The sequence below is a fragment of the Lytechinus variegatus genome, chromosome 1, assembly GCF_018143015.1.
Source record: "Lytechinus variegatus isolate NC3 chromosome 1, Lvar_3.0, whole genome shotgun sequence".
NCBI lineage: Eukaryota > Metazoa > Echinodermata > Echinoidea > Temnopleuroida > Toxopneustidae > Lytechinus > Lytechinus variegatus.
The window spans coordinates 17,473,000-17,534,294 of NC_054740.1; the positions used below are offsets into that span (position 1 = coordinate 17,473,000).

General features: G+C 35.4%; 1 protein-coding gene across 5 annotated transcripts; it reads right to left on the reverse strand.

Moving 5' to 3' along the window:
• Positions 1-2,214: 2,214 nt before the first annotated feature.
• On the reverse strand, positions 2,215-44,513 carry LOC121407635 (anoctamin-4-like). Of its 5 annotated transcripts, none has more exons than XM_041598807.1 (23): positions 44,372-44,513; positions 30,244-30,645; positions 28,190-28,262; positions 22,964-23,064; positions 22,460-22,535; positions 21,554-21,708; positions 20,706-20,741; positions 18,756-18,928; positions 18,138-18,296; positions 16,087-16,172; positions 15,612-15,733; positions 14,729-14,818; positions 13,622-13,774; positions 13,252-13,288; positions 11,617-11,726; positions 11,095-11,240; positions 9,772-9,952; positions 9,028-9,157; positions 8,304-8,437; positions 7,652-7,732; positions 6,934-7,193; positions 4,459-4,485; positions 2,215-3,499 (listed from the first exon to the last, which is right to left on the reverse strand). In XM_041598807.1, exons 2-23 carry the CDS (start codon positions 30,622-30,624, stop codon positions 3,187-3,189), a joined length of 3,024 nt encoding a protein of 1,007 aa, XP_041454741.1. In that variant the 5' UTR covers positions 30,625-30,645; positions 44,372-44,513; the 3' UTR covers positions 2,215-3,186. The 5 variants fall into 5 exon arrangements, with proteins under 5 accessions (XP_041454741.1, XP_041454757.1, XP_041454749.1 ...); XM_041598830.1 differs by having other exon boundaries at positions 3,422-3,499; positions 7,136-7,193; XM_041598823.1 differs by lacking the exon at positions 20,706-20,741.
• Positions 44,514-61,295: the final 16,782 nt, after the last annotated feature.

The window sequence follows — 61,295 nt, forward strand, 5'->3', positions numbered from 1 at the left end:
AGATGGCCCTTCTGTATCATAAACCATGCATTATAAACATTGACAAATCATTGAAACTTCTTTGGCAACTGTATACAAGGAATGCATGTTATCACATCACACGTCAACTGTGAAACATGACGAAAAAAATCAACTCATACAAATTTTCAGCATTTTGCTCTGTAAAATTTACTCTATTGAGACATAAATATCTGGACCATCCCTTTATAAAGATTTTTCTTCCCAAAAGTATGTTCACACACTTCATATTTTAAATGTAGCAATTGTATCAAAATGTCAAGTAATAAAAACACAGCTTATTAACTATATTCTAGGTTAAGTATCAACTTTTCAGTACATTATGTAACATTCATAATTTTGTTCCTGGAGTTTTGTAGCACAAGGTGTAAATAAAAGGCTTGCTCAATGTGATATTGAGAATACAGATATTGCAGAATACAGATTGGATATTCCATGATTATCTTAAACATACCAAGTTTTCTCCCTAAACTTGGCATGAAAACATATTTTGAAATATTCATTCACATTATTATTATAACATTTGATTCAGAATTATACAATTCAAATAAATACAAGCCCCCCCCCCCCCTTTCCTTCTGTTCCCTTCCAGAAACTTTGATTACAAGATTCATGATACATACCTTACAACAACACAAAGTGATTGTCCATTCAATATAATCGTATGGAAATATACATTTCAAAATTGCATTATATTAAATAGTTTTCTGTTCATAATCTGTTCCTTTCAGCTGTTTGATGGATAGAGGTAGTATATTTCTCATATTTGCTGAAAACATTGTGTGCATTATTTTTCTTGTATACATTCCAAAATACTTTGAAAACTCTAATATCAATACTAATGAATAGTTGCAATCATATGTCAACAGAATACATTTTCCCAAATACTTTTGGAAAATCAAACTACCAGTCATACCCTTATTTTGCTAGGATAATAACGGAGCTGTCGGCAACTAAAATAATTATTTAAAAAGAACTGAAAAAGAGCCGAAATTGCAAAAGTTCCTGTACTTTTAAAAGGATACCCCTAAAAAGTACCCCTGTTGGATTATATAATTGTCTTCACATACCCTGCAACCAATGGAAGATCTTTAAATTAAAAAAAAAACGAAAAAATATCAGCAGCTTTCCATAAAAGTCACCTGAGTGATTTTTTTTCTAAAAAAGTAGATAAAGTCCCGGGGGGGGGGGGGGCACTTCCATTGACAAGTGGGTACCATGCACGACCATGGGGTCTCAAAAAGCACCCTTAAAACGTATTTTCCATATTCTGAAAATGCACCCCTTAAAAAGTATTGGCATGTGAAACCCTACCCTTTACAAGTATTTGAAACAAAATGATACCCTTGGCAAGTATTCCTTGAAATGAAACCCCTAAACAAGTACAGCGATATTTAATTGTTATGTCACAGGTCCGTCGGTAGTCGGTTTTACCTTTACACATCATTAGGTTTAGTACTGCCCCACATTGCGCAAATAGGACTCTAAACATTTTGGCCCGAATTCACAAAGGTGGTTTTGGAAACCCGCAGTTGAGTCCATGGTTTATGCAGATTTCTTGTATAAATTACGCTTAATTTAGCGCGTATCGGGCGCAAGTATAAGAAATGTCCAATGCTGATGCGCGCTTTTGTCACAATGCGCCAAATTGACGCCTGTTACCATGGTTATCTACGCTATTTTATTCATGAGTCCACTGTTTGAAGAGTGGACTCATGAATAAAACCAGTGGACTTATGAATAAAATAGCGTAGATAACCACGGCAACAGGCGTCAATTCAGCGCACTGTGACAAAAGCGCGCATCAGCATTGGACATTTTAGGCGCAATTTATACAGGAAATCTGCATAAACCATGGACTCAACCGTGGGTTTTCAAAACCACCTTTGTGAATTCGGGCCGTAGTGTTGGGGCAAAAAGGATATCCTTTATAAAACATTTTAATTTTTTTATCATCCCCGCAAATATGACCCTAAACACGTAGCTTTATTTGTGTTTTTGATACCCTTATCACGTTACGTACGTACCGTGCCTTATCTTGAAAAAGACATCCTTTTTTTGGTCGCGCATGGTATCCACTCGTCAATGTAAGTTCCCCCCCCCCCCCGGATGAAGTACAATCTGCTATTTTGCACTTCATTTGAAAGATTGATAATGATTACACAGTAAATAGTCCCAATCGATCTTTGCACTGTATACTTCTGCACATTATCTTAATACTATTTTTACATGTTAAAGATTGATAAAAAATAATTGTACACATCTGGTTTGAAATTTACCATATAAGCAATATATACAAACTACAATTTGCATTACAAGAGAAAAGCAATATATACATATATAACAGAAAGAAGAAAATATATACATCTACTTTCATGGTCAAATGACAAATATACAGTTCTACAGCTGCAATCTAAGTACAAGTAATTCTTCATAATAGCACTTTTTGTATCACTGATTCATAATCAGGGTAAGATATTACACAGAGTCATGAATATAAAAATACACTATTCACATAATAGTAAGAGGAATGTTAGAAACTAGTGACTTCAAAATACCACAGACGGTGGCAGTAAAGAAGGCAAGTCCAACCCCTTTGTACACTGGTCAAGACAGAGTTTATAAAGGTTCATCAAAATCAGACAAAAATTAATATGATGGAAGTATTACATTTTTCTACAAAATCAAAAGAATATTTGCAGGGAAAATGAGGACTTTACAGATTGCATTCATCATCAATACCTATAGAAAGGATTTGCTTTATTCCCTTTGGAAGTATTAAAGCCTATGGCTATATGGAATGACACCTTTGAAATTATTAACTGAACTACAGGTTAAAAACAATGTCATACATTTAAAAAAAATAATAATAATTGGACACCTTAAAACTTATTTCAGGACAAATAATATTCTTTTTTTTCAATATGGTTATGTCTTTGTTAACCAGCCCTTAGAGACAACTCTTCTTAAACTGTCAAGAAAACTGGAGACAATCCCGATCCAAAAGCCTCTCAATACACATACAAAAAAAATCTCTACACAATTTACAACAGCCTCTCATAAAATATTTCAAAAGGATGAATGATTAACTCTCTAAGAAACAAACTAAAAATGAGATGGATGTAATATTTCATTGCAAAATACATAGTGATGAGTATAAATGGGGTGCTAGAAAGGGCCTGTAAATGTATTACTGACTGGTAATGGGTATGCCACTGGTACTTCTTGGGAGGTATCGTTGAAGCTGTTGTCAGGCATATAGGAGGGATGAAAACCATAGTTAGGAGGGTAAGCAAGGTTTGGATTCATGATGGAGTACACCCCGCCACCCTGGAGAGGGGGTAGGTCAGGATCAACTGGTTCCGAGCGGGGGGTCTTAACCTTCTTCTTCTTCTTGCGTTTCTTGACCGGCTCCACAGGGGGTAATAAGGGAGGATTTCCGTTGGCTATGTACGAGTCTCCATTCTCATCGTAAGTTAACCTGAAGGATAATAAATACCAATGTTAGTCATAAGATGAAGAAAAATATCTCTCTCTTTCTTCTCTGTTTAATACAGGATGTTACATGTGCCTACAAATATGAACATTTTAACTATTTAAGGTATTATTATACATTTTAAATTTGATATTGCTTTTAAAAATGATATATGTATGTTCAACATGCATAGCTTTACTTTCTAAATTTCTTGGGGAGATAGGTATGATGCTCAAAATAAAGAACAGCTAATTACAAGTTGTGAATGCTATGACACCCCTCATCAAATAAATGAATGAAATTTAAACAATCAAGATAATTAATAACTGAAAACTTGAAAACAGTCATGAATAAACTAACTGAAATGTGTACCAAAATTAATGAAAGGGTAAAACAAATGAATGAAATAAATCATTACATAATTATTTCTCCTTAAAAATGAATAGATTTCACATGGATGATTTGTTAGAATGTAGTTACATACGGAAGTAAACTGCAGAGAAATATTAATATAGCAGAAAAAAGAATGAAGATGATGATTTTTTTTGCATTAATACAAATCTTTTTACTATGAGCTGGTTGTAGACTGGCCATAATATATTTTTGTTTATGTATTCATTTTGTTCATTTCAGGTTTTCTTGCTTGCATGATTTTCTTTCAGAATATGCAATCCTTTCCAAAATTAGGTGACAAAGGAATTGGTGGAAAACAGTATTGCCTAGACATATACATCTATTTACTTATCGCACACACATATTGCTTGAATTTGCTTCATTCATGAAGAATTCAATGTGGAGGACATGAAAAAGAATGTTCACAGCAAGTTTTTATAAATAATAAAGACAGCTTTGACCCAATTTCACTCTAAAAGATGGGATAAAATGTTATAGATATTCAATTACAATGATGTCACACGACCAACCATGTCAAAGAACCTGTAATAAGGTAAGATTAGTAGACATACCCTCCACTTGATATAGACTGTAAGATACTGAAGCAGAGAGATAAAGCAGATACAAAAACAAGAGTTTGTTAGAGTTAAAGGAAAGTTATAGTACATTTAGCAATGCTAGTAGTTGTATTTAATTATTCAACTGTAAGAAACTGCAGTAAAGATATATAACAGATACCCAAAAAAAAAGAGTTTCTTAGGGGGTGTTGCAAGAAAATATTTGCATTCAATTGCAAACATTCTGTTGCAATTTTACAATGAATAGATCAATTATATCTGTAGCAAATCAGATTACACTCCTTGTTTCAATGAAAAGGTTAGCAAGCAATCTAAAATTTACAATTAATTGATTTGGGGACCAAAAATTGACAAACAATTCATTGTTTCTTGCAACACCCCATTAGAGTAAAAGGAGAATTATTGTACAATGAGCAATGCAAGTGATTAGAAATAATTCTTTTAACAGTAAAAATCTGGAGAAGAGAGATAAAGCAGATACAAACACACAAGTTGGTTAGAGTTTAAGGAGAGCTAGAGCATATGCTTGTAAAATAAAGCACAACAAATTTAGCTTTGATAGTAATACAAAGGGAAATTTAAGAAAATTCTGATCAAACATAAGAATATTTTTAATAATTCATAATCATATAAAGCCAAAAAATTATTATGTTGCCCTCATAAGTCTCAAATTGGAAAGTTAGGTCTGTCGATTGATTTTTATTTCTTTCACTGCTGCAATGCATAAAGAAAATAAAATAGGGTGATTTATATTTATGTGTCAAAATGAATATCAAATTGCTTTTTTAAGCTATTGAATACACACTTCAGAAATTCTTTGCCTAAATCTTAAATTTTCCCACAAAATCGTTGTTTAAATTTGTATATTTTGAGTCTGCTATAAAAAAAAGATGGGGACCCTGTTTTTTTTTTCTCTCGTTTAAGGGTCCGTCAGATGAGGGCAACATAAAAATTGACTACTCTTAGATCGGTGTTGGTGTGAGCCATCAAAAAAAAATATTTCAACAAAGCTTTGAGTTGCATTTGCACCATGAATATAATTGTAAGAAATGAGATAAAGGGCAAGTTAAAGTATCAACTGCCATAATGAATATAATTTTTGGTAATTAATTCAAAGATACAAGTTAAAATAAGGTCCTTTAACACATGACCATCAAGACTATATTGTAAAACAATGAATGTTTTGTGACACTAAACAGAGACAATGAACATCAATATAGACTGTGCATCATATTTGACAGAAAAATATTATTAAAGGTCACATGATCGATGCTAATTCATATAAAATGAGAAAGAAAAATGGATCAGAAAGCATTTTCCTTAATCAGAAAAGAGATTTATGAATGCTTGAAAATTAAGTGCAGATAACTAAATCTAAAGAATTTCACATTGACAATGCAACCCATGGATTGTAATGCATATTAATTAACTAAGTGCTATGCAAAATATAAATACTTTTTCTTTTGAAGTATTTAGTTTTCAAGCATATATTTTGGCAGAAGGTTTTAATAAAGATCTTGTGAAAATTGATTTTTATTTAAACTGGGTCAAATGCATGCGAACAAAACACAACATATAACAGATGCGAAAAAGATGGGTCAGCAAAACTGAAAAAAAAATGAGAGATTAAAATGGGTGAAATGGAAGCTGAAACATTGATAAACTTTCACAAGATTTAAATATCAGTGCCCACAAAAGCAGGTTATTGGAAGAGACAACTTTGTTAATATTATGTATGCAAATGAGATGGCAAATGTTACAAATAATCTGAGCAATAATCTGTGATGAGTTTTGCATGAAGATATGATCAATACTGTGCTGTGTGATTAAGCCTTACCCCATCATACTTTTATTACTATTAATATAGTTAATTCACACATATGCAAACAAAGACAAACTTTAAACCTTTAAAGGAACCTTTTATTGATGTAGAATTGTATGAACTGCCAAGGTTTAGAAAATTCAATCAATATGAAAAAACTTATGATAATGACTTTATATCAACAAGTTTAATCTGACTCATTTTTATGACAAAATTTCAGAGAGACTTGTAGAATTTCCACAAATTCTCATAACCCTGAATACCTTCTGTTTTACAGTCAGCATACAAAAATACCAAAAAACCCAAAACCCCCCAAAACAAACATGATTGATGGTTTATCAGATCATTGATGGATGCACAATTATACACCATCTCTCAAGAGCAGTATGCTGAAGTGTACATGTTCTAGATGAATAATGACACTCCTGGCCTTCCATAGTTGATATCTATTTAAATCAATGCACATTTTTATGTCAGGGCTCTGTTTTAAGTTTAACCACACAGCACAGTATATAGCAATGAATCAAACTTCAAGAACAGAGCATGGGTAAATAAATGAAGCAAAATAAAAGATACAAGCATGCCAATAAATGTTGATTTTCAAACGATATCCAACCACCAAAATAAAACTATTTGGATTGGCATACTCTGTTCTATCAGCAGTCATTTCATGCTCTCTGTCGTAAGTGTCGTCGGCATCGGCAGCCGAGGCCTCATAATTGATGGAGCCGTTGAAACTGTGTTCAAGCGACTGACAGCTGCTGCTAATCCTATCCACTTCAGAGGTATAGTAATTAAGACCCTTGAAGTTGGACCCATTAGGTATCACTCGACTCATAAAGTCCTTACTTTTCATTGGAGGCTGGGTGTCAGCATCCTCCAAGACCTTCGCAACCTGGAATTTCTCCTGTGCAGAAAAAAGGAGAAAATAGAGGATGAAAAGAATGGAATATTCCTTAGAAGAGGAAAATAACAACTGTATGATAGTATGAATAAAGATAAAACAGCCCATAAAGTGTAGGGGCAAGAAATTCCCTTTATTTAAATATTCATGAAGCTCTTTCCTATTATACTGTAGCACGTGGTCTGCTTTTTCAGAACTTCAGTGGCTACCCTGGGTAAATAACATTAACATTAACATTATTATTATAATTAAAGTCATTTTCAAACAGAAAGACATACTTCATAACCTGATATGGGCCTTTTTCAATACATTGTGTACAACATATTACTTTTAACCTTTGCCCTGTAAAAAAATCAAACTCTTCAGATATAACCATAACTCAATATCAAAACAACTAGTGCCCAATAATGATTTTTTTTTTTGAGTGTAAAGGTAATTGTATGTAAACTATAGAAACTTACCCTTCTCATAGCCAGTGCTATATCAGATGGTACATCAGGTATGATGTACATAATGAAGAACTTTACTGCAAATACAATGTGCTGTAATAAATAAAAAAAAATATTTAGATCTGTACACCTTACTGTTCTTAAACAGAAAGCTTTGTTGTATTTTCCCTAATAAACTTATGTTTTACAATTGCTGAAATATTCATACATCTCTCTTGAAATGAACAATGTAGAGCTTGATATCTACAAAAATATGGTTTTACAGACATGAGAGCATTTCATACTTTGTACGTGTCTTGAATTTTTATTGGATATTTTCCTGGAAATATGCGTATGTAAGTACACCAAATGCCCCAAAATAGTATTCTGATACTAACAAAATTATTGAATATTTAGTCGCCAAAAAGGAACAACAACCTAACAATCACAGAATTTAAAGAGAAACATCAGAAACAAATGGTATATTTCAGGTGTAAACTATTTATATATTCATTGCCATAGGGGCTTGTATGTTTCTTATAAAGGCAATTTCATTATATTCACAGAGGAAAGAAACGTTTTGGAAGAAATCTCTTAAAACTGAATGAAAATAAAATAGATGTTTTGTATTTTAGGAATACAAACATTTTAGAAAAAGAGAGAAAGACAAGATTTCAATGATTACCTCAAATCCTATGACAATCCACAGCTTTTCAACATTAGAGTACTTCCTTCCCCATTGAGCAGTGAATGCAATGATGAAAGCATTGGATATAACACCAGCAAAGTTGATGAAGTCTAAGATGGAGAACCACATTCCTAAATAGAAATAGGGGAAAGAAGGAGAAAATTGAATATACTTCTCCCTCCCTTTTTCCTCTGTCTACATTCTCCTGGTCATTTGTATGTTTTTTATTCATCTTTGCTTTCTCCTCATCCTTTCTTTTGTCTTTTTCCTCCTCCCTACCACTTCACCTTCTCCTCCTCCCCCTCCCTCACCTTCATCCTTCTTGTCTTCTTTCTTTTCCCCCTTTTCTTCTTGATCTCCTTCTTTTTCTTTGTCTTGGGTCATACAAAACGTCAGAGGAAACCCAGAATAAAAAGTACTCTCCATCTCTTAAAATCAGCTTATGTCATACACCATGATCCAGATAACACTCAAAGCTTTAACTACGAAACAACTAAAAATAATTTTCAAACATGACAAAAAAATTGTTGTATCTTGATTTGGTTAAAATTTCATGACTACATTTTTAATGAGGAAAATATACCTGTTACAAAAATACAATTTTCTAAATTTTCACTATGAATTGCAAATGACATTCCTTTGCCAATAACTGTGGGTTTCAAGCTTGGTGGTTAAATAAGGAGCTTTCTTACCATACTCTTTGTGCCAATACTAAACTTACCAATACTAGATGCAATGAAAGCTACAGGCCGTCTATTGAACCATAGTAATCTCTTTGCATCTATTCTGATATCCAGGAGCAGAACAGTGATAGCAATGAGGGGAGCAATGGGCAGTGCAGAAGAAAATATCTGTTAAAATAATAATAAAGATCATTAATACACAAGCGTCAATCTAATTCTACAAAATCCATATCTGTAAATAGCTTATTTTTAGTTAGCATGCAAAGACATCGTTTTAAAGCAGTTCTGATTCATGATCCAGAACAGAATACTGATGAACACAACAATATAGAATAATATAGAGGTTAGGATTAGTTAATACTGTAAATAAGGCATTTTAAAATAAATGCCTAGTGCCATATCAAAGCTGGAGCAATCATCCAACTGAAATCTACTTCTACTGAAACCTGGAAAGACTACTCAATTACTCCATTAATTCTTGGATTGTGATTAGAATTCATAATTGAGATGAATGTTAATACATGCAAACAGTGTATAAACATTTCATAATAACCATAGGCATCACTATGCTTGAAGAAAATAAACCATGCCAATATGGACCTATGTTTCATAATTTTTTCATTTATTTATTACATTAGCAGTTTTTATTTTTAAAGAAGTGGGTAGGGACTCTGAAAATTACTATGTGATCGATGGTAACTACTGTGAAAACTTCTTTATTGCCTTTTGAGCAATGCTATCATAAGAGTTGGCATTGATTCTAAATTTCAGGAAAAACTTACCATAAGGAATCCATAGAGAATGACCTTCTCATTGTATTCACCTAACGTGAGGTCACCTACAGGTGGCTTGTTCCTTTCTCTTGTAAGATACTGAGCATGAGGACTCATCTTCTCCATGTCAAGGTCTTTGACCTGGCTTGGCCGACAGCATGTCCGCTTCTTAAACTTCCTGATTAACCATCTGCAATAAGTGAGTCATTCACATTCATTGAGAATTAAGTGCTATACAGCGCGTATCAAAAAAAGTTTACACTTAGAAAATATCCTGTAAAATTATACATTTGTAATATCCTGAAGATTTTTCCACATTTTAATATTGGTGCAGATCCATTTAACCAAATGACGATATAACTGTCGAAAAATACTTTTGCTTGAGTGAACACCACTTTCTTATGAAAAGTTAGTGAAAAATGATTTGCGCAGAACTTTGAAATAGTTATGAGAATAAAAGTAGATCTTTAATCATGAAGAACACATGGTACTTAGCTAGCATAATTGATTTGAAGATATCTTTTACCTTTTTTACTTGTTTCCTTGCCCAAAACACTTTGAAGAGTGCATTGCGCCCCACCCCACTCCCCTACAAACCAAGGCCGTCATGATGGCTTTACACTGAGCTGTGATTTACCTGAAATGGCTTAGGCTTGATTTTCATTTTGATAATCATTGTCAAGCTTGGGAAAAGTGTGGAGAAACAAGTATAAAATGAAAAATGGAATGTAACCCCACTTTAAATGATAAAAACTTAGTGAAAAAATGTTGGAGATGTCTGTTTTAAAATTTTGCTCAGATTAAGTTATGTCCTCAGATCCAGGTTGCACGAAAAGGGTAAAGGTTGTGCTTGGTAAGTGTTGAAATTTCAATTTGGGTGGCAAAATTGTTACAAATTGCTTGAATTTATTCATTTTATTTCAATTGACTAAAAGTGCAAGGGAAATGTATGAGAAATGTTTCGCAAGGTAAGTTTAATTTCCCCCTTTCCCCTTGACACAGCATGAAAATGAGCATTTCTGCGGAAACTGATTTCTGCAAGCTTTACAAAAATAGACAGTGCTCACTCAAGTGTAATATTCTGTCAAAAGTTTTTACTTTCATTGGATAGATGAGACCCAAACCCAAGATTATATGAGAAAATATTACCCACATGCTGTATATTTTTCAATTCCCAAGGTTTTTTCAAAGTGTAAACCTTTTTTTTAATGCGCACTGTATAGGGTGGGCATTATTGCTATCCTGGATGTAAGGTAGGGATGAAATCCTGAGAGACCTCTGGAGATGGGTTGAGGACATGAGTGACAGTAATGATTCTTTGGCTTTACTTACGGAAGGATGACATCTTTGAGGAACTTGGGAACTGGTTTGACCAACATGAGTACGAAGACTTGCAGAGACAACATAGACATGCAGTTATTGTCTGTACAGGAATCCCTCAAACCTTCTATGCCAAGAAATGAATCTGACCCAGATTGCTGAAAAGGAAAAAAAATGCACAATATAAATACCATGTATGATGATGATGATGATCATCATCATCATCACCATCATCATCATCACCATCAACATCATCATCATCTTCATCATCATTCTCAACAACATCAACATCATCTTCATAGTCATTCTTATTATATTTATAAGTTTTGCCTTGATATAAAACTACATCATACCTTTCGCACATAACATGTCTTGATCAAGATGTGTGAAAAGGTGAATTTTAATAACAAATGAAATCTGGATAAATTTGACATATAACCCAGTTTCATATCACTGTACATTTCAATCTTAAGCTGTCAAAGCACTATAAAGAAATCAAACAAACTGGCTTTTATAGTAATTCTTGAAACTTACATCTCTGAAGAAGGCAATGTAGAAGAGAGATGAATAACTGTTGACAAACTGGAAGGCAAAGAGCTTGACGATGAGAGCATTTTCATATGTACTCTTTGTTCTGTGATTCTCTGTAAAGATATGTAAGCAAAATGTTTTCAACATTTTTATCTTAATTCTGTAATGAGTTTAGCATTTTAAAAAATGCTCCTGTGATTCTCTGTATAAAAAATAATAATAATGATAAAGAATTGTTTTACATTTTTATTTCTGATGAAGTGCAGCAATAAAAAACAAGTGGAATGCCTCTGGCCGTCTCACCTGCATCACGCGGTTCAATATAGCAGCAGTGCTGACTTTGAATACTACTCTAACTCGCACAAGATGTTCAGTGATACATGGTTACCCTTATGTCCACTTTTTATGAACTACATGTAGACCAATAAACTTAAAGAGATATGATGGTTATTCAACAAAAAACCCCAACATGGCCAAAGTTCATTGACCTTACATGACCTTTGACCTTGATCATGTGACCTGAAACTCGAACAGGATGTTCAGTGATACTTGATTACTCTTATGTACAAGTTTCATGAATCAGATCCATAAACTTTCAAAGTTATGATGGTAATTCAACAGATACACCCAATTCGGCCAAAGTTCATTGACCTTTGACCTTGGTCATGTGACCTGAAACGCACACAGGATGTTCAGTGATACTTGATTACTCTAATGTCCAAGTTTAATGAACTAGACCAATAAACTTTTAAAGTTATGATGGTAATTCAACAGATACCCCCGATTCGGCCAAAGTTCATTGACCCTAAATGACCTTTGACCTTAATCATGAGACCTGAAACTTGCACAAAATTTTCAGTGATGCTTGATTACTATTATGTCTAAGTTTCATGAATCAGATCCATAAACTTTCAAAGTTATGATAGGAATTCAACAGATATCCCCAATTCGACCAAAGTTCATTGACCCTAAATGACCTTTGACCTTGGTCATGTGACGTGAAACTCATGCAGGATGTTCAGTGATACTTGATTAACCTTATGTCCAAGTTTCATGAACTAGGTCCATATATTTTCTAAGTTATGATGACATTTCAAAAACTTAATCTCAGGTTAAGATTTCGATGTTGAATCCTCCAACATGGTCTAAGTTCATTGACCCTAAATGACCTTTGACCTTAGTCATGTGACATGAAACTCTAATAGGATGTTCAGTAATACTTGATTAACCTTATGGCCAAGTTTTATTAACTAGGTCCATATACTTTCTAAGTTATGATGTCATTTCAAAAACTTCACCTCAGGTTAAGATTTGATGTTGACGCCGCCGCCGTCGCCGTCGGAAAAGCGGCGCCTATAGTCTCACTTTGCTTCGCAGGTGAGACAAAAAACAAGGAACACTGATGATCACAGTGTTGAAATGCTCCACTGGGAGTGGAGAAGGTGCATTCATTGTGTGTATGTTAGCCAGGATCCAATGACAGGGGTAATGGTAAAAGGTAAAGAACAAATAAAGACATAAATTCAATATATCAAGTGCAATATAAAATTTGAATTATTATTCCATTAAAATAGAATAATTGATAAGCATGCTCTTTTCAAATTCCCATTAAGAATGGAATTCAAATATTCTACTCACCCCAATTATTCAGCTTGACTGCAATTTTCTCATATATCTGAAAAAAAAGAGGTCGTGAATAGTCATTTAGATTCATCATACGATTCCATCTAATATAAAGATTAAATTAACCAAGGCCCGTAATATGAAGCTTAGCGATTGACTATGGGGCTGATATTTATGACCTATTGCATTCATTATTGTGTATGATCAATGGTACAATCAGCCACAGGATTTGCTGATTGCATATCAGTTTCTTGCAACAAGGAGTACTAACTGATTCCTGCAGTTAAAATTGATCAATTACAAAACTAAAACAAAAATTTGCAAAAAAATTTGCAATTGATTGTAAATATTTTCTTACAACACCCCTTAGGTTATTAAAACTTACTTTTCCCAAGATGAGAATGGATATTGAGTTTAGAAGAGATGAGACCAAGACAGAGACGAGAAGTTGCACCACACTGTCGGAGTCAGAGAGAAGAGCTGCTGTAAATAATCTATAGATGATCACACTGATGACACTCACAATAACAAGCATCGCCTAAAGAAAAAAAAAACAGAGGAATATCATTACTGTATAAGCTACGTATTATTTAAATTTACACTCATCAACCTTGCATAATATGCTTAATTGATTGAAATGAAAGCAGTTCTTAAAACCAATTTATGCAAAGCCCTAGTCAAATTTACTGAAATGATTCAACTGACAGAATTTCAAACAATGATTGTGAAAAACAATATATTTTCATTTATTTATACACATTAGTCAAATTTACCCCAAGTTAAACAGATTTCTGTGGTTTAAAGAGATTTTACCTAAAGGCAGAATTACCTGTATTTGTGGATTTAAAGTTTTTAGTTTGCTTTCATTAAGTTGATTTCAAGGACAATTAATTATTTCATAAAAAGATAAACCGAGTCATGTTAATTCATCACTGTCAAGGGTACGATCACATGAGACTTATAGAGAACAATTGTCAAAAGCATATATTGATTTAGTGAAATTTTTATCTCTATATTCATTTCATTACATAAAAACATTTGAATAAATTTCTAAAATATAAAATTAGAAATTAGACTGAAATCTTATTCCATTTTCATGTTCAACAATGTGTAAATTGCTACTTAATCATCTCCCTCTTCTTTTTATGTTAATTATATCATCAATAAATAATTTTTTCATCATTTTACATGTTATGTCATATTGATGTATGTGTATTTTCTGTTAAATGAACAAGTTCAGTTTTTGAGCTGCAGATTCTTTTAAATGTAAATAAACCATGAATTGCCCGAAGCTTGTTTGGTCTCAGCAATAAAAGTCTGTTTACTGTCAGTTCATACAATGGCCATCTCGCCAACTTGCCACTCAGCATTTCTAGAAATTTGGCAGATTTCCAATTGGTCCTTGCCCATCTAATACACATACCAACTTTGTCTTATACCATTTAGCATACCTAATTAAGTAAACCAGGGGTAAATGAACTTTATAGCTTACCATAAATACAAGGATACCAAACGATGCCATGAATTTCAGGAAGCTTTTGTAGAATGGGTAGTACCAATCTGGTAGGTCAGATACAGGATCCTGATGGGAACAAACAAAAATATTAATGACAAAAACAAAGTTTGAGAATAGGTATATATTGATGGTCTAGGATCAAGAGATAGCGTCCGATCATTGATGTAAAGGTATCATCCAGTGCTACATTCTCAATTCAACTGGTGATATTCATCATCATTCTAACAAACAAATCTTAAATCAAATTCAAGATATCAGTCCAGATTGTGACCATCTTGCTCATTTGTAGGACTTGTTCAACTGTTCTCTAGGAATAGACAACTACTGAATTATGTGCAAAGTATAATTGGTAGTAGGTTTTGACACTCATGCCCTATTTGAATGCTGTATATTACACTGTACAATGAGTTTCATGAAGCTACGGATTCATGCTTGACTTTCAGGAATGACTTAATATCTCAAGCCAAATGGGTACCTCAGTAATATCAGGTTACCTTGGCTAAGAGTTGAAATATGGAGAGGTTGATTAACATTTGAACCCCCCCCAAAAAAAAAAAAAAATAAATAAATAAATAATATTAATAGTAACAAAATAGTAAAAAAAAAATAAATATATAAAAATTAAATGAATGAATGAATGAAAATAAATAGATAATGAATGAATAAATAATCAAATAACTAAACAAAAAAATAAGTAAATAAAAATATCGAAGACTTTTTATGCAAAATATGCTCTTTACCACTATGTAAACAGACTTGTAAGGTCATACTGTAATGAAACTGTCATGAAATCACTTTATAAATCTACTTTGGCACTTCATACCACTCATGAATTCATGTAATATCCTTGATCACTTACCGGCCTCTCCTTGGTACCATAGAACTCAGGTCTATCAGGTTCTGACATATCATAGCTATCAACATCCCACTCATAGGCCAGCCTCACTCGCTTTCTCTTCCATACCTCCTGGAATATTGTACCTATTATACAGGTCAACAGGGTCAAAGGTTAAAAAGTTAAAGGTCAAATAGTGTTTCATTCATCACTAGATAAATGAGAATATGTGATAAGACAATCAAATCATGAATTCCATAGAGATGTGATGTAAGGAAGACACTGCAGAAGGAAATAAGAAGGATCTTAAAGCATAAGACCCTAAAGAGACATTTGACTCAGACAAAGGATAAAAAAGAAAATTAATCAATGCCATTTCAACAGGATGCTCCAAATTTTAGACTAATGCTGATTATGAGAAACAGCAAAGTTGTTTACAAAATAACCCAGGGATGTCATTTTGAGAGAAACAGAGGAGCATAAAATGAATTAGACTTACCCCAAAGGCAAATAACAAGAGCATAATATGGAGTCACATCTGAGTCAAAGGAGTTCTTGAACACTGTTAGGCCTGCATCTGTAATCCTGTATGCATATATTTGTTTAAGATTAAACGAAGGGTGTTTATAAAACATACTCTGTATCATCCCCATATCAATAGGTCAATATATTTGTATTCCAGGAATTTCATACCAGATGATGTGATCTTGTTAAGAATATATTTTCCCTTGTGTTTTTTTAATGAAGCACAAACAAAATTTTCCTGATTTGTTTGGACAAACTTTTCCTGATTTGTTTGGACAAACTCATGATATCATTATGATTTTATGAGTTTGTTAACTCACCTTCAGTCTATTATTTTACAAATGAAGGATATCATGAGGATTTAGTAGCAAGACAGAGGGGAGTGTTTCAAAACTTTTAAACATAATACACATGTGGCTGGATTTCGTTACACCGAATCTGAAGAGAATTAAAATGATTTGTCAAGACGGCAGAGCCAAAATCCTTATACATTATTCACACTTTCATTTGGATGCTTGCTATTTCAATTTGCATTTAGAAATAACTTGATTTACATTCCAATCCAGGAATTTGGAGAGCAGCAATCCTATTGCCTGATCAAACTAACAGCATATGAATAATTGATTAGGCAATTACATCTGAACAGCTTAGTCACCGTCTTAACAACACAGTTTTTGCCGAAAGAAAATGTTCATTCCTTGAATAACTGATTTCAATTGATTGATTTTCTTCTTTCAATAAATTACATTGTGGGTATACCTTTAGTCTACAGTGGAAAAGTATAAAGATAGCCTGAATGCTAACCATAGGCTGAGCTTTGTGTAATGAAGCAAGCAAGTACAAAAGTAGCATTCTAATACTCTAAAGAGATCAAGAGACAATGTGAAATACATGTAGAATATAGAAACAAGTTATATAACAATTTTTTTTTATTTAAAAACTAATGAATCAAATATTCATCAATCAATTGGATTATTTTTTATTATCAATATATTTTATCAAAACTTTGGCCATGTCTTACAAATTACGAAGACTGGCCAATACGTGTAAAATATGGATGATGTTTGATGCCATATACTACATCTAGAGAGAGAATGCATTGTAATCTTATTTATAGGTCAAGTTCACTCCAGAAAAACGTTAATTTGAATTAATAGAAAAAAATAAAACTAGCATATAGCTGAAAATTTAATCAAAATAATATGTATAATATGGAGTTTTAAAGTTTTGTTTATTTTCACAAAACAGTGATACATGTATGCACAATTCAGTGGCATGCAAATGAGACAGTCGATGATGTCCCTCACTCGTTATTTCTTTTGTTCTTTATTGTTTAAATTAAACAATATTTCATTTTTTACAGATTTGACAATAAGGTCCAACTTGATTGAGCCATAAAGTATTAAACAATGCTAATTCCATATGCTCAGAGAGGAATTATGGTTCTACTTGACAGTGAGGAGGAAATTAGAATATGGCATATTTCAAACAATAAAATACAAAAGAAATAGAGAGTGGGTGACGTCATCAGTCTCCTCATTTTCATACTGATCAGGATGTGCATATAACTGTTTTGTGAGATTAAGTGAAACTTTATAATGTCATAACTTTCTTATTTGACATCCGATTTTGATGAAATTTTCAGTGTTATGTTTGTTGGATTTTTCTCTTTTTATTCAAATTGATTTCTGTTTGGGTGGACTTGTCCTTTAAGGGACATGTCAACCAGTATAAACAGTGATGTATGCATGAGTTTTTGTCATTTTAAAGGAATTCTTTGTATTAACATAATCTAAATTGTAGCTAACAGTGTTATGAGCTTCCCATGATAACAATTGATTTGATAAATAACAACTCTGAACATATGAGCCAGGGCCCTGGAAATGTACAGTCGTCTTTTGATTTTTTTTCGCTTTGTGCACTCTATTGTTGATTTTCTTTTGCACATTGAAATTTAATAGCAAAACATAAATTACAAAAGTGAAAAAAAAATAAATAAGGCATTAATATAAATAGTAAACTCACATGGTAAGGAGAGATTCGTCCTCTAGTTGCTGAGTAAGATTTGCTAACAGACTCTCATCTGCATCACTCAGATTATAAATGCTCTGATTCCTTTGTAGTTCCTCCATCAGCTCTCTCTGCCTCTCTTTCTCTTCCACTCCATCTTGGTAATCCTCAATGCTATGGTAGCATTAAAAGAGAAAATATCAAAAGAAAATGGATGAAGAGATAAGGTAATAAAAGGGGTTCACACATTTTTTTCTTTTATTAATTCTTTATCAAACATTGTATGAGCATTCACGATAAGTTCCCTGTTTCATAAACTGATACGGTAAATGCAGCTGTTTAAAGCTACTGAAATTGCATCATTTGATTGGCCGATAGTGTATTGACATAGGGGTTTCGCATTTGTCATAGGACACTTGTTGGTATTGTTACATGTAAGTTTCAATAAACGGTGGGCCATTTAGTTAGCTAGCACCCTCACACGTGTTATAGCAGGATATTTGGATGCAATGCAGCGAAGGAAACAAGAGTATCAATTAAAATAAGAATTTATTCAATATTTATAACATGCTTTTCCAAAATGGCCCAGTCTGAAAGTCACATAATGTTGTTTTCTTTTCAATCTAAATTTACCTGAGGAAAAGTCCATATCCCCAAATTGCGAGACCCATGAGCATTGGTATCCAGAGATAAGTGGCGAATGCTCCTGCCCATGCAAAGTAAAAAGCAATCTGTTCTCCATAGTAATTCCTGATCTTCCATAATGGTTGGTACTTGAAGAATCTCACCCATGTTCTTTGCATATCCTGAACACAATCAAGGCAAACAAATACATTACTTTTTACTTCTTCTCTTCATTCAAAATGGCAACTTCAATATAAGGCCTTTTTTGCGACTGACAGAAATATGGATTTTTTATAAAATTATTCTTACTTGATTGTAATTCATATTTCAGGATGATTGTAATTCATATTTCACTTCAAAACTATCATATATTTTTGTATTTTGCCCTTTCACATTTACATGTAGATATACATATAGCATTATTCATAAATTCCTAAAATAGAATATATTTCTGCATAGATTACTACATAAAGGTCAATTATATATCTATAGATCATCAATATATTTGTTTAAGTCCCAAATTTGGAATAGAGTAATATTAAAATTCTTTAATTGACTACAAGTATTTCAAAATAAACTATGTTCAACTTTTCAACAAGAACAGTGTACATGTACATCTTTCATTTGGAAATTACTACACTGTACATGTATCTCTTTATACTGGAGGAAAAAATGAAACAGTGCTGTATTCTTAATGGCAATCTAAACATGAAATGTACATGTTATCAATTTTCCTTGAAGTAAATGTCATAATGAGCACAACATCAGAAACTCAAGATATGCAGAAATTCATGTATCAAAAGAAATCAAGAAAAGATATCTGAAATAAAGCTGAGAGATAAGAATTCACAATACAGCACGAATAGAGGCAAAGAAAACAGAGGAATATACTTTGACTAATTCCCATTTTTTAAGAAGAAAATAGGGAAAAGGGTTGAGTATTTCTAATGAGATCATTTGATATTTTTCATAAAACTTTAAGGATTTTTTTTGAGGGGGCTGTATTTACATCTTAATAGCACACAAGACTCAAATTTTCTAAATCTTTAAACTGATAATAGTAATACAAAGTCATCTGCTTTCATCAATTGTGATTAATTGTCAGACAATTTCTCATGATAGATCCATGCTCTTGATCATACTGAACAGGTATAAAAATACATCAAAACTAGCATGCTTTAAATGAATTCTATGGGGTTAGAAAAATTTGCTCAGAAAACAATGGGAAAAATAAAAGAGAAAAGAGTGTTAAATCAGTTAACTCAGACTACCGTTACAACATATTAGTACAGAATGATTCATGTTCTAAAATAAATAATCTTCTGATTCTGGGAGGGGGCATAATGTCACTTCAAATGTATTCTCTTCATTATATACAGAATTTTTTTTTAAAGAAAACAACCTTGGTACTAAATGATAATTGTATGAAAGAAGAAAAAATTTTAAAATATAATGAAAATTTGAAAGAAATTGGAGAAGAAATAAGGGAGATTTGTTCACCTTTCCTTCTACCTGATTTTCGTGTTTTTTTTTTCCTTTTGTTTTCTTTAAAACAACTTCAATTTTGCTTGGATTCCTCGTTTATGTGCAAGCTGAAATTTTACAGCAACTTAATTTCTACTAATTTTGCTAATCCAAAAGCTGAAATATTATGTAATACATGTATGTACATTCCAAATCCTGGATATGATACTTACAGATGGAAAATATCAATTTTTTTATAGTTTAAAAACAAGTAAATTACAGATTTCCTTGGATAGGATATTTAGATGCAGGTCAATTATTAGCTAAGACATGCAACCCAACATGCTCTCATGTTCCTGCTGTTAGTAGTAATGTAAATCATCATAGCAAATATATAATTATAGGCATGCAAGCGCTCTGATGAACTACATGGTAGTTTAATGCATGAGTTACAAAACCATGCATTTTAGTCTAATTTCATTCAAAGTGACTTACAAATCTGGGGTCTCGAGGCGTAACATTAAACTTTCTCTGTATGTGCAAAGAACACTTACACAATTACACATATTAACAACAAACAATATGGACAATTCAAACATCTGATACACATGACAGTGCTTTATATGATGCAAGGCCTGTAATACAACAAATTAATGTGACATGTTCAAGTTTGGATGTACAAGTAAATGTGCAGTGGAGAGGAGGGGGAAAACACTTTGGCAGGAGATATGCTTGAACACCTGACTGCAAAAAGTTCTGACCAAATTGAGTGCAAAAAAGTTTTTACTATAGTTTTGACAAAAATCCTATTTATTTGAGAATTGTTTAAAAACATGAATGGGGTCACTTACTCATTTCATATGAACATCAATAACTCTGAAGGGTACAATGCATTATATCTAAACAGGCAGGCTTGTTTTAAGATAAATTATTCACAAGTTACGAATCACAACATAATCGGAAGGGTGTGAATTTTGCCAATGATAATACTTGGTCCCGTTCTAATCATATCATTTTTTGGACAAAGGATTTCCACTGTAATTTTGGTCAAGACTGCTTCAACATGATGCACCAGCAAATACATGTAGATCAATACAAGAAGATCATATTACAGCATTTGTGCTACATGTACATATACACAGACAATGTGGTAACAGAAATAGTGGTAGGGGGTACTATTAGACATGGTGGTGGTTGTGGCTTTGATTGTACAAATATCAACAGCAGACAACTATATGTATTTCCAACAAACAATTCTGCCACAAGATACATTTCCAAGATGATCAGCACACAGACAGACCCCTTGCCCTATTGATTTAGAGTTGAAGTGCTTCATAACATACCTCTCTGGGATCCAGATTAGCTTGGAATTGTCCCAATCTTTCACTCTCCTTTCTCATTGCATCTCTCTCATCCTCATCCAAGTCCTCGTATAATGACTCATCATGGAGAATGAATCCATCTACATAGATGCCCCTCAAAATCATGTAAGGTAGTCCTAAGATAACAGAGAAAAAAAGTTCATGCATATATAAATTCAATTTCAAAGGTCATTTCTACATACTGTATATGGCTTCAAAATTGTACATGTAAGGTAGTTCTTACCAAAAATAAAAATAAAAAAAAATAACATGGCCAGCTGGTCATGGAGAATTATCCATTTACACACATGTCCTTTCAAATCATGAGAGGTAATTTATAATGAAAACTGGGTATCAGTGTAAAGTTGAAATAAACTAACCACCATGGAATATGATTCCTTCCTTAGCCGAAGGTCCTTTAGAATTTGGAAAGTTTGGGGGTTTTTATTTTTCACATTTTGTAAGATTCTTTGCTGTGTTTGTGAATGAATTAAAGGGTATTTGTACTTCATCAAAAGAGGAAATATGAACTTACATAAACTTTATATAAAAAGAAAAGAAAACTAAACAGGGGTGAGTATGCAAGGGTCCCCGGTTTAACGATAGAAGTACAGATTTACAGATGATGAAATGCGGAATCATTTATGGAAACACAAATATTGCACGGGGTAAATTCAACTGTAATGAAATATTCAAACATACCTGAAATATTGAATTATCAGATTAATAGATCATACAACAAAATATGTAAACATAGATTTAATATGCATAACACAAGTAAGAAAACTTGAAATACAGCATATAGACAAAAAAGAGATGAAGATTTTTTCAGTATTACATGTAGAGCATAAAAATTTGATATTGTTTGATATTTATGGCTATCCTTACCCTTTCTCCTCATTGAATCCTTATCCCTCTTATCTCCAGGATCTCTGACATCCATATTTATTAGTATATGATGAGTCTACAAATGACAAGAGAAGAGAGGGAGAGAGAGAGAGAGCAAATACAAACATGAGTTGTTTCCCAAAATGGATTGTCAGGTTTCCATCTTATATGTGTAAGTAAAGAGTAAGTAATTTAAGATGGAACAAAAACAAAGCATTCAGAAACCAATATTAACCATAAAATTTCTTATTCTAGATGGCGACAATGGAGGCTTATTCATGAATGGCACAAAGGTATATGGGGAAATAAAAACAAACAAATATCAGTGATAATTTATTTCAACTTCTTTCAGGTGGATTGCCAACAAATTTCTCTTAGGCTTAATTGAACAATCGATGTTACCTGTCACGATACATGGCCCAGACATGCTAAGACTTCTCTGAAAATGAGCCGTTAATGATTCATCTTGATGAAAATGCTTTATCACTCGTGCTTTTAACTCACCAGATAACTTCTTGTAGCTGATCTAAAGAACGTCTCAGGATCATCAATCCCATCAAAGATATTTCTCTTCTGTACACAGAATGGTGCACTCACAAAGTCCACTATCAGCATACATTGAACAAAAAAAAAACTTTGGTAATCACATATTACACTAGGAAAGATTTTATCTTGAGAAATATAACATTGAAAGGTGACATGCACAGTATTAACGGATCAACTGAAGCATTAAAAGGAAAATTTACTTTGTCAAAACTATTTAGAAGAGTTTGTGTCTGATACATGTAATGAGTGGTATGCCACATCTCCTCCTAATATACATGTATATGTAAAGTGTATTCATAATCAAATACTATTGTAGCTAAACTACACTGTACATATGAAATGGAAGTCATTAACTATCTGAAGAGGATACATAATGCGGTATAGGTACTGTATGCACAACCCATGGGCAACAGGGTAAGGTTGCATAAAAGTTACTTTTACGGCAACTATGCTATATAATGGTATCTTTCATGGAATCCTTGATTTTGATTGGCTTATTAGCATTGTTACCATGGTACAATGTAGTTACCATAGGATGGCAAAATTAAGTACTATAATTATAACTTTTATGCAATGGGGCCCTGGGTGGTCCAGCATGCGCAGCAGCATGTGACACACAGATAATGCCTAGCAGAAGAAGAATTATTTATATGGTGGTACCTTTATCATATTATGTCATATACATGTATGCTTTTCACACTGCATTTCCTAAACCCCATACTATCCTTAAACTCGGACTATCATTAACCCTATTCTCTTTCGTAACCCCATACTGTTTGCTTAGCTGGGGTTAATGCCTTCACCCTGGACTAACGCAAAGCTGATGAATATTGATGATTTTTCTTGCCACACAGCACATGATTAACGTGCCATTTCGACTTCTGTGTTTGGCTAATGCTGAGCCCCACTTTTCATTAGCCTGGTTTGATTTCACACTACAGTTCTTAGCACCACAATTGCGGTGCTAACACAACAATAATATGCTTTTCACACTGCATTTCCTTAACCCCATACTATCCTTAACCTCAGACTATCCTTAACTCCATACAATCTTTCTTCGATTCACTGTCTTTCTTAACCCCATACTATATGCTTAGCCGGGGTTAATGCCTTACCGTGGACTATCACACAACTCATGAATATTGATGGTTTTATGAAACAGAGCGTGATTAACGTGCAATTCGACTTCTGTGATTGGCTCATGCTTAGCCCCTTTTTTCCTTAGCCCTGTTTCATTTCACACTGCATGTCTTAGCACCGCAATTGTGGTGCTAGCACCACAATAAGCCGGCTAACCCTGCTTTTTTGCAGGACCAGATAGTACCGTACTATTTACCATGCTAGCCCACTTTGCTAAAACATAGTGTGAAAACGAAGTGGGCTAAGCTTAAAGAGAAATTCCAGTGGTTGCAGTAAACACTGATTTCATGAGAAAGTTTGTAAAACAAGGCTTAATTATCAGTATATCATCGAGGATCTAGAACTGGTACAGTTACATTAACTGAACTTTGTGAAATCTTGAAATCTACGCTGAAAAATGTTCACACTGAAGATCCCCAACACAGATAAGTGCACGTGGGACAATGTATAATTATTGCTTTGAGCGTCGGGCCCTCTCTACCGGAATCCTGTGCTTATTTGCTGATTTCTCAGCAATTACAAAATTTCTTCCAGAATCCTTTGGCACATGCGTTTTATTTATACAAACAGACACTTTAGTGGTCATTTCATTGGATTCTGTTCAAACTCATTTTGATATCGTTACCAAAACTAGCATTTACCTTTAACCTCTGGAATTTGGTGGGGGTAAGACTCCCCTTAGCCCCACCTATTTCCCAAGGTTAAGGACAAAAAGTGCAGTGTGAAAAGCATAAAAGCCGGCTTACCCTGCTTTTTAGCAGGGCCAGATAGTACTCTACTATTTACCATGCTAGCCCACTTTGGTAAAGCGTTTTATGAAACCAAACTGGGCTAAGCTTAACCCCAGGAAATTTCTGTACTGTGAAAAGCATAATACAGTATGTATGACGTCTTCCTGTCTGACCGAAAGGATTGCAATTTTGATTGATTGAATAAGTGATATTTGTATCTGGAACAAATTTTTTATAAACTGCCCATAAGATAAATCAACAAACATCAATTTTTTTTTAAATATATTATGAAAACCGAGTTGCGCTTTACATTGTCATGTTAAAGGTATTGTTTAACTTTGTAAGCAGCCGATTTAAAAAATTCTCAAACCAAGATGAAACATGTGTACAAGTGCATGTATTAGAGCTAACAAACCCTGAAAACAACCATTATTGGGAATGAAAAGCTAAAACTACAAGGCAAACCCCGATTTTGTAAATAGGCGTCTTATAGACGCCTAAATAGTACACATAACTGTATGGGATGAAATTAAGATGGTGTTTCCGGTCACTTTATATTTCAATTTTTGAAGCACTAAATAACGATTTTCGAACGCAATTTTTTCAGGGCTTCAATTTTGTAACATATCACAGACACAGGTAACAGGTGTGACCTTCTAGCTCAGATTTTTTTAAAGTCAAACCAATGTTAACCAATCACTTTAATTGGTGATACTTCCTGATACAGGTAAATATATCCATATCCGTGTTTTAAAACTCAATGAAACATTAGCTTCTGTAAAAAGATCACATTGCAGAAATCAAATATTGAAAGTCTTTAAAAAACCATGGAGGTACAATGTACACAAATCATACATCTCCGCAATTGTTATGAACCGTAGAACATCACATTGAATATATGCTGTTTGAATCCAATTGCCGGGGTAATAGTATATCTGTAAGGCACTTAGACACATCATTCCGATGTATTAAGCACTCTATAAAAAAGCGGATTACAAATTTTTACATGTACACGTATTATCAGTAGGTGGTTTCAGACCGCCTCGAAGTTCGCCAGTTCCAGGTATTCTCTGATCGGGAAATTTACCCCGATCAGAAAATACCAGGTATTTTGGTAATGTGAAAGCAAACTACGCGTAATCTCCCCGAAAGAAAATACCAGCTAAATAGTAGGTACTTGGCGAAATTACGAGAACTTTCATGGGGATTTTTCCAAGGTCGCAGGTATTTTGGCAATGTGAAAGCAAATTACGGGAACTTTTATCCCAGCGTGTCGTTGGGCGCGGCGGCGTGGGTGGCTGCTGGGCTAGAGATTTTGAATCTCCCGCCTTGCCTGCTTATCAGACCACACTGCGCATGCTCGTAACTTCGGGAACTTATCCCGAACGATGTGTTTCGGGGCGGTGTGAATGCAGGAATAATTAACGGGTATTTTTTAGCCTTAAAAAGTTCTCGTAATTCAACGGGGATTCTTGTGATCGAGGCGGTTTGAAACCGCCTATTATTATACTGATAATCAAAAAGACAGCACTATTCCTCGTAAGATTATCACCACCCCCCTCCCCCCATTTAAGATGTTATATGTACATATACTTATATTTTTAGGAAAGTAGAGTGTATACCATATTGAAAGTAAATTATAAGAAGACCTTTATAAAGTGCATATCAAAAAAAAGTTTACACTTAGAAAAAGCCCTGGGATGAAAAAGATACAACAAGTGGGTAATTTTTTCACATATATTTGGGTCTCATCATCAATGAAAGTAAAAGTTTTGACATAATGTTACACTTGAGTGAGCATTGTCCATTTTTGTAAAGCTCGCAGAAATCTGTTTGTGCAGAAATGCTTGTTTTCACGCTGTGTCAAAGGGAAAGGGCGAAATCAAACTTACCCTGCGAAACATTTCTCATACATTTCCCTTGCACTTTTGAAATAAGACCGATACATTTTGTAACAATTGGTTGAGATTTATTACAATTTTTAACAATTTTGCCACCCAAATTGAAATTTCAACACTTACATGTAGTAAGCACAACCTTTACCCTTTTTGTGCCAGCTGGATCTGAGGACATACCTGTAACTGAATCTGAACAAAAGTTTATATCAGACATCTCCAGCCTTTTTTAACTAAGTTTTTATCATTTAAAGTGGGTTTACATTTTATTTATCATTTAATACTTGTTTCTCCACACTTTTCCCAAGCTTGACAATGATTAACAAAATGAAAACAAGCCTAAACCATTTCATGTAGCTCAGTGTAAAGCAAATATCGTCATGATGGTCTCGGTGTGTGGGGGAGTGGGGTCGGGCACAATGCACTCTCCAAATTGTTTTGGGCAAGGAAACAAGTTAAAAAAGGTAAAAGATATCGTCAAATCAATTTTACTAGCTAAATTCCAAGTGTTCTTCATGATTAAGGTCTACTTTTATTCGCACAACTATTTCAAAGTTCTGCGCAAATCATTTTTCATGAACTTTTCAAAAGTAAGTGGTGCTCACTCGAGCGGAAATATTTTTCGACAGTTATATCGTCATTCGCTTAAATGTGCGTTATCATCACCAATGTTAAAACATGGAAAAATCTTCAGGATATCACAAATGTATAATTTTACAGGATTTTTTCTAAGTGTAAACTTTTTTTTTGATATGCACTGTAGAATAAACACACTGGGTTTTTTTTTTTATTAAGCTATTCATGCACATTACATGTACATACCCCGGTAATTTTTGATATTGGATTTAAATGAAATTCTTCATAATTCTGATTCTAATAATTTAAACTAAATGATTGTTGTTGATTGAAATTAAACTTGTTATACATTTGAATGCAAATTTAATTTGGTTTAGAGGATATACATTTCACTTTGTTGAAATACTGGAGAAAAATCTCAGAAACACACGAACCTGTCACAAGCATTGCTTACTGAGTTGCTATCTCTGTTGTATTGTAACTTTAGAAATGTTTTAATGCTTTTACCGTTGGAAATAAACGTTGAATTGAATTGAAGTTGTGGGGAAAATCATAGGAAACTTCTATACAAATCAAATTTGATCTATAAGTATAAACATGTAGTTTAAAATTCAAGATGTTAACAAGCATCTGCAAAGTTTATTACTTAGCTCCTTCCCCCCCCCCCCTTTTTTTTGGGGGGGGGAGATTAAATATACATTTGTACTTTGTTGAAACACTAAAGAAATGTTAGGAATGTATCATACATGTAAGTACAAGAACTAGTTGTGCATAAAGTCATGGATAACTTACAAAAGCTTTACAACCTCCCCCCTTCCCCCCCCCATATATTTTACACTTACATTCATCATCAGTCTTTAACCTATTCTCAATTGAAGCTATGCATCCATGCTTTTTGTTCGGGATTATCGCAGCCTGTCAAAATTGAAAAGAGAATAAAAATCATACATTATAATCAAATACATGTACACCTATCACATGTACATGTAGCTCCTTGATGTTTCACTTATCACAAAATCTATAATCATTCAGAGTTAATGTAAATAATATGGTCATTTCTTTGATTGAAAATACCAGGAAAAGGCTAAGATACTTTCAGGAAATGAGGAATAAATCTTATTCCTCTTCAGGTATTAAGGATATTACTGCAAATCTACAAATCAGTCATCACCACAGATGTTGAACAAAGAAATATCTATTGGAACTAAAAAATTACTTCTGAAAGGAACAATGCCTTCTGCTGACAAAAGGTCTATTTTAAAATGTTTTTCATTGGTTCAATTTTCAACAAATTAAATGATATATGCATGTAAAAGCACTGTCAAACATAACCAAAACAAAAAGGATCCAAACCATAGATTATAGCCTGTGGGTCTCCTACCAGTCAGTTTGTCAATTTGTTTGTCTAAAATGACAGTATCATTCTGCCTAAGTTGGATAAATGTCATTTCGTGTAAACCAGAAATATCTTCATGTGACATATACTACAACTTCTTGGTTTTCCAAATTCTTTATTACTAGTACCGGTACATCAAACATCTCAAATGATGTATTCAGGGGTGTTTCAAGGAGTTCTACTGCAATTGATAATATATAGGCTGTTGATTGCCAATTTGAAATTGATGGATCACTCTTAGCTATAGAAAATCAATCAGCACTTGCAAATTTTCAATTGAAAGATTTATGATTGTTAAACGTTGGGTGTCTTGAGACATCTTACTCAATGTGGATGACATGTCTCATGTAACCCTATCTAGGCAGGGGTATTTTGGGAGGTCATATGGCCGGGGGGCCTCCCAGGCCCCCCTTGAGATCTCGCCGTTGACGGCGCCGAAAATTGGCACGCACGTTGTCAGGGACATAATCTACAAAATGGTATAGTAAATTATTTCATGCGAATTGTTATTTAATAATTATGCTAATTTATGCGTAATTAGTATGTGAAATCATACTTTTTCCTCTAACTCCAGAAATAAAGCTCCAAATGTTCTAATGTTTGGCATAGAAAGTCTTTGTGGTGTTCTTAGCAAGTTTACATGAAAAAAATTGTGATATCAGATCGATTTCTTATGTATTGTATTGTTTTTTGCAATTTCTTATGTATTTCTTTGTTTTTTGGACCTTTTTTTCATTGGTTTTTAGATGAAATTCGTTGGGGACTCTTCTGAGATCATAAACAGCATAAAATACATATATTTAGACCAGCAAAACTAAAAATAATCATCCATTTATGATTTTTGGTTGAAAACACAATTTACATTGACTTTGTACACAAAATCACATTTTAGAGCAGTTTTTGATCTGATATGCACTTACATAACATTGCGTAATTTCGGAACCGCGTACCCGGGTGATGCAAAATTGGTCTCAAAAGTTGCGCAAGACTTGAAAGTAAAAAGTCAGCAAGCAGCGAGGTAAGAAAATTTTGTGCAGCAAAAATATTGCACGACTCGTTGAGGGGGGCCTCGGAGGCCCCCGGCATAGATAGGGTCTCCAGACAGTGTTTGTGTGTAGATGTCTCGTCTGATACTGTCACTAGTACAACACTGAGATTAACTTCATGCAGATTGAAAATTTATTTGTAACATCCCCTTCATATTCTTAAATATTGCACCACATGCAAGTATGATAATCAATGGACATACAGTATTCCAACTGAAAATGGATGAAATGGCATTGGCTGAAGGATCAAGTGGCACTATGACCAAATGGACCTTCTACTGAAGAGTTTTGGATAAGTGATGATTCACCACAAATGCAATTGTATCTCCTCCATACATTTTATAGTGTGTAAATACAATTTCTTATTGTATATCCAACATCATTGATGCTATTTCCTTTATTTGTGTTAAACTGTAAAAAACTTAATACTTTGCTACTAAAGATATAATCTCACCCCTTTGAGTGGCATCTCCAAATTGATATCTTCTGCTTCCTTGCAAAGCCTGTTGAATGGGCAGTGAATCTTGACATAGGTGTGATCTCCTACAGTCTCCTCTTGGACCTCCAAACGCTCCTTGGTGACCATAGCCTCCTGGAAACGATCTCGGAGCACTTTCTCCTTGTTGTACTCTTCAAACTCCTCCACTGAGTCAAAGGAATGTTCTTCACGGTGCTTGTACACCAATATATAGTCTATTCTCTTGGAAATGGTTTTGGTCTCATGCGCTTTCCTGTGCTTCTTCTTTTTCTTCTTTTTCTTTTTAGTGCCATTCATCTCAATTGGAGCAAGATTGAGGGCTCTACCCCCATAGGTGTCATCATAAATAGGTTCCATTTATACCTCATCTAACAGAATCTATAACAAAAATAAATAATAAAACAAGTATTTCTATTAAACAATGATATCAAAAAGTGTTTAATAAAAAGTATTAATGAAAATGGAAAATAATTTGAATTTTCAGGAGATAAATTACCACACAAAGAATAACTTGGCGCCATTCCAGATAAAATGCATTATCAACCCCCTAAAAAATGTTTAAAGGTGATATGTCAGTGTGGCTTGCCGTAAACGCATTTTCTCTCAATGCCGACGGTGGCGGGCGGTGTGCGAAGAAGATCATGCCTACGTAGGACGGTATAGGACATGTCTGGAGGTGTCTTTCCAAGGACCATTCTTCGTATCACCCAAATCGGCTTTGTGAAACAGTTGAGCGATATCTCGTTCTTACTTAGAATGGTTTTACGAAAGACCATTTCATGCAACAGGCCCCAGTACTCCTATAGTACCAACTGCATAAAATATCCGACATTTTCAATCTTCTTTCTGAGATTAGATCTAGGTAAACAGTAACGTAAGGAGGCAGCGCTCAGTCTGTTAGAACGCCTATTTTGGATAAATCAGATCGCACATTTAGATCTCAAAGTGAGAGGTTTACATGTAAGAATCCCCGGTAAAGCAAGCCTCATCACTGTATTCAGTGCCCAGTGTAGGTGTGAATGCAGTAGGACAACACTCCCTCAATCGCAAGTGTTGGTCCTATGTATAGCAGAGTCAAAACCTACAGTATGCATGTTAAACGTCTAAAGTTAACCCGGTGTATTGCACCTGCCGGTCCCGCAAAAATCAAGGTCAAGTCAATCTTCTTGACATTTAATTGCCATATCAATAGAATGATTGTGGGCATTCACAGAAAGACAAGACATGCTTGTTGAACAGTTCAACTCGTGTCACTCACACTCATGCGATGTTAGCTATATAGCAACCTCACACACCACACTAGTAATATGGTAGGGGATCCTTAACTAAGCTACGCACCGCTCATTGTACATACAATTTCAATGGAATGGCAAAATGCGCACTCTCTGTGAGGAACTGAGACTGCAGAGTGACAAATGATTGGAGTTACATGAATATTTGACAGGAATAAACATCGTTTCTGGGGATTTATTTAACAATTTCTGACATTTAACTGTCATTCTCATTCACCAATGGTATTGTGTTAGTTCAAGCCTGCATGTGTAATAATTTCTCCCAATTCGGGCAACCGGGTTTTGTCTAGATTTTAATTTTTTTTAATTTTTAAATGACAATATATTGTCTTGAACGAAGGCCCACTATTTTTTGATAGACTCTAATCTTTCTTTTGATACTATACATGTACATATTGCTAGAAAATGTATGCTACCGATGATTTATTCCTTATTAATTTAACTTTTCTGCCGGAGAGGAAAAAATGGCAGTCGTGTGTTGCTGCCCTCTACATTCAACGAGTTGTGCTTTTATCAAGGCTTTCCGATCAGAATTTTCGATATCCTCGCCAATCAATGCGAGCGACAAGTTCCGAACCCACGTACATAGTGCAAAGCAGCGGCACAAATTGCAATACATGTATATAGCAACTGGTAAATACGTTTGTAAGGATGACGTCATCCAAGATGGCAACTTATGTTGACCAACGAAAGGATCCGAAGATGACTAGGTTTTGATCATCATTTGAAAATAATTAGTGGTAACTGCAGTCTAGGGTACGATATTTCTGATTTTTATGTAAATATATTTTTTTGTGTAAATTTTGATGCAATTCCTTTTTATAATGTGACATATTATGTATATGTATTTGATGTACATGTACAAAAGAATGATCCCAAAATTGGGTTTGCACCAAATGTTAGATCTAACGTTACTGCTACATGTAATTACGTTGTCGGTACATACGAGCCTCCAAGCTCTTCAGTCTATGTATTGGCGAGTGGAGCTAACGCAGTTGAGCGGAACAACCAAAATACATTACAGAGACTGAAACTTTTGGTCTACATGTACATGTATAGGATATTTACTTTTCTTAATTTCCTATCTAGAACATACATGTATATTAGAAATTGAGGCATACAGGCATGACAGGGAATACCAGGTATTATGTCTTTGCATGATAGAGTCAGAGTGTATAATTTTAGGACCCTTCTAAGTTCTACATCGGTGGCAAAATCAAGAGGTGTTCTGAAAACACGGAGGAGTTTTCGTAGTAGTGTCTAGTGAGTTTAAATTTCATAATTATATTTAGGCCCTAGACTGAAAGATGATATGTTAAATCATTAACATTTGTCATAGATTCCTAGTTTTTATCGTTTGTAGAGTGCGTAGCTTAGGCCTAACTAGACCAAAAGCTTCAGTCTCTGTATTTTGGTTGTTCCGCTGAACTGCGTTGGCTCCACTCACCATACATAGACTGAAGTGGTTGGGGGTCCGTGGCTACAGACAACGTATAGTGAACTAGCGTTTTATAGATCGCGATTTAAAACTGTTTTTTGAGCGAAATTTAATGATGAAATTCAGGGAAATACAAATAATTTAAGTAATTGCATACCTTGGACCGGATTTATTGATAAAAAAATCCACTGGATGATTGAGAAATCTGTCATCTAAGCCATTTTCTCCTGACCTGACAGTTTATCTTGCAAGTTGCCATCTTGAATGACGTCATTATCGTTAATGTCTCGATATATCGCGATTATAACTATTATCGTTTGTCTTCGTGAGTGTATCGTATCGTATTATTGCCTTGTAGGTGTGCTGGTGGAATGCAATATCAATATCACATTCGTACATTGTTGACGCCCTCTCCGCGTTCGTTTGTAAATATTTCATAGTTTGGCTGCCATTTTGACCTGTTTTCCTGTGTCGTACCCAACTAAACATCGGTAAAGTATAATTTTCATGCATTTTCATCTATATCGTTTAAATTTTTGTAAAATTGAATATTTAAATATTAAGAATGTTTAGTTTAAATATCCTTAGATTGTAACCTCGATGTGTAAAAGAACCTCAAACTTTGGACTCTGGTCGGACAAAGGTGCTGGGGTTATAACGAATGGGAGCCCACACGGACACTTTACCGTCGGTGAATGGGGAATACAGTAAAATGTCAGAAATTGTTGAATAAATCCCCAGAAACGACGGTTATTCCTGTCTAAGGCCTAACTTGAGTGCTTTTTACGTTAGGTCTCTCATCCAGAGCTACCAAGTCTCACGCATTGTGCGTGAGACTCACGCATTCAGGGTCCGTCTCACGATCTCACGCATGGCACCCATTTTTCTCACGCATCGCCATCGGGACCCGACAGAAAAAAAAAGAGAAAAAGTAGCATTATTTGCCAGATGATACGACTGGCCGACCGCCTTCGCGTCTAGCCCGGCATGCGAGATCTCGAGATGAATCGAGAGTGTAGTCAGCGCACAGCTAGTACGTGATGCGATGAATCGCGTGCATGCATCGCATGGCCATGGTTTTGAAGCCCATATCTCATGCGCGCGCACCTTTTTGCAACGTACGAGTCTAAGTATAGTCACGTATTGTATTACCGGACACTATCATATTTCCGGACGCGCATATTACTGCGTACGAAATCAATTTCGTACCGTAAGACTTCCGCAGTTCGATTTCACAGATCAATTCAAAGAACAAGTTTGCAAAAACAAGGCGAAAAATCCAACTTTTACCTTATTTTTCTCTAAAATGACAGAAAATGCTTAAAATATCATATAACATAGTTTTGCATTAACAATTGATCTATTTTCTGATGGCAATACGGACCTAATTTCGGGCCTGATTCGCCGAATTTCAATCTCGTCCGCTCCATCGATCAGATCGTCGACGGCTAGTTCTCAAGGTATGTACCCCGGCCGTCCGTGCGCGAGGTAGGTAGATAGAGAGCCGTCAACGATCGTCTGCGCATCGATAGAACTTGACTGAGGGTCACAATATGAAAGTGTCATATCGAACACGCAATAAAAAAAAAAATTAAAAAATGAAATTAGTTAGCAAACACCAATTTATTACAAAGATCTGCTCAAAATCGATATAAGAAAGCAAACAAAAACTTAGAATTTACTCATGAGATGATATATCATGAAAAAAATCACACCAACTCTTTCTTACATCATTATAATCAAGAATATTTTTACCCGTCCGTCGCGCGTCCGGAATTATGATGTAATTTGTCACGCACGAAAATAATTATTTTTCGCGGAGGGGTATGCGGCAAGTGCGGTGCAAAGAAAACGGTTGGAAAATATGAAATAATTTCATCATATTCATAATTTTCAGAATATTTGGAATAGCAAGGTATAATTTTTCTTCATTGTATTTCCTCTAGTTGTCATTTTTAAAGCACTGAAATAAAGGTGTCCGGCAATAGGATACACTGCCATACTGGCTGCGCACACACACCATGCACACACACATAGAGTCATGAAAATCTCACGCATAACATTTTTTTTTAACTTGGCATCTCTGCTCATCATGTGCCGACTCGGCTCCTGAGCTCGAGCTCCGCCCGTCTCCCCGGCGGAACTCCAGCCCCGTCCCGTCGTCAACTCAAGACAAGCATGACAAGGGCAAGTAGGCGAGCGGCGAGAGGCCAAAATTTGGGACTTTAATCCCCCCGACTGGATCAAAGCAAAAACATGCATCATTTTGAAGGAAATTTTCTGAATTTTTCAGAACTGAGAGTTAAAAGTGTCGTAGAGTGTAGCTTCACCATGGAAACCAGCCTTGAATAGACCACGCCCATTTTTGTGATAAATGCAAAGCAGCAACTTATTATTTAGATTTGTTAATTAATTATACTAATTTATATATAAATATAGAATTTTCAAGGATAAATTCACTACAGATTGAATGATATGATAATGCCTAGCAACCAAATATATATTTCATACATATTTAATTTCAAAATTGTTGCCTAGCAACAATATTTTCCCTAGCAACCATATTCACTTTTCAATATTCTTTAATTTTTTTACCAGATTAATTCATTTTATAATTTTTTAAAGTTTTTAATTTGTAAAAACTAATGAAAAAGGTAAATTTTGATGAAAAAGTGATAAAAGAGGAAGACTAGGATGTATAATGCATATATGATCATGAAAAGTTACATTATTGCCGTGTCTGATTAACCCCTGCCTGCGACGGATATCACTAAATATATATGTTTGTGTGTATTTACAACTATATGCATCATTTAATGGATATAGTAATATTGTTATAAATCAAATAGATACCCTAATGTGTCATGTTATCTGTTCTAATCTAAATATTTGAGTATTCACAGATTTTTCTGTTACCTATGGAAACCATTTTATGTTGCCTAGCAACAGTATTTTCCCTAGCAACCAGCACTTTTTGGCGATATTTCAAGCCTGTAACCTCCCAAAATTCTCTTGTTTGGTCCTCAAAATGCATCTAATACTCTTCTAAGCATTTATTGTGGTAATGACAATTAATTTCAGCCATCTGGCCAGGAAGTCAGCATATTGAGAGAGGGCATGGCTGTATACAGAAATCTTTTCCTTGGGGGTGGCAAGAAAGTCTACAAGAAACAAAGCGAGGAAGCAAAGCGACTGAGTTTGGCAATAGGGATGCTTTTTCATAGTAAATGGCAGGATATCATACACACTGTTGGTGAATTTTGTGAAAATTTTCAGTTAGATATACCCTGTGTCAAGTTATCTGTACAATCTAAATAATTCAGTATTCATAGAATTTTCTGTTACGTATGGAAACCATTACGTTGCCTAGCAACAGCATTTTACCTAGCAACCATCACTTTTTGGCGATATTTCAAGCCTGCAACCTTCCCAAATTCCCTTTTTTGGTCCTCAAAATGCATCTTGTACTATTCTAAGCATTTATTGTGGTGATGACAATTAATTTCAGCCATCTGGCCAGGAAGTCAGCATATTGAGAGAGGGCATGGCTGTATACAGAAAACTTTTCCTTGGGGGTGGCAAGAAAATCTCCAAGAAACAAAGTGAGGAAGCAAAGCGACTGAGTTTGGCAAGGGATGCTTATCATGCACGCTTTTGGTGAATTTTGTGAAAATCTTCAGTTAGATACCCTGTGTCAAGTTATTTGTTCTAATCTAAATAATTCAGTATTCATAGAATTTTCTGTTACCTATGGAAACCATTACATTGCCTAGCAACAGCAGTTTACCTAGCAACCATCACTTTTTGGTGATATTTTAAGCCTGCAACCTCCCAAAATTCCCTTTTTGGTCCTCAAAATGCATCTTATACTATTCTTAGCATTGATTGTGGTGATGACAATTAATTTCAGCCATCTGGCTAGGCAGTCGGCATATTGAAAGAGGGCATGTGTGTATACAGAAAACTTTTCTTTGGAGTGGCAAGCCGACTAAAAGTCTCTGATAAACAAAGCGAGGAAGCAAAGCGACCGAGTTTGGCAATGGACGCTTATTCATAGTAAATGGAAGGATATAATGCACACTTTTGGTGAATATTGTGAAAATTTTCAGTTTAAAAATGTATCTTTTTGCTGCATACGGCCATGGTAGAGGAATTGGGCATTATTAACAGTATCATTTAGTTTGTTATTTGGAACATTTTATTATACATTTTTGGAAAAGTAAATATATATCCAAGACCAACCACTAAGTCTTAAAGTGTATCAAAGACCAGCCAATAAGTCTTAGAGTGCCTGCCATTTGAAAACGGAATTATTTACCTTGTGGAAAATATTATTCCTATACTGTAGTGATTGTGAACTCTAAAGCTAAGTACTTTTATTTATGAGGTTCCTTCTAAAATATGTAAATCACAATGATCTATCAAAGTTTCTATCTGCAATTCTGGCAACTCTGTACATTGTGAACTCAAAAACTAATTACTTTATGAGGTTCCTACTAAAATATGTAAATCAAAATGAACTATCAGTTTCTATCTGCAATTCTGGCAATTTTTCTGTGTTGCTGGAAGTTTTATTTTTCTTTTGTTGTTGTTGTTATTATACCAATGGTTGGGCAATAGGGCAGTTAACACAGTAGTATACTTGCAGACCTTCAAACAGGATTGCTGGTTTATCTGCACAACTTGATGAAAAAACCTTTTCAATGATCACCTGCCATGATTTAAACACAGATCAAGAGATCCTCAGTATGTCGTATATACCAACTAGACAACAAAAATTACTCTAATCTGTGCCTGTTGCTCACTAGAACCGATTAATCTCTGTACATTAGTGGGCAAATATCTTTTCAAGTAGAATAAATTAGGAGTAGGCCCTGTTATTGTCTCATCAAGATAAATGGCAAAGTCCTAACCATTGAACTTATGAGCATTCCCATTTAAGTTCTTTCTATAAACCTCCAAACCAATCTCTCTCCCTTTCTCGAGAAGCCACCTCCGATCGAGAAAATGTAATTATTGGGGATTTCAACAGTCACAGCATTATCTGGGGGTATGGAGGAACCAACGAGATGGAGAACTTGTGGAGAACTGGTCAGATGCAAATCAGATTGCATCACCCAACAAAATGTGACAAGGTTGTGCTTGACCCTCTCCCGCACACTCAACATCAACCTATTGGGCTGAAGGTGAATGAAGCCATCACTCTACGCACAGTTCCCTTTCACAGATGTTTCACCCTGAAGAAAGCAATCTGGGAGCAGTTTGTCATAGATCTGGATAACTATCCACAGGATCTTCCAGCACTCCCTACTCATTACGACACATTTGGAAAGCTATTGAAGAAATTATCACCGAAGAATATTCCACGAGAATGCAGTACAAACTATTTTCCGGGCTTGACGAATGATGAAGCTGCTGTACAGTAAATATTTCAGGAGCTTTGAGAATGACCCCTTTGGTGCCGATACACTTGAATGTGGGGGAAATTGACAACTGCCATTATGGATAATAAAAAAGAAAGTGACAGTGATTTAATAAATCAATGGACATGACTCACAACAGCAGAAAAGCCGGGGAAAACGATTCGGATCCTTAAAAAACGATTCAATATATATATATATATATATATATATATATACCCCTAGTGACCACCGACCAAGTGGCCCACTATCTTCTTGTGTACAGTCAAGGTAACCCTATTTATTGCCCACGAAGGGCCAACCTCCCTAAATAAAAGTGCAGTTACAGTCTCCCAACTAAGAGTCATTTAAATGCACAAGACCATTCAGCCTGAACGTCTTGTCTGCTTGTGCTAGGCTATCAAATTAAGAGCAACAAGGCACCTGGATTAGATGATGTCCACTGTGAGCAGATCACCCTTCTTGGACCAATGGCTGCTGACATGTTAAACCACTGTTTGCATGAAGAAGAAAAAAAACAATGGCAAGAGGAAATTTAGGGTAGTTGCCAAAGTCGAGCCAGGCAAAGACCCAATCAGAGTTACAGAAAAATCTCTCTACTCTGTCACACATACAAGCCCTTTAAAAAGCTCCTGCTTAACCGCATTGTTCCCTTTGTGACTGAGTTCTTCATTCCAGTAGGCAAGATTCAGGCCAGGAAAGTCCTTTACTTATCAAGTACTGAATCTGACTCGGTACATCAGATGGTTTGAGGAAGGTCTGAAAACTAGAGCAGCCTTTGTTAACTTAACTGCAGCTTATGAAACAGTTAATCATGGGGTAGGCCTTCATACGAGGAAAGTCATTGTGATGACAAAGGAAGTCAAGTTGACAAGGCTAATTAAAAAAATGCTGAAACCGGTTGTGAATCTCAGTGGCTCCAGCAGCAAATGGTGGAGGCAGAAAAATGGTCTCCCACAAAGAAGTGTCCTCCCCCAACTCTTTAACTTCTACACAGACGACCAAGTAATCCGTCTGTCAGCTACCATAAAGAGTATTATGATCTTTACCTATTGTGTGGCACAGTCCCCCAGATATAGAGGTATCAGCATGGGTGGAAAAAAGAGCAAAAAAGATGTCCTTCTTCTTCCACTCTCTAACTTTGAACCTGACACAAAGAGACTGGAATCAAGACAATTTCCTTCACTAGACTGAATCCCTTGATAGTTATGCACAAAGTCAAAGGATCGCCCTATGGACAAACCACCTCAAGCCTGTGACGCAAAAGCTTTCCATGTGACCTACGAATCACGCCCCAGGTTCAAATGACGATTGGCCATCCTGGCTATGTCTTACATGGCTATGTCTTACATATGGTCTTGGAACAAAAAGGTGCAAAGTCCTTAATATGCGGTTCGGGGCTACAGCAGGGATGCAGACACTATCTACGACTGAGGAGAGGATCAGACAGTGCATCACCTTTTGGTCTGCCCCCCCCCCCCTACTTGAGCCGTGCGCTGCCAAAGATCTGGAGTCACTCAACCCAAAAGCCAGATCTTCCTTGAACCCTCTACTACAAAGGACTTGTGTCGTTACCCGATAAGATGGGCACAGATCAAATGTTGCCCTTTAAAATCATTCAGTATTCTATGACCAAATGGGAGCTTAGGTGTGCAGGAGTTTGTCTCTCCAAAAGGTGGCTTTTTAAGGGGGAGGGGGGGGGGTATGTAGATATTGGGTAAGATTGTTAGCATCGAATATCTTTGCTCTTTCACTGACAAATTGTTAGTTTCACCTTAAAACACTAACATTCAGAATATAGGCACCGTTTTCAGCAAAGTTTTAGCCTCACCATGGACCTAGGTCCATGGCCTAACCGACAACCCCATCAGGAACCAATTAAGTCCCTGTTCCCTCCCCCATCCAACAACCTATGACCAAATAATAATTTCTGACCAAATGTCAGATTACCATAAATAGGTGTCTTCTACCAGTCAGATAATTAATGACACACTTTTTCTAAGCTCATTAAAGATGTCATGTCCTGATAATGGTACAAGATCTACATGTAGCTTTCCTGTGAAAAGAATAGAGTGCAGTGGCAAAGGCAGTGGCAGTTCAAAGCTCTGGTAGGAGGGGTATGCCAAAAAAGTGTTGTATATCCTAATACAGTTGCAGGAAGTTTCTTCATTCCTATTGTAGCCCCATAGGCGGTTCAACAAGATCAAGTAGGCCATTCTTCACTTGGACCCGGAGAGTGATGTACTAAGTCCATAGGTGAGATTGTGCATCACAGACTGGAGATTGTTAGACCAGTGGGTGATGCTTTTATGCAAGCAGAGTCATCAAGGGACTCTATTGAGCAAAGAAAACTGTGTCTAGATTTGAGTCTCGCTGCAGGCTCATGATTGACGAGTGGAATACTATGTTCTTGATTGTTTTTTTCTTTCATCTGTGCTGATGACTTCTCTTCTGACGTACAGTGGGGGCAATAATACATAGTAGGTAAAGATTACTCACTTCTTTTAGTCACAGGCATTCAGTGATGGCTCTGCAAGATTTGGGGTCAATATTTAGCACCAAGTGCTGCGTACTCAGCAGTGCAGAAGCATAAAGTCAGAGCTGTGGTACAGAGAGATTTGGCATCTATCAATTCCCCATATGTTTCCCAGCTTCTTAAGAATGATATTCCTTTGCTCCAAATTTCGCATTTGTTTTGGCAGCATGTTCTTTGTATGCAAAAAGAACGGTCTACAATGACGCCAAGGTAGGTTGGCTTGTTACCACCTGACCCTCAGTTTTTGATCTGCTCCCTGTTCTTAAGGTGGAATACACTAAGTTTGAGTTTTTCTGGATCGGAACAGAGATGATTTATAGCACAGTAAGGAGTTAGACTTGCCAGATCATCACTGAGTCCGTTTTGGCACACTGAGGAGTGATTATTACTTTAGAGATTATTGTTCAATTCAATGTTTTTCTACTCCATTCAAGTAGTGATCCAAAATTATGGCAGTAATTTAAATGTTCCAGCCTTATTATTTGAACAAATCATCATTACAAATGCAGATGCATTTGTATTATTAGTATCAGCATGTTTTACCAATACTGTAGGGGTATCATCCCAATTACATCAGCTACAGATTTTTTCTCAGAAATATTTCTTATACCATGGATGTGTTTGAAGATTTACATTGATCTAAATCTCCATGGAACGAACAGTAGCGTTAGTTTAAGCCCAACAATCATGACAATATAGGCACGTGTACCTGTTTTCTGGAGCTTTACCCATATCAACGTCTTTTACATATGTATGCATGTTGAGAGGAATCCTTGTCTTTTCTTTTAGACATCTTTTTTTAAATGAGTATTTAAGGCATCAGTTTTTTCCATCGGAGTCACTGACACTATCGCTGTAGCAGAAAATACCCGAAGGACAACATCAAAGACTACATAAGCTGATATACCTCCTCTCTATATTCTGGGACTTTTGTTGTATGCCCCACCCTGGTTGTCTCTATTAAGCAGATGTGTGCAAACCTCATGACATATTACATAATGACACTTACACATAGAAAACATCTCCCACTTTAGTAAGCCTCTCTATCCTTAATGGTTTTCTTGTCCTTTTCTTGGCCTGATCAGGAATGATAGCTCAGTCGATAGAGCGGGGGTTTCGGATTCCGGTGACCTGGATTTGATTCTCACTTGGTGCATTAGTGCTCTTTTTTAAGGCGCATCCTCATTATATCCTCATTACCAGGTCCTGGAGAGGACATTAAGCCGTCGGTCCTCTGGTTGTTTGCTTACAAGCATTCATGCTTTCTTAGCAATCGGGTAAAAAATACCATATTAAGGCTTAAGATCCCAAGTTTTCATACTTTCATCCTTCTGATTTCTTGACAGTTATCAGATTGAAAGTGACATAATAAATTCCCTGTGATTAAACTTCTGACACATATTAATAGTATCAAAGTTTCAAAAGAAACTTGTCGAACTCACAGCCTTGGCATCTTTGGGCTACAACCTCAACACAGACACAACCTTGGAAGATGGACATGCATCGGTGATTAGGTACTATTTGACAAGAGAGATCCATTTGTTAACCATTCCATATTCACTCGAAGAAAGTGATCTACATGTAAATATGCAGCCAAAAGCCTTTGCCAATGACCTAATTGAGTACTAGTACAGGAGGGCCCTGAAATTGAAAAAAATATCTGTACAAGCCTTATGTGAAGGCCCACTGTATGATCAAAGTTTTAATCAGGGACTGTGCCTAAATAGTAGTGTTGTCCATTTTATCAAAGCATCAATGCTATACCTATACTGTAGCAAACTAAAAAAGAAAAAAAATGCTTTGTACCCAGCAGCTATTTCAGTTTCAGTTTATGAATCATACAAACCGTATTATTCTATTTTTATCTGCAAAAACATTTAAATTTCTCTTTGAAGCTGCTCTTTTTTAAACGATAAAGTTTAAATACCATGCTCATGTTAAGAATAGGTAGACAAGCAATATACATACAAGGATAGATGATTTTTCTTTAGAAATAAGAGAAATGAAGCGATGTCCTTCAATTTATCATTGCCAGTATGCATGTAGGTATATTATTGTACAAATGGTACTGTACACTTAAAAGTGGATTATTTCCCCCCAAATTTGTTAGGGGGAAAACATATCGTTGCTAAGGTAAATAGTGTTGCTAGGCAATGAAATTGTGTCAGTACATAATGGTAAACTCCGGAATATTGTTTGCCTATCGATAACAAACTATGATATGTTAGTTCTCTCAATATTTTTACTCTAAGGCACAACTTCGTCCACACATTTAGCCGAGATGAAGAGTTGTAACATAGCCGTTGCTAGGGAATATTGTTTCTGGGCAACACATTTGACGCCATGGAAGCTATAAGATAGACAGTTTGTTGAATGGTGACTGAAAACGAGTTTTTAGCATCTATAATGATAATTGTGTCAGTATTATTGCTCATAATGGACTATTTTCCACAGATTTGTCCAGGGAAAAGAGTGTTAATATAGTCGTTGCTATGGAAAATAGTCGTTGCTAGGCAACAAATTGGTATCCATGGATAATGTGAAATGGTAATTTTGTTGTTTTCTATTGAAGACAAGATAATTGATCAGGAATTATTCACTCAATTGACTTTTTCACCACAAAATATTATAAAGTATGTTACTTGTACGTACATGTATCTGTATCAATGTAGTCAAAATGAACAATAAAATGGCGATTTGTACGATGTGAAGGGGTGTGTCCGGTAGTGCATTAAAAATTAATTTGAGGTTCTCAATAGCTTAAATGGGGGTTTTCAGTTCTTTTTATTATTTTTAAATAATAATTTATGTAATTTCTTTGGTGTAACTTACTTGGTTTGATTCAACCTAGTTAAAAAGTTAAAAGTTAGGTTTGAAATGGAAAAATAAGTTGTTAATTTAAGGAGCTAAATGGTTGCTAAGGAAAGTTATGTTGCTAGGCAACACTTTCTGAGAAAATGTTCATAAAATTCATGCTCAGTTGTTTTTCAGTAATTCTTCTTACAATATATAGTAGATCTATCCTTTGAAAATAAGAAACAATATCTGATAATCTAAATTAATGAGTAAAAAATCAATATTCGTGATAAATATTCAATAAGTATCTAAAATGGGCGTGGCTTGTTCAAGGCTGGTTTCCATAGTGATGCTACACATTACGGCATTTTTAATACCCAATTCCGGAAAATTCAGGAAATTTCCTTTAATTTGATGTATGATTTTGCTTTGATCCAGCCGGGGGGATTAAAGTCAAGAAATAAGGCACTTTTTGGCTTCTGGCCGCTCACCTAAAGGCCAGGGCAGGGCAGCCGGGCCGGCAGGGGGCCATATGCAGCCTGGCATTATAATTTATACGCCATGGTTACGACTACATTACATTTCATTACAAATTGAAATACTAATACGGTACTACACTTACTATCGTTACAAGAATCTACTTCCAACTTGGATTTAAATTTCGAATGATTCGTTCACTGACCACCGGCACCGCAAATGAAATAAAAACATCACAAAAATAATACAATGTTGGCAGCCATCTTATTAACACAGCGCATGCGTAAAAGTATTGTGATGTCATTAGAAACCGTTGCCAAGGCGTGTTCTCGTACAGCGAGAGTGCTAGTGGTATAGCTAGTTATGTAGCTCCGTAAGTAATCATGACTTGTTTGCAAACTAACTTTAATATTTCATAATTAAACAATATTCTGCTGCCCAATTTTCTATAAAAAAAAATAGGCAGATCAAAGTGATACACAACTTATTTGCCTCTCTGTATCCAAACGTTGGTATATACCTAAAACTTATTTGGCGTTGAGTGGCATGGGTAGAGCATGGACTTATAAAATAGTTTCATCTGTACTGGATTGTACATGTTCAGGGACCTTTTCCACTCATTTCCGTGGAGCCATGCCTTTTCCAATAAAACTGCTTGCAAAGTTTTCAATGCTGTATTCAGGAGCCACTCAACCAAATTGACTTGTGGAGATCAACGAGTAAGCAGGAGCAGGTTATTTTAATGCTTGCAGGCTTTGGGGGACCTCTTTGTCTGTTTGTCAGTGTTAAGGAGTCCAGCGCCGAGATCCAGTGTTTCGTTATTTTTTTGCCTATGGCCTATTCAATTCGTTTCATTCCTTAATGGTTCGAGCCCCTTCCTTTGACGAGTGGACACCATGCGCGACCACGGGGCCTCGAAAAGCACCCTAAACACATATTTTCCATATTCAGAAAATGTACCCCTTAACAGGTATGGGCGTGTGAAACCTTTCCCTTTGGAAATAAAACGATATATTCTTGGCAACAATGCCCTGAATTGACCCCCTTAACAAGTATAGCGATATTTTTATTGTTATGTTACGGACGTCGGTTTTACCTTTACCTACATCACAGGGGTCGTGGAAGCGGGGGGAGGGGGGTTCAGCCCCCCCCCCCTTCCAAACTGTGTACAAAAACGTAAAAATTATACCATAAGATTGCAATTTTTTGCATGGTCAGCCCCCCCCCCCCCCCCCACTTTGAAAACCGTTCCGCGGCCCATGCATCATTGGGTTTAGTGCAACCCCACCTCCCACATCTCGCGCAAATCGTCTACTCTAAACACGTATATAGCGTTGACTCTTTGGGGCAAGAGTAAATCCTTCATGTAAAACGTTTTTTTACACCCTCGCAAAATTGACCCAAAACACGTAGCTTTCCTAGCAAAAATGCATACCTTTTTTTCATTATTTTAGTGTTTTTGATACCCTTATTACGTTACGTGCCCCTATCTTGAAACAGACATCTTTTTACTTGTTTTTTGGGGGGTCACCCATGGTATCCACTCGTCAATGTAAGTGCCCCCCCCCCGGGGGGGTTCGAGGGAAGACATACATCGGCACTCAGTAAAAAAAAATATCGTTCCCAGGGCCCTGCGGAGTTTGATGCTATTATCTAGTCTATCGGGCCCGCCTGGTGGTTGTTTAGGTGCATCAAGTTAACAGGATTGAAGACCCTCATTTAGAAAGTCTATGTCCATCCAGGGCCCTGGGAACCATTTTTAATATATCAGGGTGCTGGTTTGTAAAAGCCAAACGAAAAACAAGTTTTTAACTCCAAAATTAAAGGAGATTTGTTCTGAAAAATTGTACAAGCAAAAAAAAATGTTACTTCTCCCAAATGACGAAGAGTTGGGTCAAATCTCGATATTTTAGCCAGTCAACCTTATTTCCAGGGGGAGGGGTGCTGCCACTGGTAAGTAGCAACCCACACACACACACACACACCATGCATGTTCCGCCCGCCCAGAATCCCCGCTTCCAATTCCTACTCGTAAACATTGCCCTTGGTGTATAGCTTGGAGTCGTTTGGCAGCTCTATACCATGTATACTGCGTTCAATCAGTTGAATTGGGTACCAATTTTTAAAAGATGACTGGCCTCATGCATAGAGGAAACAATACAGTGCGTCCTATCAGAGACAGCCTTTCGCAATTGTTAAATGTGTTTTTAATATATAAAAAATTTGATGCTCATGGAAAGAATGTAATCTCATCTTTCATCAAAAGCAACAGCTAAATCGTTCACGCATGGCAGATTAAAAACAATTAACAAATTAGAATGCAAAAGAAATGCTAATGAGCCAGTAGCCAATCGTCGAAAATGCACGGACGTCGTATCACGAACCAATCTTTTTTTTCTGCGCAACCCGGTTTTGACATCAAAATTTCAAACTCGCCTTGCTTATCAATGCGTGAATTGTTTTTCTCATTAATTTTTAGGTATCAATTAGATAAAGAAAAATAATTGAATTATATGATTATGTAAATGAAATATCATAATTAATTTGCCTATGAATAAAAACAAAGACATGGGAATCCCGGTTTCCTTTTTTCTGGGAAGCCCTGTATATAGACTAGGATCCTGTTTTATAATGACTTTTTAACAAATGCACAATTTCAATATAAAACAATATATATACTATTCAAAATCTACCTTAATCTACTCACGCGCCTATGATCAGATCTTATGAACATTTTGACTTTAATAGGGCCTTTTTACCCCCGGCCCCTTCCCGAAAATTTTTGAGGAAATTCCGAGTTGACCGAAAAAAGTATAATATGTTTGACTACTAACTTTACACCCTCCCCCCCCCCCGGTTGACTTACATAATGATCTAGAAATTTCCAAGAGATAAAAGAAGTAAAATAACTTATCTTCTATTGGTATTGTTACCATAAAGATTGCCGTAAAATATAGTTTACAGAGTGATACAAACAATGTAAATCAAAAAGGAGTAAATGCAAACATGGTAATATAAGCAGTGGGGGAGGGGAGAACAAAAGTAAATACATCATAGGCATCACGAGTCTAAAGGTAACACGTAATGTTGTAAACACCTGTTTTCTTTTTGATATTTTAAACCACAAATTTATTCTCAGTCGTGATGTTAACTTTATATTGTGTTGCTAACTGTGCAAGAATCTCGAAAATAATAATGAGCTGTAAATTGGTTTAAAAGGGACAGCAAACTCTTATTGTTTTTTTTGGGGGGGGTGTCTTTTTAGAGGTATTGTTCACTTTGTCAAACAAAGTTTGGTTTTCGCCCACATAACATAATCAATGCCAAAATCGGTCGAGATTTCCTCCCATGCAGAATAAAAACAAACAAAGTTATGCACTAAAGTATAACTGCAGTACTTTCCCAATTACACGACCATTTTCGTGTACACGACTATTTTTTTAGATAAGGATATCTGTATAGTCGGGTTATGGACCACTTTTCATGATGCAAAATCATTTACATTAATGATATTAGAATAACTTGAAAATACGTTTCTAACATTAAAAACAATAAGGCCCTCCTTTCTCTTTCCTAATATATAAGGAAACATAATGTTCAATGTCCAATATGATTTCAAAAATAACCACAAAATTGTATGTTTTTAGAGGGTGGTATAGGCTAACTAGTCTGTATTTTTTCATTCTCATTCTAAAACGAAAGAAGGAGAATTATTGATCAAATATATTTGTGTAGATCCTGATCATTAAACTTAAATTAAAATCACTATTCTAAACAATGACATCAGTATATGGGAATTTACACCGAAGTATAAGAGCTGTGTTTAATGCAAGTCAAAATATCAAACGCAAGTCCCGAATGTGAAATCAAGATACGAATGATTTGTAGAATTGCGTTTTATTACAACTTTTTATGCAATATAGGTCATTTTATTTCCATGAATTATCGACTCTTTCATCCAATACTTCATTGATCTTTCCATCATGCCTGATTTCATTTTAACTATTTCTCGGTCGATGGGCAAGGTTCGCATTTGTCACGTGACAATAACAAAGTTTGTGTGAGGCAAATTCACAAACGTATAAAATATCTGATCTCTATCCAACTGAAAGCAGTCTCGCTTAGCTGGCTAAACGTATAAACCTCTAGATCTCTAGAGTTCTAAGACCTGACGATTTGAAGAGCCCGTGCATGAGCGAAATCAATATAGAAGGTAAGATCCGGGGTAAGATCTCCAGTCTGCAATGGTGTGTTGTGATTCCAAACAATTTTCCAATATATTGAATTCTTATTGGTGAAATATTATTGTCATTGTTGTGGGCTATGTTTTGTTGTTGCAGTTTTGCTTCTGTTCTCTTTGGAAAATTATATGCCTGTATATTCTAAAATGTATGTAAATAATAACAAAGAATAAACCCTTTCATTTGCATTTATACGTATTGAAAAGTTCATTTCAAAATATATAATTTGCTGGAGAGCTAGTTTCAATTTAATCGAGGCTCTATCGTCATGGGCTAGGCATGGGTGGTGAACTTACTCAAAGAAATACTATTGAGCCTTAAGTACACCGTTATTCAACTTTTATTGGGTAATGCACTCAATATCAAGATTAAGCAGAACAGAGCAAAGTAGAGCCCTGTACAAAGAATCAATATTATTAAAGTATTAATATAATACAGAAAGCTACTTTAAATCGCAGATAATTATTGTCAAAAAGGAAAGGGATATTTAGTTTTCCTTATGAACAATGAACAATCGTATAACATCGTTAACTGGTGTGTTGGCTCAGTTGGTAGAGCATCCATCTCACAACCGGGAGGTCGGGGTTCAAACCCCGACCTTATACGTTAAAAGATTGCTGCTACCCTGTTTGGCGTTCAACCAAATATAGAGCCTCGTCGATCTGGCGCTAGCTGCACTGTGGCTGCCGGGCCCACGATCAGTTGGGCAAAGCAAATTTTCGGAGTATTTCATTTCATGTCTATTTCGAACAATAAATTATGGATTTTCATTTTTTTTAACCTAGTCGATTGGAATCATAGGCCTAAGATCATATTCATTTCAACATCGAAATCTATTTTTCCATTTATACAGATTATTAGATATTTCCTGAGAACTACGTCACCAACTCCCAGCCACAGCAAATACTTCGAATTTGCTTTCCAATTCTATAATCGTAAAACATCGTATAACATCTCAATAGCATGGTTTGTGAATGACAAAATCATTTGAGCCAAAGTTTGAAGTAAGAATTTCCATGCAGATTTCCATCTCAATCTCATCTGCAATCATAAGGGAAAAGTAAAAAAAAAGGTTCACAATAAAACCAAGTTTACATGATCAATCAATATAGGTACGAATCACAAAAAGTTCAGTTATCTTTTTAGTAATTTCAAAGGAGAAAAAGAGGTAAATCGAGGATTGCTTGATTAACTAAATATCTATACATTTTTCTTATTATTGATACGCGATTAATATTTTGAGATTATTTCCGTTTATTGATGTCGACAACAGGCGCAGATCCAGGGGAGGATGGATATGGGCTAGTCTGCAGGCACAGACCCTGATCGAAGCTTGATCAGCAAGCGTGTCTCCACGCAAAGACTACCACATAATAATAATAATAATAGCCATTTTTTTTTACAAAGCGCTTTTCCCAGAATGGCTCAAAGCGCATTACAGCATATTACTGTATTACATACAAAACTTGCTGTTTCAAGGCGAGAGTGCCTTTAGTACACAATGCATGAGTAGGCTGCACTTTCAGACCCTTAACTCGAGTGAAGGGTTTGGACAGCAGACTAGAGATGCATGGCGCACCCCGTAAATGTTGCCTTCATTCGGGTGCGATTACAGGGGTCAAGCTTTTGACTCATGACCTGTTTTCTGGAGAGGAAATGACCACTATTGACCTTTTTTCCTTATTCTCCTTTTTTTCGCTTGTCATATTTTCCAAGCCAATTCAGCATCGCATGCATCAATGAATGGATGCCAATATTGTTGAAATATCGCTTTTCGATCTGCCTGCATGCATGCATGACTGGATTTCACCAGCGAGCGAGAAAATACGAATTGGTACACTAAGAACAACATGCAGTCTTAAAGGTCAATTCCACCTCAGAAATTTTTTGATCTGAATCAATAGAAAATTTCATCAAAATTTGATGTAAAATAAGAAAGTTGTGACATTTCAAAGTTTCGCATATTTTAAACAAAATAGTTTTATGAACAGTTACATCCAAACAAGAGAGTCGATGATGTCACTCACTCACTATTTCTTTTGTTTTTTATTGTTTGAATCATACAATATTTAAATTTTTACGAAATTGAGGATTATGACCTCCTTGCCTGAAGCACAAGATGTTAAAATAATGGAATTCCACGTGTTCGGGGAGGAATGAAACTTCATTTCACATGACAATGATGAGAAAATAAAAATATTTCATATTTCATAATAATTATAATAAAATACAAAAGAAATAGTGAGTTAGTGTTGTCATATGTTCTTCATTTGCATACCGACCGAGATGTGCATAATAACTGTTTTGTGAAATGAAGCGAAAATTTAAAATACCATAACTTTCTTATTTTACATCCGATTTTGATGAAATTTTCAGTGTTATGCTTGTAGAATTTTACTCTTTTTTATTCAAATCAAGTTTTTGTTGGGGTGGACTTGTTTTTTTAAATCCACCCCGACAAAAAGCGGATTGTAAATATAAAGAGCCTTTAGTACAAACCTAATGCTGAAAAATTCATCAAAATCGGATGTAAATCTTTAAAAATGCATAGGCGGATCCAGGGGGGCCCGAGGGGCCCGGCCCCCCCCCCCCCTATTGGCGGAGCAAAAAAAAGAAAAAAAGGGGGAAAGAAAGGAAAAAAGAAAAAGGGAAAAGAGAGGAGAAAAGAAGGAAGGCAAGCATAAGAGGAGGAAGATGAGTGAATAAAATAAGATAAGGGGAAGACTTGGAAATTATTTTTTTTTAATCTTTCATGTCGGGATTCGCTCGCGCTTTGCGCTCGCATTGCCTTTTAGGTGATATCTTGCTCAATATGGACCTTAAAATATCAAATTCTGAAGTCAATATACAAAACATATTTCAGCTGGGAAATTGAACTTATTTTTTGTTTTATTTACAAATTGATTTTTTAAAAGTGTAAAAATGTCTGTTTTATGGTCCGAATATTTCTGCTTGCGCTGGGCGCTCGCAAAGTTTGATTTGTCAGGTACATATTATTTTCCTGTATTCAATGAAGTTCTCAAAATATCCCTATTTAGGTCAGATTGTCGAAACGTATCAGCTAGCGCTGCATTTTGATTAGTGAGTTATGTATATCTCAATATTAATTCTAAAACAAACTACTTAAAATCAACATTTGATGACAATTAATCATAAATTTCTGCACGCGATTTGCGCTCGCATTGATACATTTTAAACTCATGCATCCTATGCATACTTACAAAAGTGCTTTAAATGTCCAGTTTTCAGGCCATAATATTAATAGATTTTGCGCTCTCATGCTTAGGAAGAGAAATAGGAAGATAGTCATCATTTTCTTATGATGACATAATGTCCTTATAGAATATCCCGGTCCTATATCAAAACTCAAAGTAACAATAATTGAAAATATCAGCTCTGTTTTAAATGTGATCCTATTTTACCTCACAATTTTTTCACAAAGACAGTGCTTGCAATACTGAGCTTAAAGTGACCCCTTTTTAGATCTGAATATCATCTATTTTTAGCTCGCGCTTTGCGCTCGCTTTATTGATTTTCATGGTAAAAAAAGGTATTTAGAATACCCAAATTCCAAGTCGATATCTCACTCAAACACACGTTTATTCAGATACGCAGCTTGTTCTCCATTTAAAAAATTATCCAGTTTCAGATAACAATATAAAAAAGTTTGTCTGCTCGCGCTTTGTGCTCGCATTATTAATGTATGAAAATTTCCAATAGCTTAACCTTTTCATGATTTACAAAACATGAATAGAGTGTCCAGAATTTTTCCGCTCGCGCTTCGCGCTCGCATCAGTAATGTTCAGTTTTTGTCTTATTCTTGCCAAGATTACAAAAAGTGCTTAAAATTTCCATTATTCAGGTAGAAATGTCATAAATTTTCAGCTCGCGCTTCGCGCTCGCAATATTTGAATGTTTTAATATGTAACGTCTTCATGGCTAAGTTCAAGCAGTCCGTAACAAATACGTTTTCGATCAGCTCAAAACGTATATAAACATTTTCCGCTCGCATTATTAATGTAAGGAAGATTCCCACTTCCTCATCCTTTTCATGATTTACAAAACTTGAATAGAGTGTCTCGTTCAGTATATAGGTCTAAATCACGATTTTTTTTTGCTCACGCTTCGCGCTCGCACCAATCGTTTAGTTATATACCTATTCTGTTAAGCTACAAAAAGTGCTTAGAATTTCCATTCCTTAGATAAAAATGTCCAAAAATTTCAGCTCGCGCTTCGCACTCGCATTATTTGATTTTTTAAATAATGTAACGTCTTCATGGCTAACTGCAAGCAAGTCCTTAACAGTACCTTTTCCATCAGTTCATTTCTGCTCGCGCCTCATGTTCGTAATAATTATTCACTTGCATACACATCTTTTTTCAGGATTGCCCAGAATGTTTAAACTTTTAGGAAAAGTACATAAGATTCCCCCCAAAAAAATAGCTCGCGCTTCGCGCTCGCATTATATATAAATAATGATTATGGTATTATATATTTATGTTTATTCATAAGAATAAAGCTAAGAAGTGACTAATAGGACTACCTCTTTAAAGAAACCAAATATCCCGGCAAATATCATATTCGAGTGGCCGATCGGGGAAAATATGGCTGAAAAAAAATTTCCGGCCCCCCCCCCCCTATTGGCGAAGGCTGGATCCGCCCCTGAAAATGTATATTATTTTCAACATGCAAAACAACACAGTGATGTGTGATTGAAAATGAGAGAGTTACTGATGTCACCGGATCACTATTTTATTTAGCATATTGTTTGCAAATTCTGAAAATGTGGATGCATTTTTTGTAAATCACAAAAGGTTTCAACAATGGCAACTCCACATGTTAAGGGATGAATCAATTCTTGTTCCACAGTGAGGAAAAATATTTAATATTGATAACAAGATTGACATTTATTTTTTATATAATAGGCAATTAAAAAAAACATAAGAGCAAAATTTTGCAATTAGTAAAGTTGCATATTCTCAGTATGAATATTCATATTATGTTTATTAGATAAACATTGGTCTTTCACATTAATTTGGAAAACATTATTCTTCATTTTTACCCACTTTTCATGTATTTTTCTACTCGTTTAGTAAGTTACTTACCGCCCACTCCAAACTTAAGTCCTGGTTACGCAATGGGTGGGTTAACTTTCACTTTCAATCAAACGTATCAATATTTCATACTTTCATAATGACTAAAACATGGGTCCCGAGTCCGGAAGCCCATAGTACGAGGGTCCCGATTCATTTTAAAAAAATGTACTTTTCAGCCAATCATTTTGAATGACTTCACTAATTTTGAACTGTTATTTGCAAATTTGTTATTAAGTTTTCGTAAAAGGGCCGCTATTCATAACGCGTAAATTCCGGAATAACCGAAAGTTCGTGAGTCATAAAACAAAAGGGGGTCAATATACAAACCATTAGTCATAAGGTCCGATAAACATTGAGGGTAATTCATCATATTCTGAGGGTCGCTATAGTCCGATAGTCAACAAAGATGGTCACTATAAGGGGTCATTAATCATCATAGTATAGTCATTATGGAATTAGAGGGTCACTTGTCAAGTAAAAACAGAGGGTGGCTAAGAAGAGAAGAGAGTCGCTTGTCATAATAGGGGCAGAGGGGTTACTAGTCATAATGAGAGGTAAGGATTGTTGTAAGAGAAGAGAGCCACTATAGTCAGTCATAATTAAGAAATATAGGGGTACTATATAGACTAGGAGAAGATGGTCGCTTGCCATGATAATGTAAAAAGATTATGGTTGCTATAATGGAAGTACAGTCAATCTTAAAACAAAATAGTCAAATTGACAAGACCAGTAGTCAGCTGTGTGCAACTGTTATGACAATCACTGATAATCACATTTCTGACATATTCTAGTCAGAAATAACTATGTTCTGATGTGACTAGAATAACAATTGCACCCAGCTGACACCTTTAACTAGTCATTTTTGACTGATTTGTTTTTAGAGTGCAGATTTCACCAGTCATATTAAATAAGAGCTCGTTTGTCAAATTTTGTATATAGCGCTGCATGTGCCTATATACTCATCGGCGCCATGGGATTCGAACCCACGTCCTTCTGATTGAAAGACGAGAGTCGTAAAACTACTAGACCACGACACCGCAAAATTATCAATTGGAATAAGATGGTCGGCCTAATAGGGAATGTCTGATATAGTCATAATGGGAGTATATTGTTGTGGGGTCGCTAGCCGTAATCATGGTAATACACGCAGAGTCGCTTGCATGTTTTGCTTAAATACGACCGCTGTGGCCAGGAAAAAGCAAGTCGTTGGTCTTTAGAGGGATATAACTAAGGTCGTTATTCAGAGAAATAATAAAGATGGTACATGATGTGGACAGAAATAAATAATTTCCCTCCCATTATATAGTCCCACATTACTTTTTATTGATTCCATGTTTTGGCACCTACCTTTTCAAATATTGTTTAAAGTCCGATTCTATACCTTTCTTATTTTAGGAGCAAGCAAAGCGAGTGAAGAAAATATAGAACAGAATAATATTTTTTTAGTATTACATGAGATGTATGGGTTGTGTATTATTATGTATTTTGCTCTCCTAGCTTTCTAAATCTGTTTTCTTTCCTAAAACTGGCAAAAACATGTTCGTATCATATTATTAGGTTTGTTAAGTTTACCCCCGGAGTTTTGTTTACATTCGTATCTCTTTTGAAGGTCGTTTATTTATTTGGATCCATCTTGGAGCTATTATAGCTCATATGGATCCATAGTTAACAGACGAAATTATATAGAGGTCAGAGGGTTCTTATTTTCCCTTATTTTCTACGCTCTTATGGTTTTTAAAAGACAAACTAGTACATAGGCGGATCCAGGGGCGAGGGGCCGCCGGCCCCCCTTTCGGCGGAGGCAACAGAAGAAAAGAGGGGAAACAAAGAACAAAAGGAGAGAAAACAAAGAAAAGAGAGGAGAAAAAAGAAGGGAAAACATAACAGGAGGAAGAGGAGTGAATAAAATAAGATGAGGAGAAGACTTGGAAAATAATTTTTTTTAATTTGTCATGTCACTTTGTAAAATTTTCGATCGCACTTCGCGGTCGCTTTGCCTTTTAGGAGATTTACATTATCTTGCTCAATATATGGAGCTATCTATTATATCAAATTTTGAAGTCAATATACAAAACATAACAGCATATTTCAGCTCGAGAATCGAACTTTCATTTTTTTGTTTGATTTCCAATTGATTTTTAAAAAGTGCTCTGAAATTTTTCTTTTTTATGGATTTAAAATAAAAAATTGATTTTGTCAGATACCTATCATTTTCCTGTATTCCATAAAGTTCACAAAATATCCCTATTCAGGTCAGATTATTAAAACGTATCAGCTAGCACTGCACGCTCGCTTTTTGATTTGGGAATTATATATATCTCAATATTAATTCTATAACAAACTACTTAAAATCCCCTTTTCATGAGAGTTTATCAAAAATTTCGGCTCGCGATTTGCAATGGCATGACAAACGTGCTTTACATGTCCACTTTTTCAGGCCACAATATTAACAGATTTCGCGCTCTAATTAGGCTTAAATTAGATTTAAAAATTAGATATTAATTTAATAATCGAATTGTCCCATGGAATATCGACGAGCTCATCTCTCGCTTTGGAAGAGAAGTATGATGACACACCGTTCTTAAAATGTACCGGTCCGGTCGTATATGTCAAAACTCAAAGTTATACCTGTGATACATATCCGCCTTACAGTTTCCCAAAGTACTTGAAATACAGAGCTTAAAATGACCCTTTTCAGATTGGAATATCAAATATTTTAAGCTCGCGCTTCTCCCTCGCTTTATTGATTTTCATGATAAAAACGTATTTATAATGCCCAGATTCTAGGTCGAAATCTGAAACACGCACGAGCATGTTTATTCAAACCACTGATCTCTCCCCTAACTGGATATGCTGGGAGGGTCCTTTGTTTGAAGCCCGCGAGTTCTATTGTCCGCCATACCAGTTCCCCCAAAAAGAACGCGATCGCTCCATTAGCATATGCATTGTGAGCGATACGCTAGCTGTCTGCACACTGAAGTTCTTGCTTTTTATACAAAACTTCATATATTTAAGGTGCCAGAATTCGCAATTTTCTTGAAACCATGGTACTTTCCCAGTACATTTCGGAAACATAATTTTGAAGGGGTTGGTGTTTTTCTCACCTAAGGAAGAATGGATGAAATCTTTGACTTGTCTAGGGGTATTTTGGAGGTTTGCCAAATAACCTCTTAGGATCGATAGGGCGAAAATTTTCTAGGTTGTACAGGCTTATACCACTGGGCTTGAAACCCCCTTTAATCTAAATCCACCCACCCCCCCCAAAAAAAAAAAAAATCAAACAAGTGTAACACCGAAAAATTCACCGCTTAAGTAAAACTTTAAAAATATAACTTTCATATTTTACTTCTGATTTTGATTAAATTTTGAGCATTATTGTGTGTTTTTTCTCTCTATTCAAATAATCGTTTCCGTGAGGTGGACTCGCCCTTTAAAGGACAAGTCCACCCCAACAAAAACTTGATTTGAATAAAAAGAGAAAAATTCAACAAGCATAACACTGAAAATTTCATCAAAATCGGATGTAATATGAAAGTTATGGCAATTTAAAGTTTCGCTTCATTTCACTTAACAGTTATATGCACATCTCGGTTGGAATTCCATTATTTTAACATTTTGTGCTTCAGGCGAGGAGGTCCTATAATCGTCAAATTCGTAAAATTGAAATATTGTATAGTTCAAACTATAAAAAACAAAAGAAATAGTGAGTAATATCATCGACTCTCTCAATTTTTAATGTAACTGGCTTGTTCATATCACATTTTTTTTAAATAAGCGAAACTTTGAAATGTCATAATTACTTTCTTATTTTACATCCGATTTTAATGAAATTTTCAGCATTGTGCTTGTCTGATTTTTCTCTATTGAGTCAAATCAATATTTTTCTGAGTTGGACTTGACCTTCTCTCTCTCTCCTTCTGTCACATCGATCGACCCTCTTCAATGATCCTCTACCCAGTTTGTTCATATAGGCAGCGGAAGCGGGGGGAGGGGGGGGGTCCTGTCCCCCTATATTTTAGGTGGGGGATAGACCCCCAAAATTTATTTTGACAACTTTTTTTTGTTCTTTTTGCTTGTCAATTTTTTTTTCCTGCATCCCCCCTAAATTCAGGTGGACCCCCTAAAATCATTGTGGTCCGCCCTTAAATTCTGGTTGATATCCTTTTTTTGATGCTTGTCAGATTATTTCTTTTGTTTTGCATCCCTCCCTAAATTTGGGGTTGATAACCTTTTTTTTTTGCTTGTCAGGTTATTTTTCTTGCGTCATGCACCCCCTAAATTTCTGGTTGATAACCCCCTTTTTTTGGCTCCACCGAGACATTTTTTTCTTTGAAGACATTCGGCATCTCAAAATAAGTTCTGTGAAATTTCTGAAGTCTGTAAATCCGTCTCTGTAGCTTAATGTCTTTTTTACATACTTTTGTTTAAAGAATGAGTTCTTGGAAAAAATAATTCGATCTATTGTTGACAGAGAAATATCACATATTCACATGCCACAAGTTACATAAGCCCCCTAAAGTCCTCTAGCTTGTAAATTTTATTGTCCTTTCACAAATAAAAGATAAAATAATTTTCAGAATACCTTGTAGATCCAGTCCTTGTCCCAAAAATTAGTCTATTTCGGTCAGGATCTATGCTTCGCAATTTTTTTTTTAAACTCCTCCGAAACGGCAGATTTTCAGTTTTAACCTAGGTCAAATTTCAGAATACAGGCTACACGGTCAGTATTTTCGTGTCTCGTGATATTCTTCTGTCCAAACATGACTGATAAACTAATAAAACTTGGTGACATTTGTGAATATTAATAAACTGAATATTTATTTGAATCATGGTTTAAATTCATCACGCTTCCAGAGAAATCACAACAATCGATTACCCCCCCCTGGAGTTTTAAAGTTTTGGAAACTTGCTCTGGTAATTTAGAATTACCACACATGTATTTGAGCACATGGGACTACGTAAAGTCTACAACTATGCAGTTCACCAGCTTGTCTTATCTGTGACAAGTAATCCCCTTTTCTCTGTTTCCACGGTCGTCACGATAAGTGCAATTATACGTGGCACAGGACGACATCTTAAACTTTGTATTACGTATAAATTCACATTGAAAAGTGCTGTTATAAGAGTTGATCTGGTAAGTATAATTAAGATTGATACTATTGTCGTGAACCAGACTCTACTCCGAGTTTGGCTTTTTTGGGGGAACTCGGCGTGCGGAGGTGCCAACTTCCGGTGCTTCAACACAGAATAGGCCAATCAGCGTTATTGTTCCCATCCAGATAAGGGAGAGATCAGTGATTCAAACACGCAACTTGTTTTCTATTTAAATCATTATCCAGTTTCAGATCGCAACATCAAAAATTTTCTGCCCGCGCTTTGCGCTCACATTATTAATGTAGGAAGATTTCCAGTTACTCATCCTTTTCATGATTTATAAAATATGATTAGAGTTTCCAATTTTTAGGTGCAAATCTTGCGCTCACATCAATTATTTACACTTTAGTTATATACTTATATCCTTTTCACGATTACAAAAAGTGCTATAGAATTTCCATTCTTCATGTAGAAATGTCAATATTTTCAGCTTCGCGCTCGCACTATTTGATTGTTGAAATATGTAACGTCTTCATGGCTAACCGAGGCCATCCGCTCATAGATCCTCATAGATCAAAATAGATTGGGGAAAATGTGATTTAAAAAATCCGCCCACCCCCTATTTGCGAAGGCTGGATCCGCCCCTGCAGTACACTAAGCAAGGCACGCAATGTGAGATTAAATAGGCATGATAGGGCTATATCATGAAGCAAACATGTATTCAGATAGTAGACGTAGTTTGATTGTAATCATTTCTTTATTTCAAAGAAAAGCAGCATACAAAAATTAATGAACAAAGTGAAACAATAAAAGAGTATATAACAAGCGAACCGGCAAGCGAACTAGGTCCATGAACCTATACTGGTTCATGGCAGGTTGAAATGTGCATAAAAGGTAAATTACAAAGACATAAGATATTGATTGCAAACAAAAAGCAATCACACAATAAAACTGAGTAGGTGCATTAACATAAAAAAGTTAGTTAGTTGTAGAGACTTGATTACACGAGCGAAGGCCAAAAAAATGGCATCAACAATGGAGCATTCCATACATCCGTACAGTCCTTGCATACTTTTACATAAAAGCAAATTCTGTACGATTCTCCGTTCATTCTTTCTCCTCTCAATGTTATTTCTTAGAACTTGCATAACTCATCGTAATTCTGAAATCCTCAAAACATCTTCCCACCAATTAAATGTATTTTTCAACTGGGTTAAATCCTAAATTCCGAGCTGAGTTTTAGTCTGCAGGCACAGGGCTCGGTGTAAAAATGGCAGAGGTAAAAATGGCAGAGGTAATAATGGCAGAGGTGAAAATGGCAGAGGTAATAATGGCAGAGGTAAAAATGGCAGAGGTAAAAATGGCAAAGGTAAAAATGGCAGAGGTAATAATGGCAGAGGTAAAATGGCAGAGGTAAAAATTGCAGAGGTCATAATAGTATAGGTAAAAAGAGTCTTCAACCCCCATGAAAATAAAATAAAAAAAGCCCCCGCATGTAAGCCCTACATAGATTAACTGAGAAAGGTTCTAAGAAAATAAAAAAAAAATGGAAAGGGTGACATTCTTAAAATCATAGATAGATCGTCTGCACCAAATTGATAATCTTTTGGCAAGAATATCTTATTTTTTCTGGACCTCATTGACGGCCTTCTCATGTCAAATCGCTGTATTAGTATTCAAATTTGAAGCACACTCTTAATCGCAATTGTATACTTAATTCATTACAGGGGAAGTTCAACCTCGGTTAAAAATCATTGTAGAATAGCAGAAAAAATTAAAATGATAATGGTGAGGGTTTTATGATATCAATTTTTATCAAAGATTTAAAAAGCTACGCTTTTATATTTCAATGGTGACGTCATTTGCGAGCAGCTTTCCCATATTTGGTGTATAGAAAATATTAATGAAATGTAATTTTCTAGAAAAATCCAAATGTTTTTTTCATCTTCAGTATATATCAAGAGACAAATCATTTCACTGACGCTCCTGAAATATTTTTAAAGCAATTATGAACCATTTTAGTGCATAAAATGTCATGGGGCAGCTTCCCATATAATTATGACGTCAAACCCTTTGGGAACCTGGCATCCACTTGGACTAGCTGCATTGAGGTATTGCTCTATAAAGACTGAACAATAATGGTATCATTTACATTTAACGTATCACATTAATCAGGGGCAGATCATCCAGGATTTTCCAAGGGGGGAGGGAACATTTTCCTGAAAAATGACATGCAAAAAAGTTTTCCGCCTACTAACTCGTAAACAAAATAAATAGCAAGCAGAAAAGGGTCTCGCTTTAAAAAGGGGGCATACTTGAGTTAGCATATTTGCTAAGATTTTAATTGTACCTCTCAAGAGGGGGGGGGGGCACGGGCCAGCTGTGCCCCATGGATCCGCCAGTGACATCACTGGTGAATCTATTCATCATGATCCATCATAATATGGAAATTAACAAAAATACTTTTATTACAGAATGTTCAGTTATTTTTTTATCCAGTTTAAATTATGAAAGTAGTTCGACGTAGACCCGATCTTGTTCGTTTCAGAGGGTTAGTGGCTGCACACATTGGTGTTTACAATTTAAAAATCGTTGGGTTTGTATGTAAAGCGTTGTTCTGCTTACGAGCTTAAGATCC

What these genes read in the sequence shown, in the direction of transcription:
- LOC121407635 (XM_041598807.1), bottom strand. Translation starts at nt 30,624, where the DNA reads ATGGAACCTATTTATGATGACACCTATGGGGGTAGAGCCCTCAATCTT. An exon ending in CAGCTACAAGAAGTTATCTG is followed by an intron (nt 22,536 to 22,963) that starts GTGAGTTAAAAG and finishes TGTCATTTGTAG; the next exon opens with ACTCATCATATACTAATAAA. An exon ending in TAGCACTGGCTATGAGAAGG is followed by an intron (nt 7,194 to 7,651) that starts GTAAGTTTCTAT and finishes TTTTCTGCACAG; the next exon opens with GAGAAATTCCAGGTTGCGAA.